This window comes from Cornus florida, unplaced genomic scaffold (assembly GCF_030987335.1).
Source record: "Cornus florida cultivar Cherokee Brave unplaced genomic scaffold, ASM3098733v1 CherokeeBrave_3.0.0_Hap2_Chr10, whole genome shotgun sequence".
In the NCBI taxonomy this organism is placed as follows: Eukaryota; Viridiplantae; Streptophyta; class Magnoliopsida; order Cornales; family Cornaceae; genus Cornus; species Cornus florida.
In genome coordinates, this window is record NW_026775580.1 from 59,154,036 (window position 1) to 59,226,124 (window position 72,089).

Consider the following 72,089-nt stretch of genomic DNA (forward strand, 5'->3'; position numbering starts at 1 on the left):
CTACTAAAAAACCCTAATGCTACGTTTAGTGTGCATGATTGGAATGAAATGCAAGTGGGAATGGAATGAAAATGGGAATGGAATGGAATGGTCATTCTCATTCTATTGTTTGGTTGTAAATATGAAATGTGTAGGAATATAATGATAATAACCATTCTAGTGTTTGGTTGGACTAATTTGAATTCTCCAAAATATCCCTCTTAGTAACAAATAAATTAAATTAAATTAAATTAACAAAAAAATATTCTCTAATAATTTTTTAAAAATAAATGGTGGCAGTGGCGGTGGTGGATGGTGGAAAGCGATAGTAGTGTAGGTTGTGGTGTTGGAAGGCGGCGGTGGTGGCAATGGTGAAAATTGGTGGTAGCAGTGGTGGTGAAAGGTGGCAGTGGTGTTGGTGGAAGGCGATGGTAGTAGTGTGGTGGTTGTGGTGGAAGGAGATAGTGGTGTGACTATGGTGGTAGTGGAAGGCAATGGAAGTGGCGGTGGTGATAATGGTGAATGTGGTGATGATGGTGGTGGTGGAAGGCGGCGGTGGCGGTGGTGAAAGGTGGTGGCGGTGGTAGTTGAAGGCGGCGACGGCAGCGGTGGTGGTGAAAGGTGACGGTAACGGTGGTGGAAGGCGGGGGTGGTGGTGTAGGGTTGTGACGATGGCGGTAGTGGAAAGTGGTGGTTGTACTGAAAAGCGGTAGCACTGGTGATGGTGGAAGGTGGTGGCTGTGGTGAAAGGTGATGGCGGTGGTGGCGGTAGCGATGGTGAAAGGCAATGGCGGTGGTGGTGGTGGAAGGCGGTGGCGGTGGCAGTGGTGGAAAGTGGTGGGCGATGGTAAAAGTCCATGGTGGTGGAAGGCAGTGGTAGTGGTGGTGGTGGTGGTAGTGGAAAGCGGAGATGATTGTGGTGGAAGGTAATGGTGGTTTTTGGACTTGGAATATGAGGGTGTTTTGGGAAGTCGATTTTTTAAAATAAATTACTTGGAAATGGAATGACCATTCCATAGGTTTAGTTGTGGAATAGATTTTCATTCCAATGAAATGGCCATCCCACTTTAAGTTGCATACCAAACAAATGAATGGTTGGAATGGGCATTCCATTCCATTCCATTCCTGCACACCAAACGTAGCATAAGTACTCTTTCTCCAATTTCAAACCTATTTTAAGTGAACCTTACACATTTACTTGGACTAAATGTTGTTTAACGTCGAACCAAAGTTGCAGTGAGTAGTTTTACTTTGAGTTTTTTGCTTTTGAAATTGAAACTCAACAACAAATGAAAAATTAAAACTTGATTTAGACTTCATTTTGCTCATCGAAATATGCCATTTACATTTTAATATTTCACAAATTTCACAGAGGGGTGTGTTCAACCCGGATGAAGGTATAGCGCAAAGTTTTGTACGCACATCTCATCAAGCATATTTCTATACTTCCTCTTACTATTGTTGTGTTAATTGCAACTGAAAGGCCTAACATTTTCCCTTTCTATAAAGAAACAACAATGCTGTAAACTAGACAATTCAAAATAAAATTAATCAACAAACATGCTCATAGAAATCTTATGTAATGTCATTTGAGCAACGTCATTGCAACCTACACCGGACTAGTTGTGTGTAGAGCGAAGTTGGGATTTCAATTTGGGGGGGTGTTGTGTAAAAATAAATAAAATTACTATTTGTTCAAATCAAAGGTCAAAGAAGAAGAAAAGAATCATTGCTATATAATATGATAATCAATTAGTGTTCTAAGAAAGATAAATAATTGACCAATATAAAAAATTTAAAAATTATTCGATAATATTTTCATTGAATTTAGTTGTAACTCTTTTGTATGAAATGACACCCGTTAACTTTATATAATTTAAGCATGGTGAAAAAAAGTTACATAATACAAGTGCAAAAAGAAGAACTTTAAGAAGTAGTGGAAAAAAAGAAAAGAAAAAGATAAAGGAAAGAAAAATGAGAAAAGTTTGAAAGGAAAAAAAAAAAAGTTAAGTGAAATTGAAGAAGAAAGGGAAATTAAATGAATCAAAGAAATAATTTTAGAAATTAAAATATATAGGGGGCATTATATAAATTTTTTCTTAAATATGTAGAAAAATAAAAAAAATTACCTTATAAGTATAATTGGTGGAGCAGGTTAGGGGACATGTGCCCCCTCTGAGCCTTAATTGGTTCGGCCTTGATTGTGTGTCTCACAAAGGATAGATTCCACACCACAACAATTGTTGTAGACTAGACACGTAGTTGTGTGAGACACCCAATAATCAGGTTTTACGAATTTTATTACTATTTCCCATGTCATCTTATATTGTTTATCATTGTTTATATATTTCAGAAGGGAAATGATTTTTCCACCGAATAGTTGCTGTGAATTGTTAGACCTACTATTTTAATTAATCAATTATGTAATAAATAAGAAAATTGAGCTCTTCATTTAGTTGTATTTGATATATATAGTCAATTAAAAATTATTTGGTCAGACAATTCACTTCAAGTGTTCGGTGTCACATCTCAAAATAGTATACGGGAAGTTTAGTTGCATTAATTGCATCTATTAGTGCAACCACGTTGAACTGCAGAAATTTTAATCTACACGAAATTAGAGATGGTGTATTGAAATTTCTGTTCAACAAGACTTAAGACTTTCATTACAGTGGACAATATTTTTATCAGTGGAGCATGTGAAAAACTGTTTTCGAAAAAACATAAAAAAAAAAGGTTTTATTTATAAATATCGAAGTGGGTTGCCTTAACTAGAATTTGTTCATTTGTTGGTTTAGCTGAAATGAAAAGTAATTTATTTTCAGGCAATTTTTGAAAATTTTAGTGCTTTAGAGAATGAAAGTAATATGTTTCCACAATTTCCATCTTCTAAAATTCAAGGGGAAAAAAAGAATGAAAAAATAAAATAAAAAAACCGATGAAACAAAACATTATCAACCCCTCAAAACTCATAATAGCAAGACAAAATTAATATACTCATCCATATTTTATTGTAAAAAAGAAAATAGTTCTCTTGTGAGGATAATTATGAGAAATTGAAGGCCAGCTTAAAATATTATTTTGCATTTCTGTTGTTTGATTGTCATAAAATATTTAAGAAGAAAAAAATTATTAAGACCTAACAAAAATAACTTATTCATTAATTTTTTAAAAATTATTTTACATGCCCCATTCGATTAGTTCGACCTTAACTTAGACCTTTACCAAACATTATATATATATATATATATATATATATATATATATATATATATATATATATATATATATATTACTTGAAAAAAATATTTTAAAAAAATATATATTTCATGTTGAAACAAAAAGAAACATAAAAATCTTCAATATTTCGAAAATATTTTACCGTGTGGTACCCCCAACAATAAAAGCTTCTGAGATGATTTTGGCTAGATCACTATTTCAGTTAGTTGCTTCCACAACTATAACACTTTTGTAAAATTACGTTACTCAATTTAAAAAATTAAAGATAATTATTTTATGTTTAAGATTATCAAATTCGTATTTTAAAATTGAATGAAATTAAATTAAAATTTTAAATTAAATTATCTTCAATTTTAAATCCAGAGAGTAAATCCTAAGTTTCCCAACTCCACATTAATTAAATTCCAAATAATGCGATTTCATTAATATATATTAATTATGTAGTTTAATATTTGGATTTTTTTTAGAACACGTGTATCAGTTCCACAATATACGTACTATTTGAGTTAGGAGTGCGGTTCGAAAACGAGATTTCAACAATTTGCCTCTTAAAACCCTGCTCCTGGGGTAGGAGTGACAATATTTGACATGACACGTTAACACGACACAAGATAAGAAGGTGGGTTTGGCCTAATCGTGTTTGTGTCATAATCGTGTTGACACGAATTGACCCGCTAACTAAACGTGTTGTGTTCAAACTCGATTATGACACGATTAACTAAACATGTCAGATAAACGTATCATATTTATGTAAAAAATGACCCATTAATTAAACGTATAGAATAAAAATGTGTGTTTATATAAAAAAAATGACTTAAACGTGTCTTTTTGTATAGTGTAAAGTCCTATTCATTCATTAAACAGGTTATGTGTGTCGTGTCATGTTATACGTATAATAATCGTGTAATAATCATGTCGTGTTCGTGTCAATAATCTTAGACAATATCAACCCTAATCATGTTGACACGCTAACACGAATTGTCACCCCTGTAATTCAATATTTTTGATTTGTTATAATACTTAAAAACAATGTCACAATTGATGCTGGCCAATGTGATTTGCTGCCATACAGATAGGGATGGCAACGGGGGCGGGTTTGGGCGGGTGTACCCTCCCCCGCCTCCACAATCGTTTAAAAACCTCGCCCTCATCCCCGTCCAAAACAGCAAAAACGGGGGAACTTTCCACCCCATTCCCGTAACTGTTTAACATTTTTACCCCCGCGGGTACCCGCCCTGCCTCGTTTAAGCTATAATTTAAGGGCCTGTTTGGTATCTACTTTATTTTTATTGTTTTTGTTTTTAGTCCCCTATAGTAGCCCAAATGAAGCCCAAAACATGTTTGGTTGATTATGTTTTGTTTTGCACAGTTGTGAAACATTTAAGTAAAAAGCCTCAAAACTTGAAACACCAAAATGGTGTTTTATCTTGTTTCAGCCCTGTTTGCCCAAGATTTCACCGTAGCCGAAGAAGCAGCCAGCCCAACTTAAAACATACTTACTTCAGGTATATAAGCATTTTAGGTCATTTGGGGCAAATTTTTCTCTCTCCTCTCCCAATACTCTCTCTGCGTTTCAAGGGCGATTTCAGAAAATTTCATCATCATGGATCGAAGTTGAGCCCTCAATTTACTGGATTTGATCAAATACAACACCTATGGAAGCTGGATTTGCTGTATTCAAACTTGAAACATATACAACACAGATCACACAGAAACAAACCAGTATCGTCTTTATCTTCTTCCTTTCAACCAGTAACCCTAGCGACACATGATATATTTACTTTAGTGCTCTGAAATAAAACCATGGCTGCCAATGTTTTCATAATTGGAAATTCTGAATTATTCTTAGTCATTGAAGTTGAATATGCAATCTAACTCAGGTAGATTCCACTCTCGGCAAAGCCAAAATTTGGAAACCATTTGCTGAAAATAAAAGCCCCAGTTTCAAAGCTAGAAGATTTTTTGAAACCTTTTACTGAAATTAAAACCCTAATTTTTGTAAAATCTAATTTGGAAACAAACCAAACCTAGATCCAGAACAATGGAGTCTTTATCTCGCGTTGGCGGCCTTGTTCGGAGCGTCGGTAATGGCGGTCTCTGCCTTCTACATCCATAAGCGCAGCCTCGACCAAGCTCTCGAACGCCTCATCAAAATCCGCCACAAATCCCCTCCCTCCGTTGCCGACAACGCCAATAATTTTGCCTCCGATGACGAGGAACACGAAGATCACGATGGAGGCGGAGAGATTGACAACTTCATGTCAGCTGAGGTCTTGAGATAAGGCTGACTTTTTTTTTCCACTTTCAGTTTTTTTTTTGACAACAGTTGTTAGTGACCAAACGGGTTTTGCATATTTCTGTTTTTAATATTTTCACAATAAAATATCATTCCTAAACGTGCTTCTGATTTCTTTACAAAACACTCCTAAAACAAAAACATTGTTTTTGTTTTTGCCAAAAGCAAAACGCCAAAAACAAAACGCATGCCAAACGGACCCTAATTATTGTTGAAATGGATTTGCTCTGTTTTTTTTTTTTTTTTTCCTCATCTTCAATTCTTCACCATTGCAACTTTCCTTTTAATAAAATTCATTTGTTATTTTAATATTGTTACATAGGGTACTTAATATATGGTGGGAAATATATATACTAATGAATTAAGGGTACTTAAATAATTTAACTATCTAAATGGGGCGGTGCGCCGCCCCTGTACCAAACTCCCGCGAATTTTTATTATATCAAACTATTCCTGCCCAAATAAATAAAATGGTTCTTCAAAATCGTCAAAAAGAAAATAGGGTGGGGCGGATAACCACGAGGGCGGGTCAAATTGCCATCAACAAGTCGCAACTTAACTAATGGTACATGACAAGTCGCAACTTAACTAATGGTATATCACATCTAGTCAATACCTAATATTAGTAATAATTAAGCTATTCAATTATTCTCCTAATCAGACACTACCCAATGATACCATAGTACTACCACCATCACCAAGATTTGCAGCGTCAATCATCACCGTACGTTTCTCATATCCCACACAGATCCGAATCCCCACTGGCAGAGTCAAAACGAAACAATTTTCTATATCACTTTTTCCCCCAAACACCGCTCCGTCTCTCCGTCCTCTGTCACTCTCTCTCTCTCTCTCTCTCTTCTTTCCCTCTCTAGACCGGTACACCCGTTTCTTTCGCCACCAGTTCCGAAAGGCGCGTGTCGTCCACGCCCTTCATAGCTCGGTCGATTCACTCCGGGGACTTGATAACACGTCGTCTTCTCTCCTCCTCTTACTACCCAGAAACTCAGTCTCACAACTTCACTTACCGTTTCTCTCTCTAAAACCCCTTTCTTTCTCTCTCTAGGGTTTTACAGTAGTGAAGTTTCTGTAGAACATGCGATATCAGTAGAAAGCACACAATGGTTGAGAAGACAAAGAGGCATAAAAAGGGTTCGATTAGTGAAGAAGACATCTCCACTCTCTTACAAAGGTTTGTTTTCTTTTTTGTTCAATTTTGTCTGCTTAATGTCTATCCCATCCACACGTACACTCACGCTTGCATATGCATATGTATCGCCATCATTGTTTGGGAATTTTTTTTGATTTGAGCGCTATTTTGAAGCCTATAATTGTCTGATTTTGAATGTTTAAATGAACATTTGAGTGTTATTTTGCATATATGCACACACACACACACACACTGTTACTATATGTTAAAATATATGCAATTGTTGTGCTTTCTACAGGTATACCGCGACTACAGTGTTAGCATTGCTTCAAGAAGTGGCACAGGTTTCGGATGCGAAGATTGATTGGAATGCGTTGGTGAAGAGGACTACAACTGGGATTTCCAGTGCAAGGGAGTATCAGATGTTGTGGCGACATTTGGCTTATCGTGATTCATTGCTAGAAAGATTAGACAATGGGGCTGAACCTCTGGTCAGTCTTGCACTCTCTTTCAGTCTTAGTTCCTCGCCTATTAAATTTATGTGTGTGCAGTTCAGTGATCACTGAGCTTGATTGTAGTGTTTAATGTTCATGATTAATGCTTATATTATTGACTCTGCATGTGTCATGCCTGATATCTTATTTTTATATAGCTATTCTCAAGCCTAGGAAAAGGAGGAGTGTGGCATTAGTTAGTTGATAACCAAAGTTTAAACCTTTGCTAGCAGTGGAAATGGACATGTATGATCGATGAGTTATAGCAAATATGAGATTGAGCTGATGGTACTCAATCAAGTTCAGTTTCAAGATTTGTTATGAGACTTACCTTTATTTCACACAGGTAGACGACCTAAGTAGCACGGACATGGACACGGGACACGATACGGTGCCGACACGTCAAATCCTAAAAAAGTTGGACATGGATACGGCTAATAAAGTTAGAATGTTTTAAATAATTTAGAGGAGGTCTAAGGTTAAACTCCTCTTGGGTGCAAACAATTCCTGGGGGGTGGGGGTTTCGTCCAACCAGGGGGAAAAAAGAGAGCTATGTGAATATTTTAATATTATATATGTTCTCACTCACCTGACTTGTCATTATAATTATAGCAATGTTTTATACGAGAAGTGTCATTACATGTTATGACATATATAGAGTATCAATTTTCTCTTGAACTGTATCTGTATTGTTTTCCAGATTGTTAAATGTCTGTGTTATATAAAACTTGTATTGGTGAGTGTAAGATGTGTTAGTGTTTGAGATGTGTCAGTCAAGTTTTTGGGATTTGCCGACCAAGTGTCCGAATTAATAAATAAATTGTGGACACTTTCATGAAGTATTGGATACGTGACCATGAAGTCTCCATGGAGTGTCGTGTCGGAAACAGAGAAGTTTCCATGCTTCTTAGATGACGAGACATCACTGAATCAATACATGTCTATAAAATGTGTAATTGAACGGAACTTATTTTATACAATCACTTGGGGGATATTCTCAGATGATCTGATATAATCATATGACTGAAATTTCTACATGGTATTTACGTGATATATGTGGACGGTTATAATACTTTAGTCTCTGTGTGTTTTGAATATGAATTTGTCTTGATTTACTGATATTTTTCTTATTTCGAGTGAATTTAATTATGAGTGTCAGGATGATGATAGTGATTTGGAGTATGAACTGGAAGCTTTCCCTGCTGTTAGTTGTGAAGCTTCAACAGAGGCTGCAGCATGTGTGAAGGTAACTCGAACTAGCTATGTAATGAATTTTTTGCTTCAGTAGAATCCATAATGAAGGTAATCTATTTTCATAGTGTGTGTATTGGGTACTGAGGTGGTGGTTTCTCTGTTTAAGTCTTTTTCAAGTGATTTCATATTTGCTTAATCAGGTGGTTTCATAGAGCTGCGAAGGAACCTATTATGAAATGTTGGGGGTTGGCTTTATTAAAGCTTGTTCAACATGTTTAGGTTCATTTGGTAAAGAATCCAAGTCTTAATACATCTCGGCTTGGCTCGACGTGAGTATGTTTTGCTCATGTGGTTACTTGTTTGGAGCTGATGTTTTGATAAATCAAGCTCATTTCTGAGCTTGAACTTGATCTTGAACATAGCTAATTTGGTTATTCGAGTCGAGCCAAATCGAGCTTGAGCCTGCTTAGCTGAGGTTGACTCGAGCTCAAGCTGACCCTAAACAGTTATAAATTGTACCAAGCTGAGCTTGAAACTATATTACTAGCCTCAATTCGGTTTGTTGCAGCCCTATGTGGCAATGTATTTTATTTTATTTTTATTTTTATTATTATTATTATTTTTTATAGCAGATATTATTCGTATCTTGGTTGTCAAGACCTACCCTAACAAAATTTTGAAAATTATTTGGGACAGAGATAGCAATAACAATAATAATGTATAGAAATACAGAGGTTCAGCTAAACATGCTTTAGTTTGGCAGAAATGTGAAGATAAGTAACAAAATATGTGCCAGAATATTGCAGCCACCACATGTTGGTGGACAAGCAGTAGGACCTGAATCTTTCCTCCCCGTACCCCAAATGGATTGATTCTGCTTTTGGCTGTCTTTTTCGCATGCCACTTATAAATTGATGGTTTTATAATTTTTTAATGGAATTCTGCTAGATTTGGGTGTGTGTGACTTATCTATGTGGGCTTTTCACCACACAGATATGGTTAGGTGATTGTTATCATCTGATTGTGACCTTCAGATTATTATGTTTTGCCGGCATCTCATGGTCTGTACCACACAGTTTCATGGTACCATTAATTTTTGGACAATGCTTGAACTGCATATTCATTTCTTTATCTTACTGTTTTGCCACTCTCAAGTAAATTCGCAAAATTTTGGGAATGTTTGGCTTGATTAGGTACTGGTTGCTTCTGTTGCACCAAATGACTCCAGTCTGTCAAATGGCGCCACAGTTGAGGCTCCGTTGACCATAAATATACCTAATGGGCAGTCAGCCAGAGTTCCTTCAGAAAATTCACAGCTAGCTATACAAGGGACAAACATTACTGTTCCAGTTTCTGTTCAGAAACAGCCACTGCACACAGTGACATCTGCAGAAGGATTGGATGCAAATGGATCAGCTGGTGGCAGCCTTCCTGCTCGAAGAAAAAGAAAACCATGGTCTGCAGCAGAGGACCTGGAACTGATTGCTGCTGTGCAGAAATGTGGTGAAGGGAATTGGGCAAATATTTTGAAAGGAGATTTCAAGGGTGATAGAACTGCTTCACAGCTTTCTCAGGTTGTTTTTCTCAGCCCTCCTAACTGCTATTTCATGATTGACCTAGTTCTGTGTTGTGTAGCCAATCCAATGCTGGATCTTATCCTTGTGCTGTCATTAGTATAAATCATATGCACTGTAGTCTACATGTCACCTAGGTTGTTGCGTTGCCATTCAACCTCCTACTGCTTTCATTAGGCCTGTGCTGGCCTGCTATTAGATGATGGCATAGTTCTTCAAGGATTTACCTTATAATTATGTGGTTCAGTGGGTCAATGAGCACTCTAGTTGCATATGTGGCACAACTATTGCAATATGAACCTAGGTGGAATTGTATATCAGGGAACTGCTTGGGCAGAATGTATTTTAAACCACTTAATTTTTAAAGTTGGAAAGAAAGAACAATCTGAAATTTTGATTCAAGTTATATCTATATAATTTGAGGTCTAGTCCATGCTTGTGCATTTTTGAGGGAAAACAAAATGACTAAATTAATTATTTTTATTTTGACAACTCCTGTGAATACGAGACAAGTAATTTTACAATTAATATATCTATCTATATAGTAAATTTTTTTTTTTTAAAGTGAATGAAGAATAGGTTAGGCAGGAGACAAATAGGGGGAAGATTTAAGATATATAATTCTATTTGCGTTGATCTTTTTCATGTCAACAACAACAACAAAGCCTTTCCCCAATTACTTGGGGTCAAACCCTATGCTTCCATTCCGCTCTATATAAGGCCATAGCCTCGGTCAATCCAGATGCTATCATGGTGATCTTTTTCACATGAACTAGTAATTTGTTTTAACGTGTAAGCTTTATCATGGATGATATAAGATAATTTCTTTTGTTGCATATGGACTAGGAAGCGCGGACATCCTCCAGGGGGGTGCCGTGGTGTTGTTGGACACGTGTCTGACATGGACATGGCGACACGTTAGGACACCTGTCCAATACTCCTATCTTAGAATTTGAATAATTTTTTAAATGGTTAGGCATTGTTGTGACTTGATATGGGCACGGCGAGTAGACGTTTGGGATACTTTTTCGAAACAAGGGGTAGTTTTGCAATTATTTAAAAAAAAAAAATTTGTTTCAATGCAATTTTAGAACATATTATGGGTTAATTAGAAAATAATATAAAGTTTTAAAAAACAAAAACAACTTACTCTTAGTTTTAAGTTCCACACTAGTGAATGCATTTATGATAATGTACATAAAATGAGCAAAAATCAATTATTTTTGTATCTATAGTAATATATGAATATATTATTTTTTGGAAGTATCTTTGCCGTCTTTGTGTTCTAATTTTTAATTTTTATTTTTTGAGATTTGACGTATCGCAATAACCATATCATGTCGTACTTGTGTCTTGTATCCTATCAGTGTTTCATAATTTTGGATCACCACAAACCAGGTTCATACCTTATCTGTGAACCTGGTGTCTGGTGATTATTTTGAGTTCTATGTATTGCCTTGCACCTTGATTATTTTGACATCTAAGGAATTCTAGAACTCCTATCCTCAAGTGTTCAGTACGATGTCTTATTCTAATTTATTACCAGCAATTTGTATTTGTGAGTTCTATTTTGTGCTAGAGAGGAAACGCAACCTACAACATATACATTCTGCCAAATTGCTTGATAGTCTGTACAATTGCGCAATAATGTATACAACTCACCCATTTTATTCATAGATCTATAGGGATTAAGGCCTCAAAGTGCACTAAGGTCTCATGGAGCCTAAGTGAAAGGCGCAATGTTAGGCACAAAGGTGAGCAAATTGAGTCATATTTAATATATATACACATTAAATATAACTATTATATCAAAACTTTTAAATTTGAAACACAAACTAGTCAAATTCAAATTAAGGATTTTTTTCAGCATATTAATTCAGTGGGTTAAGAGTATGCGGACATAAGAGAGTAAACTTAGATTGTATGGACACATACAAGGAAGACCATAGATGTGCCGGTAAGAAGGGGAAGATTAGTTTCATAAAAGGTAAGAGACATAGAGGAACCAAAATTAACGTGGCATGAATTTATTAGAATTATTTTAGAAAGTTAGATATAATAGGTGGGATGACGTGTAATAGATTATAATGGAAAACGAGACTTTATATGGCCGACCCGATTCATATGGGATTGAGGCAATGATGATGATGGTGGTTAAGAGAGTGTGTCTACTTTCATTATGCATTTAACTAAATCAATGTTCAAATTGAAATAATTAAAATATGTAATAAAGATATAACCAAAAAAATTTAAATCGTGTTTTTTTCCCTTGGCATATCAAACAAGATTTTTTTTTTTTTTTGATGAGTAAGAATTCATTAAAAGCGCTCAAAAGGGGAACACATTCCTCATGAACAACAAAAGGCCAAATAGGGCCTCTAAACTCTCAACAAATCCAAAAACTCTACAGGCTCATCTAAGGATTTACAATTTCTCCTTAGAACCCAACATAAAAGAGTGCTAAGAATGGAGAACTTCAATGACCCAATATGATTTTCCTTTCCTTCAAAGGATGTCCCATTCCTTTCAAGCCACAAACACCACCAAACACATAAAGGAGTAACCCTCCAAGAGTCCCGAGCTTGGCCCCCCACCATACAGCCTTTCCAAGCCTCATCAAGCCTCTGGTAGACCGTGGCATAACCCAGTGAATCCCAAACAAACCCAGAAACAAAAACCGACAATCACGAGCCATTGGGCAATGTAAGAGAAGATGGTCAACCGTCTCCTCATCATTCTTGCACATAAAACACCGGTTGGCTACAATCTATCTTCTTCTCTGAAGATTGCCCTGAGTCAATCTTTCCCAAAATGGATGTCTAAGCAAAGAATGCTAATTTGAGAGGCGCCTTTGTTCGCCAAACGGCCCTCCATGGAAAGGACGGTCCAGTAGCATCCACAAGACATCAATAGAACGACCGAACGTCAAACCGCCCAGTAGAAGAAGGCGTCCACACGCAAAAGTCAGAAATCTCCTCCGCCCAAAGAATGCTACTTTGAGAGGCGCCTTTGTTCGCCAAATGACCCTCCATGGAAAGGACAGTCCAACAACATCCACAAGACAGCAGTAGAATGACCGAACGTCAAACCGCCCATGAGAAGAGGGCCTCCAAATGCAAAAGTCTGAAATCTCCTCTGCTATCTCCTGACGATACAACAACTCTAAAAAGCCAACACATCCTCCATCTCCCAATCCTGAAAATGTCTCGAGAAACGTATATCCCACTCCGTTCTTCCACTATCAACACGATAATAGTTGACCACCATGGCATGTCTATCAGTAGCAATCTGAAAAAGTCTAGGAAAAGTGATACCAAGTGAGCGATCCCCACACCAAATAGCATCCCAAAAACGTATCCTCCTACCATTTCTGACACGAAATCTAATGTGCTTGGAGAAATTGTCCCACCCCTTCCGAATATATTTCCTAACCCCAACCCCAAATGGGATTCTCACCTCATGGGAGTACCAACCTCCACTCGCCTCCCAATGTCTGCTCACAAGCACCCTTCTCCATAGTTTGCGCTTCTCAACTCCAAACCTCCAAAGTCATTTCCCCAATAAGGCCTTGTTAAAAGGCACTAATCTTCTGATACTCAAGCCTCATATCCGAATTGGGGTGCAAACCCACTCCCAACGCACCAGATAATATTTGAACTCCTCCCCTTTACCTCCAAACAGAAAATTTCTCTGCAGCCTCTCAATCCTTTCAGCCACTGAAGAGGGAATCTGAAAGATAGAAGAGGGAATCTGAAAGATAGAAAGGAAGTACGTAGGAAGACTTGACAAAGTGCTCTTCAAGAGAGTGACTGAAGCAAACAGAATAAGGAACAAGTCTTCTTACAACTGTAAGGAAGACTAGGAATACTCCAATCACCGTCGGAGCCTAGATTTCTAAAGGGAAATCTGGGAAAAGCCTGAAGAATTGTTTATAACTTATAATAACTCAAAATATACTGATAAAGACTTCATTCAACAGATACATAGGCTGTCCCTTTTATAAGACAAGAATTAATGACACTTACTTTTCCTAGACTGATTTTCAAACTACCCACAAAACATTAATAATGGCTTCTATTGTCTCATATCATAATTACTACTAAAAACTTTGACTAAACACTTTCCAAAACTATTAATTGTTATTTGCATCAGATCCTCCTCCTTGAAGAAAACTTGACCTGGAGTTTGAAACAATTTACGATCACATTAGAACCCAAGTGAAGCCTTCCATCCTTCCGTTCTTTTCCGTACTCGAAGAAAACACACCAATCTGCTGTTACTTACAAGGAATCTGATTTTCCAACATCTCTTCAGAAATTTAGTAGATTTTTGAAACCTGCTTGAACAGAAATTTGGAACCAAGGCTTGAATTAAATACTCCTAACAACTGTGTCCGAGATGGAAGCTAATTTCTTTTCTTGCAAACACACCACATGCAGATCCCACTTCCTAATCGCCAACTTCACCACCATCCTTTTTTTCGAATCATTTAGACCATGGACGTTCCATGAGGGAATTCGTAACTTCATTGGCAAACAGTAGAAATCTCTTTCCGTCTCCTCCTCCCTCTGCCCCTCTCCCTTGACCCCTCTCTTCCCATCATAATTGACATATGAAATGAGACTCCTCACCTCCCTCTCCTCTTTTTCCGATGAAATCCTACCCTTCCTTCCCACCTTATGGCTCATCTCAATGTCATGAAACATACACACTGCCTGGCTCCCCTCCCCTGCATCTGACACAGCAATAAGTTTGCCCACCAAGCCCGCATTCTCCCTCATCCACTCATGCCTCAAAACATCAGTAACCTCACCAACCCCACCCCTAACATCAGCTCCCTCAACCCACCCCTCCTCTGGTTCCACCATGGCCATTGGAAACATCTGATGAGTATCACTACAATCCTTGGGAACAATCCCCAACTCCCCTTCCTGGGAAGAAGCCGTCAGACCATCCCACTCATCAATAGCAGACACAGAAGAACAACTGCTTTCCCGTGGAGTAAAAATACCATCATAAAAAAATCAGTCATCAATCCTAAGCAAAGGAAAGCAACTCAGCCCTTTAAGGGCCTTACTAAGCCGAAGTGTCTTGATCACAGTAGCAGCAGAATCGTCACATTGTCGAATCTGAACATTACGACCCACTTTAATAGAAATATTTCCAAACCTCTCCCCAGTGGGAGTAAAGTGCTTGTCCTCCTTCCCTGTCATCCCAGACCACAGAGACCCCTGTTACCATCACTGAACCATCCAAAAAACCATCCTTTGACACACCCTCAAACACAGGAGATAGCCTCCTAGAAATCAAACCCAAACCCAAACCCAAACCCAAACCTTCCTCCTCTAGCCCCCAAATCATTCAACAGCGACATACCACAAGGAGCTTGGAGTTTTTGGGATAGAGGACATACCCGGCGAAGAGACCCATTTTTGCTTTTGCTTTTGCTTTCTGGACCATCGTTTTGAATGATGAGAGGGAGGAATCTGGGATCCAGAAGATGCTGGAGGAAAACGTTCCTCCAAAGGTTGAATAAAATGATCTAAAAGTGGCTCAAAGCGATTTTTGAGGTCAATTTCTTCTTGTTGCAAATGTTTCTGCAATCCCAGACTAACATGTTTTCCATTGTTCAATATCATCACGAGACCAAAATCCCTGCTGGGGGGCAGCCTCTGCAACACTGGACCTTTGAGAACTGTTCGGAATCGATCATATGTGCTTGCTCACTTGGGGTCTCATGCCGTGAGAAGTTAGTGTAGTCCTGATCATAGGAAAGATCAGCAGACATCTTCGGATGATAAGAGAGAATGGAACTGTCCGGAATCCTATCACAGTCCAAGCAGGCTGCTGGTCCTATTTTTAAAGGAAATAGACAGACCATTTCTTGGGCCCAAACAAACCTTTCTGGATTGTGCCCGCTTTGGGTCCAGGACGGGCTTTGCTGGCCCAAAAGAAAAATTACTCTTATTAGTGTCGCCAATTGGTCTTGAAAGCCCCAGGCCTTTAAAAGTCTTCTTAAAAGCATGCCCAGAAAAAGAATTAGAGCCCGATCCACACAATGCAGGCCCAAAACCATCCTTAACTAAGGCAGTTGGCCCAAAATCCACTCTCCCATTTCGGATAGGCCCATCAGATTTGAAAAGAGGATCTTTCTCACGTGTGTAGTCACGTGAGGAGACAGATGTATTGCCATGAAGCTCTGTTCGGCAGCCTTTCCTCTCGCTCCTTGCGCGCATGATTACAAACTCGTCCCTGTCCTTCATCCATTGCCTTTTCCGTAGCCTCCGATGGAACCCCATGACATTGTTCTTTTTTTCTTAGACCTGTCTCCTCCGCAATCGGTATGGAATCATCTCTTCTAAAGAAGGAATCAGACTTGGGGATCATCAAGGGATCAATTTCCTCATGTAGCGCAATCTTGAAACCCCTCTGGCTGTCTAGCACGATGATGAATGTCGGGATTTCCCTTCCTCCGTCGACAGTGAGCACAATCCTTTCAGGTTTACACATTTCAAAAGCCACAGCTGCCCGAAAACCTCCACAAAGATCACCGATACCTTTGAACAGACTCTGGCACTATAAATGCAGAGGAAGTCCATAAATGACAATCCTTCTTCCATGCATCTCAACCTCAGTCCCGAACAACCAACGCGGGAGCACCAAGGGTCCAAGAACAACTGTGCTTTGCCCCACATCTTCTTACCCCTTTTCAAAACCCTTTGGAGCTTCGATTTCCGAAGGCAATCTGAACAAAAGAAGCCCCTTAGGTAGGGTAGAGACCCTCACCCCACTTGCGACCTTCCAGTTCTTCGTAGCCCAATTTTGAATCCTCTCTAGGCTTTCAACCTCTCTGTCAAACCAGCCTACCAAACACAATTTAATCAACTGCCTCACGCATTGTCATGTTGTGATTATCAACCCTGAAAATATGTCCCTTGCTAAAGGACACACAACCCACCTATTTGTTGAGATCAAGACGAGGAAGCCTTGCGACATCAAGGAAGGAACGATTCTCAGCCATATGAACTTTCTTAACAATAGTAAAACCAAAAAAGAGAAGAAAGAAAGGGAAAAGAAAGGGGAACAGAGGATTCACCGGAGTGGTCGACTCCGGTGACTGGCCGGAGTAGAAGACTCAGTCCGCATCTCTGCTCTTATCCACACACAAACACGCCACCCAAAAAAGAAATTACAACCACCATTATCATGAACGACTATCACCACCTATCTCCACCATAACAATACCCCATCATTACCATGATTTTCTGAGCATAATATTGATTGTGTTCTAGGTTTTGGATGATTAGGGTTTAATAAAAGAAGGGATGAATGATTGACAGAGAAAGTAAAGAAGGGTTGTATATCAAACAAGATACTTGGCTAAATCAAATGCATGCATCTTTTCAAGATGGATTTACATTAATTAAATCAAATATGATTGTGAAAGTGCAAGAATAAAATGGTGCAATTAGATTTTAAACACATTATGTTGTAAATGTTTAGACTCAAGTATTCAACACTTCTAATAAAAGTACTTCACCACGAGCGTATTAATTCCCAAACCAAACTTATGATAACATTGTTAGAATAGTTAATATTGGGGTACATATGTAATTGGTTTACCCGTGATTTAGTCTCTCTCTTTTTATTCTCATGCATATATATATATAATATGTTAGGGTGAGAATGAAGTTAACTTTTCAACTCTCACCAATTCCCCAGTTGTAACTCTCATTCTCTTTCTTCTTCTATAACTTAGTCTACAAAACCAAACTCTACATGGTATCAGAGAGTGAACCTGGGTAGGTCTACTTGTTGAGATCATTGTTGCCAACCATCATCATCAGCCTCATCGACCGTTGTCAATCTCATCATCGTCGATCATTGGTGTCTCCATGGTTGTGTTATCACACGATGAGTTTTGTATTGTGGTAGTAGTTGTTCACGGCTGCAGCGATTGTTGGTTGATCATTGTTTGATTGGTGTTCGATTTGGGTTTGTGTTTTTCTCCAGAGTTTGGTTTGGTCGCTGTGTATTTCTCGGTACGGTTTCTATTGAGAGGGATCGTTTTGAGGAAGAAGAAAACGGGTCAACCCAACTGTTCGGTTACTTGATCCGAGTCCAACATAGTTACCAGATCCAATCCCAGTTACCCGCCCCGGATATCCAGGTTATTTTCCCTTGTTTTTATTTTATGTGTTTCTTTCCCTCTCTGATCGATCTTCCCTGCAATTTCAGTCTTCTTCTCAATGTGTTTTACCACTCATGGCAACCAACTCTGATCTTTTTTCTTTCACCTCCTCATTTCATCTTCCAATGACATCTGTTAATTTCAATGGCAAAAATTACATCTTGTGTGCCAAATCAGTAGAGATTCATCTTAAAGGTAAAGGCACTGGAAGCCATCTCAGTGAGGATAAACCAAAGACAAATGATCCTAAGTTCAGTACATGGGAACAACATGATACTCATATAATTTCTCCTGTTTACTAGTATTGAACCTAAGATTAGCTCCACCTTACTTTGTCTGGATACAGCCAAAGACATTTGGGACCGCCTCAAGCAATTGTATTATGGGACAGACAATATTACCCGCATCTATGAAGTGTGTAAGCAGTTTTTCAGCCTTGAGCAAGGTAATACGAGTTTAGAGGAATATTTTTTATTTAATTTTTATAAGTAGTATAGAAAGCGTTCAAAAGGGGAACATGTCTCTAGAATACACAGAGGCCGAAGCCAAAGCCAAAAGAGGAATCTTATGGACCCACAGAGGCCAAGAAATCAACAATCTCCTCTATAGATGTATGATATCTGCCCATACCCCAACAAAAAATGAAGCTAATAATACGGAATTTCAAAGTTCCTATGGGAGACTCCTCCCCATCAAAAGACTTGTTATTTCGCTTCTTCCAAATGCACCACCAAAGCCCAGATTCCCTCTATTGGGTGCCATCTTCTCAAGGGAGATTTGAGGTTCGGTCCTTTTACTGTTGCCTCTCGGGTTTCTTAGGGACTGATTTCCCTTGGAAAAACAGTGTGGTGTTCGAAGGCTCCCCTCAAAGTGGCTTTTTTTGTTTGGACTGCAGCTTGGGGCAACATTCTGACACTTGATAACCTCAGAAGGAGAAGGCAGGTTATAGTTAATTGGTGTTGCATGTGCAAAAAGGACGGTGAGTCAGTGGACCACTTGTTACATTGCCTTGTGGCTCACAACTGTTGGAGTTTGATCTTTGACTTGTTTGGAGTATAGTGGTTTATGCCCCGGACGGCAAGAGGTTTGATTGACTCTTGGAGAGGGCGTGGGGTGGGTTCTCACACTCGTCCTTTTTAGAGGGTAGCTCCTTTACAGCCTAGGGAACGAACAAGCCAATGGACGCTCCCCACACCAAACGTCCTCCCAAAACCGAGCATGTATCAATCCCTTACTTCGGATGTTCAGCGTATGCAACAACAACGTGAAATTTTAATGTTGTTCGGTTCCTCGCTTGTCATCGGAATATGAGACGGTTCGTGCACAGATTTTGGGTAGCCCTAGCCTTCCATCTCTTCCTGTCTTATTTAATTGACTCTAGCGAGCTACTCTTTCTTGTGGCACTTCTAGTTTAAATGTTGATACTCGTGGTGAACGTTTAACTTTAATTGTCTTCACATGGTGGAAATCAGAATTCTCGTGGAGGGCGTGGCCGAGGTAGAGAATCCAGAAAATGTACTCACTGCGGTCTCACAAATCACACTGAAAATTATTGTTGAGATCTTCAAGGTAAACCGGAAACCTCTACCTATCCAAATCAGGTGTCCTATAAAGAAGATAATTCTCATTCACCGGATCCACTTATTTATTCTCATCTGGTTACCAAGTTGGATATGATCATTAACTCACATGATGAGTATGCTCAACTTATGTCTCAGCAACGAGCACCTACCTCATCTTCTATGGCTTCGTTTACCCAATCAGGCATTACATCAACATGTCTTTTGTCTTCCACTCATAGTCCTTGGATTATTGACTTTGGCGCATCCGATGATATGACTAGTAGTTCTCACCTTTTATCTAATTTTCGTTATGTCACTCCTCCTCAAAGTGTTACTCTTGCTAATGGTTCATCAACTAAGGTTTCTGGTTTAGGGATAACTCATCTTGGTTCTTCTATGTTTCTTTCTTATGTTTTATATGTTCCTCAATTTCCTTAGTTTGATTTCTATTAGTAAGATTACTAAAACTCTTCATTGATCCGTTACATACATTATGTGTTTTTCAGGATCTCAAGATAAGATTGGTACGGGGCATGAAGTAGATGACTTGTATTACTTCGATTTTGAGCATCATCCCAGAGCTCTCCAATCTTCTTTATCTCTATTTCAGTGGCACTGCCGTCTTGGTCATCCGTCAGTATCGGTTTTGAAGCGTCAAGTCCCCAGTGTTAGTCATGTTAGGTCTATGTTATGTGATGCTTTTGAGCTTAGTAAGTATCATCGTGCGTCTTTTAAACCTAGAGTTAATAATCGAGTGTCCAGTCTTTTTCAGTTAATTCATTCAGATAGATGTACAGAATAAAACATATATCTATTAATGGATTTTTGTGATGTTGTGGCTTGAATTTGGTGTCGGGTCGCAACGACCTGGTGGATGAGCTTTGTGTGAGCCCAATGGAAATTTTTTGACCTGTTTATGCTTGTGGGTTGTGGACCCTAATTAGTACTCTCTTGTAGCTTGATATATTAGGGCGTTTAGGGTTTGGAGTGGGTAGACACTGAAAATTGTACGAAGAAGGGGGGGGTTGAAACTTATTGTTTTTCGTGATTGTTGCTTGGGTTCGTTGCGTTTGTCGTAACAAACTGGTACCAGAGCTTTCAATTTGAAGCAGGGACAGCGTCCAAGTTTCTGGAAATCAAGAAGTTTAACGGCATAAATGATTTCAACCTGTGGCGGGTTAGGATACAGGCTCTTTTGGTTCAACAAGTGTTATCCAAGGCGCTGAAGGGGAATGATGCATTGCTAGAAAAGATTAAGGACAAAGATGAGGTTATGGAGAAAGCACATAGTACGATTTTGTTGTACTTGAGTTATAAGTATCTGCGAGAAGTTGCTGGAGAGACTATGTCGGATGGGCTGTGGAAGATTTTGGAGTCCCGTTATATGACGAAATCTCTCGCGAACCGCTTGCTTCTAAAGAAGTGGTTGTTCACTCTTCAGATTCACGGAGGTTCATCTCTGAAATACCATCTTGACGAGGTAAACTGTATCATATGTTAATATGGAGGATGAAGATCAGGCTGTTATTCTATTGTGTTCTCTTCCACCCTTTTATGAGAACTTTGTCGATACAATGATGTATAGTAGAACTGCTTTGTCCATGGAAGACGTGAAGGCAACTCTGAATTCCGAAGAGTTGTAGAAAATGGCGTTTGAGGGAAATACAGGAAGTTCGGCAGAAGGGTTGGTTATTAGAGGGAGAATGAATCAGAAGGAAGGGTCTGATAGTAGAATCCGTTCTAAGTTTAAGAACAGAACAAAGGTGTTGAGATGCTACACCTGTCACAAGGAAGGGCACTTCGGGAAAGACTGTCCGCAGTGTAAGAAGAGAAAGGGAAAATCCTCTGAAGTTGATAGTTTGGCTGTTGCAGAGGGTAATAATGATTCAGACGGTGGTAAGGTTCTCACGATTTTAGTCGGCAACTCTTGCGATGAGTGGATTCTTGATTCAGGTTGCTCATTTCATGCTTGTCCAAATAGGACTAGTTTACCTCTTATCGATCTATTGATGGAGGGGAAGTTCTAACGGGTAATGATGCAACGTGCAAAGTTGTAGGCATCGGTACAATTCGAATCAAGATGGACGGCGGCATAGTGGGGACATTGACTGATGTCAGGTATGAACTAGAACTGAGAAAGAATTTGATTTCCCTAGGTACGCTGGATTCCATCAGATGTACTTACAAGGCCCGAAGTGGAGTCATTCGGGTTTCAAAGGGTGCTCTTGTGGTGATGAAGGGACTGAAGAAGCATACAATCACGGGTTCAGTTGTTGTATCATTCTCGGATCCTGATTCAGATACTACTATATTGTGGCATATGCTGCTTGGGCATATAAGTGAGGTGGATGGATGTTCAAAGTAAGCAGGGTTTGTTTAGTTGTTAGAAAACTGGGAAGCTAGATTTCTGTGAGTATTGTGTCTTTGGGAAGCAGTGTAGAGTGAAGTTCAGTATAGGAATTCACAGGATCAAGGGTACGATGGATTGTATTCATTCTGATCTTTGGGGTCCCTCTCAGGTTTCACATGGTGGTGGTAGATATATGATCACGTTGATTGACGACTTTTCTCCAAAAGTTTGGGTTTAGATTCTGAAGCACAAGAATGAGGTTTTTGTTGCGTTTGAGTAGTGGAAGCATAGTTTTTAAAAACCCAAGGTGCATAGAGGCGCTAGAGGTCCCGTGGAGCCTAGGTGCAAGGCGAGGCGCGCGCCTGAGTGATTTGAGGCGCACAAGTAAAATTTTAAAACAATAATTCTTAGCAAAAATAACACAATTAAACAATGAACATCCAATAATAAAAACACTAAATATATCACAATTAAACTAATAAAGCAACCTACAAACAACATTCAACAAACATCATTCAGACTATTCAGCAAACATCATTCAGAAAGATGCATTCAAAATTTAAATAATCTAGCAAACAGCATGTAGCAAAATTCAGCAAATTGCATTCAAAAGAAGAAAAATACAGAACACAACAACAACAACAAAAAAGAGAGACAACCTTCAAAGAAGAAGGGAGAAAAAAAATGAGAGAGAGAGATTAGAGGGAAAAAAGGTCCGAGATTGAAAAAAAAAAGAAAAAAAGAAGATAAGAAGTAGATGAAGAAAAGAAAGAAAAAACAGAGGTGTAGATGAAGGAAAAAAAAAAAATGAAGGCCAGAGAGAAGATTGAGATAGTAGATGAAGGGGAAAAAAAAAAAATGTTCACGAGAAAAAGATACAGAGAGACAGACGGGAGAGGAGTAGATGAAGAAAAAGAAAGAAGAAAAAAAAAACAGAGACCTAGAAGAAAAAAACAGAGACTGGAGAAAAAGAAAGAAGAAAAAAAATAAAATAGACCCAGAAAAAAATATACCAGAGACCCAGAAAAAGAAAGAAGAAAAACAGAGACCCAGAAAAAAAAAACAAAACGAGAGAGTTAGAGACGAAGAAAAAGAAGAAGAAAAAAAGAGACCCAAAAAAAAAAAAAAAAAAAAAAAAAAAAAAGGAGATATAGAGAATAAGCCAATGAAGAGAGAGAGAGAAGAGGAGAAGAGAAGAGAAGAGGAGGAGGAGGAGGAAAAAATAACTGAACTGACGTGGTAGGCTGATTCCTGGCTTCGTCTTCATCGGATGGAGGCAACTGATAGCCCTTTCTTCTCTCTCTTTCTTTCTCTTCTCTTCTCTTCTCTTTCCCACTCCCTCACGTCTTTCTTTTTTCTGCAGCTTTTGCTCTTGATTGATTTGTTTTGTTGACTATTGGGACCCATTGGGTTGCCTCACAACTCACAAGAAGACAAATTTTCCATTTTGTACATTTAGTTTCCATTTTGTACTTTTAGTTTCCAAAATGCTGTAACTATATACTAATATATAATAATATAAAGTATAAAAACAAACACATAATACATAAAAGGAAACACATAAAATATATAAAAGGAGCCACTGAATACATGTGGCGCGCTTAGCCTCAAGGCGCATCCCAGGCGTGCGCCTAGTGAAGGTCGCTGCGCCTGGGCTTACATGAGGCGCATAAGTTGCGCTTGAAGGCGCCTTGCACCTAGGCGCGTGCCTAGGCGCGCTTTTAATAACACTGAGTGGAAGGCCTTGATTGAGAAGCAGATTGGAAAACAGGTCAAGCGCTTGAGGACAGATAATGGATTAGAATTTTGTGATGGAGAATTTAATGAGTTCTGTAAGACTTCCGGGATTGTGAGGCATCACATAGTGAGGAAGACTCCACAACAGAATGGAGTTGCAGAACGGATGAATAGAACGCTATTGGAGAGGGCACGGTGTATGTTGTCGAATGCAGGGTTAGACAAAGGGTTTTGGGTTGAAGCTGCTTTTACAACTAGTTACTTGGTAAACCGGTCTCGATCGACTGCTATCGACTGTAAGACTCCAGAGGAGGTATAAGGGGAAGCTTAAACCAAGGGCTAAGAAGTGCATATTTCGCTGCTGTGATTGGTTGCAAAACCAGCCACAGTAGCTATAATTAATATGCTGCCCCTATTTTTATGGAGCATTAAAATCCTAACTGTTACGATAAACGTAGCGAACCTAAAAACAAATCAAGAAAAACGACAGGAAAGTAATCAAATTACACACAAAGATTTAGCGTGGTTCAGCAAAGTCTACATCCACGGTGGAAATCTGGCAGAAGTTTTCACTATTTGAAAAATTGGAGATTACAAGTTTCAACCCCGAACTCTAGCTCTCGCTTTCGCTCTCACTCTCTCTTTCTTTGCGATTTTCAGTGTCTCAATTAATCCCGCTCCAAACTTTATAGCGCCCTTATATATCAAACTACAAGTACGGCTGCAAATGAACCGAGCTGTTCATGACTCGGTTTGCTAAGGGCTTGTCTCGGGCTCCTTAGTTAAGCAAACAAGCCGAGCTCGATGTCACGGGCCTAGAGATTTGGCGCAGCGGCATGGCCCGTGCGGCACCAAGGCGTTGCTTCAGCTCGCGCAAGCGCCCTGGTCAGTCATCACGACCTGCCCTCCCAAGGATACATGCTGACTGGTTTCGGCCTGTCATGGCCTCGTCAGGGGAACGGCTCCAGCTCCCGACCAGTTTGTGCAAGGATGGCCAACTCCCTTCTTCATAGTCAAGTCCACGACCAGCGACAAGTTACTCGCACTCAACGAAGTTGACTTGCCTGAACTTTGAAGAGGTTCCATCCTGTGCTCCTGCACGCCCCTTCCCTGGAACCATTCCCAGTCAAACTCTACTCTTTGCCAACCAGCATGCGTGTCTTCCATCCTCCAAGCGTCTTAGGAATCACTTTGTGACATCGAGCTCAAATTCTAGGCTCGTTTACTAAATGATCCGAGCCTGATCAGTGTTGGGCTTGGCTCGTATAGGCTCATGAACAAGCTTGTTTAGTGAAAGGCCCAAATTTTTTTTTTTTTTTCAAAATTGTATGTACAATAATTTAGTCCATTCAATATAAATTCAGCCCAAACTCACAGACACATTAACTTTAAGCCCATTTAATCCATTAACCCGTACATACACATGCTTTGATTTGCATCAAGCGTTTGATTCGTGAGCACAATATCAACCCTAATTAGATTCTGCTGCAACAACCCCTCAACATAGCCACGCCTCCTCTGAGTCCTCTCAGACAAAACTCTCTCTCCCACTGTAGGTATCTCTCTTCGACAGCAAGTATCCACTAGATATCTCTCCGGCAACCGGTCTCTCTCATATGGTCTCTTTTCTTTTATCTCCAAATCCTGTTTTAATGTTGATGATTCCATTATTGCAGTTGAGCTCTTGATGATGATGATTAGAGATCAGGGCACGATTTTCTTGTATCTTTGAAAACCGAGTTTTTTGTTGGATACATAGGCAAGGTCGAGCCTGGCTAGACCAAGCTTACTCGAGCAGAGTTCTAGCAGTGGCAAGCCGAGCTCGAGCCCAAGCAAGGTAGAGCTCGGCTTGGTTCGTTTGCAGCCCTGGCTACAAGAGACTACTAAACAGGGTCGGAAACGGGTCGCAACGTGTCCCGACAACAAATTCGGGACACAACATCACACTAACTTTTTTAGCCAATACTACCATTTTAATTTCTCATCTTTTTTATTTGCTTTTATTCTCTCATCTCTCCATCGTATACGTGCATGCACTCGCGCTGCACGTGAGCGAAAGTGTGTGTATAACAGTAAAGTAAATTTTTTTCAAAGGATCAAAAATATATATAAGAATAATTTTACATTATTATTTATTATATATAAATAATATTATAAAAACATATTATTTATTGAAATAAATAACATTATAAAATTTTAAAATAAATTATAAAAAATTAAATATAAAAATAATTTTGTGTATAGAATTCTTAGTTTATGATTTTCTTGGTATATTTTGATATGGAATTGTTGTTATGTATTTACTAGGAAATAAATTGTATATTTCCTTCACTAATTAGATTTCCTTTTATTGAATTAAATAAAAGAGATTTTTAATATTATATATTTCCTTCTCTAATTAGATTTCCTACTACTATATTATAATTATTATTAGTAGTAGTAGTATTTTCTACTTCTATATTATTATTATTATTATTTTTAATTTTAATTATTTCCTTCTCTAATTAGATTTTCTTTTATTGAATTTTAGTATTACAGTTTTTTAATATTATATATTTCATTCTCTAATTTGATTTCCTTCTACTATGTTATTATTAGTAGTAGTATGTCCAACTACTATATATTATTAAATAAGTTTTTCAATACTTTATAGCTTATTCTCTAATTAAAATTCCATTTATATTTCCTACTACTATATTATTATTAGTAGTTTTTCCTTGTCTAATTAAATTTCCTTTTATTGAATTAAATAAATAAGTTTTTTAGTATTATATATTTCCTTTTGTAATTAGATTTCCTTTTATTGAATTTCAATAGTTTTTTTTAATATTTTATATTTCCTTCTCTAATTAGATTTCCTTTTATTGAATTTCAGTATTTCCTACCACTATATTACTAAATAAATTAATGTATTGAAATATTGAAACTATTTGTACTTTTAATAATAGTATAGATATAGATTTATATATTGCTAACAATGCTGTTATTTTCTTAATCATCTATTATATCTCAACTTGAAATGGTTGTATATTTATACATGCAGCTATCCACATGTTCATTTTGAATGGTTCTGGCTTAATAGCAAAGGATTTGGCTTCTTTAAATGAACTTCATTTATACGTTTTTAGTTTAGCTATATTGATACTTCGTTAGATCTATAGTTTTTGTTTAATCCCAATTTGTTGATACATTAGAGATTTGCAGAACCTGATTTCAGGTTCTGACATTTTTTCAGTTGCATGGACATTATTGCTTGGTAACAACCCCTATACTTTTTAAGTTCCAAAAACATGCTTAGAGTACTAATCACCTGGCAATAATTATGGCTGACTAATTGCTAATAACTGTTCTTCCTCTGACTTTCTTAAACTGGAACTTGAATTTGGTTTTGCTTTGTATATTCCAGTTGAATTTGGTTTCATTAATAAGCTGGTTTGATATTTTTGTGCTATGATGAAATGAACCCATTGTTAGCAGATCTTTCTATATCACTGAACAATCAGCACTTCTAAGTTTAGATATTTGTTCTTTGGCCATTTTCAAAGTTTAGGTTCCCATCATGAATTTGTACTTAACAGAAACGCTATCTTATGGCAATCTGTTGTTGTTATGCTCTGTCTCTCTCTCTGTCTCTCTCTCTCTCTCTCAATATTTTATATTTTATTTTTATTTTTTCTGGTAAGCAGCAATCCGTTGTTATCTAGTATGGTTAGGATGGCTGGGTTTTGCCCAGGTTTCCCGGGTTCAAATCCCGGCAACGGAATACTTCTGCCGTATATTTTCTACTATTATCTAAATTATTTGAGTTAATTATAGGATAGGTCATCAATGAAGTTTGAACCTTTTTCCATATATTGTAAATAGTGTTTAAATCATGGTTTCTAATTGCCTTTCCTACAAATATTCATGGGAACATGGTATGTGCAGAGGTGGGCCATTATCAGGAAGCGGCAGGGCAACTTGAATGTGGGAGGTGGCTCACAATATTCTGAGGCGCATCTGGCAACTCGGCATGTGTTGTCTCTTGCACTTAATATGCCGATGGATAACTTAACTGCAGCTTGCTCAATGAGTACTGGTGATTTTCTATGCATCTTGTACTAGCTTTATTGTATGCAAGTGCTTGACCTGGCAAACAGCTAATATACCAGTTACCACAAGATTCTTTGTCCTTTTAATTCTTGCTGACTTTACCATGACTACTAATTCTCAATTGTTCTGTGAATTTCACCTTTTTATGAGGATATTGAATGGGCCATCTTGACCACTTCATTTGGAATCCATTTTTTGGCCATATGTTATCGTTATATTAGGTTCTGTGGAAGGTCATTAGTATCTGCATACATTATGGCTGAGTCATTGACTGCACAGTGGGTGGTGACCAATTAATTGAACAGTGGGGGACGTACATTTGATTTCTAGTGTAGACTTATATTGCATGGACAGACAAGGGCGACAGGTTTCGTGAGTGGGGCATTTTATATTGTTTGAGGAACTGAATATTTCAAACAATTTTCATGCAATATTGTATTAAATTATTTTCCTTCATTATCTTATATTTCTTCTGTAATTAAACAAATAAATTTGCCTTGAAACCTGACACATCCACTGCATGCCTGATTGTGTTGGCATTGTTTATGCTATTTTGGGGGAGAAATTTTATTTTTTGTCACTTTATATTGTTTGAGGGATTATTTCTATGAACCAATTAATATGAATTAGCCAATTAGGAACTTGAGCTGAAACCAGTATGAATAATGAAAAGGGGAAGAGGGAAGTGGGGAATAAGTACAAATGACTTTATTTGTTTCTTGCTGCATGGACTGTTTGAAATGGTGTTAAGAGAGTATCATTTGAGTTTTGAAAGGCCGAAGGCCAAAAATCAAAAGCTAAATTTTCAAATTGCCAAAATTGTGATTATTTTACTGAGATTTTCCCATTTAAATATATATATATATTTAATTTCTTTTGGTTAAAGTTATGCAAAAATTTGTTAATATATAGTTATGTGGGAACAGGTGGAACAAATTCAAACACTATGCCCAGTAACTCTTCACGACCTACTGTTGGTGAAGCTCCGTCAGTTGGTGGTAGTGTTTCACAAGCCCAAAATCAGTCCCAACTAGGGTCTGTCCCAACAACCACAGCTCAAACAGGAACTTCTGGGCCGTCTTCAAAATCTCGAGTGACCTCAAAAAAGACGTCTGTGAAATCTCCTCTAGGCCCGGATGCTTTGGTAAAAGCTGCTGCAGTTTATGCTGGAGCCCGCATCGCTTCCCCATCAGATGCAGCATCATTGCTCAAGGCCGCACAGGCAAATAATGCTGTTCATATCATGGCTGGAGGGAGTTCCTTGATCAAACCATCTGGGGCAGGCAATACAAATTCATTGCCTAGTACTCACTTAGCTGGTCTTCCAAATGTTCATTACATTCGGACTGGTCTGGCAGCTATACCACTTTCCTCTTATTCTGCTGCCCCATCAAATGCCTCGTGGAGTAGTGTAACTCAAGTGCAGGGCCATTCTATGAAACCTGCGGTGCCGACTGTTCAACTTAACCCAAGCAGTACTGCCACGGCATCAAATACGTCATCTGAAGCAACCAATGTTGCTTCTTCTAATTCGGCAATGGAAGTTGATGTTAAAATTGCAAAAGATGGTATAGGTTCTGGCTCTGGCGATGTACTGAAGGAGCAAGTTCAAGAAGATCAAGTTGCAGTTTCAGGCAATGAACTGCAAGAGCAAATCCAGGAAGATCAAACTGTTGTTCCAGGCAATGCACCGAAAGAACAAGTCCAAGAGGATCAGGCTTCTGTTTCAGGCGATGCCGGAAAAGATTGTGCTGCAGAAGATCAATCTTCCATTTCAGGCAACGCACCAAAAGAGCAAGCTCAAGAAGATCCAACTGCTCTACCAAACTCAACAGCAAATTTGAGTTGTGAAATGGATTTTGTTGAGAATTCTAAACATCCATCGAGTGTTGAGACTGTTGACATTAGCAATCAGGTGACCGAGGGTAAAATTGAACAAGATGAAATTAAGGTAGGAGGTAAGAGCCCGTGTTCCGTTGAGGAAAATTGTGAGAATCAAATCGTGGATGGGAAACAAGATGCATCGAGCATGATAATTGATGGAAGTGATGAAAAAATGGAGCTCCTAAGCGAAGCAGCAGCTGGAACCTAGTCAGGAGTGGCCAGTTTAAAGTGACTGTGCAAAATGACAATTTTTATTTAATCATTTGCTTCCCCCACCCCCCCCCCCCCCCCCTCCTTTTTTTGAGACAATACTTAACAAATCACCGGTGAGTATGTTCTTCCTAGTGACTGCTGATGTGATCTAATTACAAATGCACACATATCTAATTTTTTTAATTAATAACTAAAAGTGATGTGTCAGTATAAGATTAGATCACATCAGTGGTCGGTAGAGAGTACTTACTCACCGGTGATTTGGTTAGTGTTGTCCATTTTTTATTGGTTTTGTTAAGGTACTGTTTAGTGTAAATTTAGATGTTTGGAAGATGTGGAAATTAAAATTTTGTGGTGTGAATCTATCTCAATGCTCTACATGTTTCTCGTATGACTGGGTGCTTATTTATCTAGGAATATACAAGGGCTGATTTTGTTTGGAGAAAGGCATATGTCATTTAAAAGGTCTCCTTTGGACACTTAAATGCTGCTTTGGCAACATTGTTTTTGTTTTTTTTTTTTGTTATTATTATTATTATTATTTTGGGTATAGGGTTTCTAGATTTGAGTATCCTTTTTTTCTTAGTGTTAGGGTGAAAAAATATTAAATACCCAGGTATGGTACCACGGGTCATCCCAGCCCTTGGGTCTGGTGGGGTTCACCACCACTTTTATGATCCAACGGTTCCCATTGCCCCCAGGTACCGTACCGCGGGGTATTTAATACTTTCTCAGGTGTGGACCACTTTCAGAATCTCGTTAATGATTTTCTATTTCTTCAGTGCCTCCTTTTTGAGGAGGGAGGTTGGGAGGGTAAGAACGGGATAAAATATTCTGGGATGTGATTCCTGAAAGTGACCAATTGATTGCCATCTATCATTTAGATTAAGGAACGAATGTAAGTGACACCATGAGGACTATGAGTTATTTGTTTGCTCCAAAATTAAATATTAGAGACTTTTTAAAACGTATAAAAGAGTTACACACACCGAATGTTTTTCGCTTGCGACTCTTGTGTAAATCAAGCGACTCTTGTGTAAATAAAATTTCATTAGGAGATGGCACAATTTTGGTAGAAATCTTAATTGATTTTAGTGTTTTTCATTACTTCTTTTTTTTTTTTTTTTTTTAATTTTATTTTATTTATATTGTTTTTTAAAGGGGATTTTTCAAGGTTCACAAGCTTTTATCTCAATCTGATTTCCCAGTGGGCAATCAAGTGCTGGACTTTAAAGGTTGGTTTGGTTAGCATGAAGTAGCAAGAAAGGGAAAAAATTAAATTTGTTAGGAGTTTGGTTAGTGCGAAAAGAAATTTTTTTAGGAGAGTAGGATTTTTGCAACTACTTTCCCCCAAAACGTTTTCTGCACAAAAACAATTTTTGCGGGAAAGGAGTGGCTATTTTTCTAGGTTCCTATATTACCCAACAACTTCATTCTTTTGTTTTTTTATTGGGTTTGAAAGAATTTCACACCAACAAGGACTTCCTTTTTCCTATGGATTATTGTTTTCCATTAGATATGGAAATCAAATAAATATTAACTTTGTGGGTCTGTATTAACTTAAAAAGTCTATCTTATATATATATTACTAATTAATTTTTAGTTTATTGATAGCATTATACTCAAATTCATTTATTTACAAAATTATTGAAGAATAAAATTTCTCAACTTTTATACATTGTTATTCATGGACCTTGTTACATGTCAATTAGACATTAAAAATAAGGAATAAATAATTAGCTAAACAATGTGGTATAGGACTAGTGAAAGACAAATTAATCTTATTCTTATGCTATTTTATATAATAAGGGTAGTTTAGGTAAGTACAATGTTTTCTACTAAGTTTCTTTTTATCCAAACTATAAAATGATATTTTCCTCCAACTTTTTTAGAAAAAATTTCTCGTAACCAAATGCATCCTAGAAAATCATTTTTCTTTTCATTTCCCATTTCATTTCTTTTCTTGCTATTTTTATCAATCCAAACAGAACCTAATGGTAACATTAATTACATTTCAATTACCAACCGCATTAATTAATTTCTTGTTTTCTTGTCAGAAAATAGAACATCCTCTAAGGATATCGAATGAAGTTGATGTCACGTGGTAGAACCCACGCCTCTACTCACATAATTCTTATTCGGCACTCTCCAAATTAGATGAATATATATCATTGCTCTTTCTTGAAAAATGGTACATCCCCTGAATTAAAAAAATAACTAATGATGGTGTCCCCACTTACATAATTTTCTTTTGAAATCCTCCGAACTTGGAGGATGAATCATTGCTCTCTATCGTCGAAAATGGTACCTCCTCTAAATTAAAAGGATGCCGAATGAGGGTAATTTGAGTGGGGGCGTGAGCCCCATGATGTCGTGTGGTATGACTCACACCCTACTCACATATTTTTCATTTGTCATCCTCTGAATTTAGAGGATGTATCATTGCTCTTTTTTGTCAGAAAATGGTACATCCTTTAAATTCTGAGAATGCCGAATGAGGGTAATATAAGTGTCAAAAGCGGAGCCAATGTAGGCCTAAGGGTGTCACATGCTTGATGTGTAGAAATGTTTTACTCTTTTTTAATAATAAAACCACTCGTAATATCACGAGTCCTTGCAGGATAAGACTATGTAAAGGGTGTCGAACCACGAAGACTGTGAAGTTTATAGCCGTTAAATTCTTGAGATTACTTCCGGTTTAATCTAAAAATGGAGGATTGTTTGTTTGTTTCTCAACTTAAAGAAAACGGCATTAACTACTTAAAGCAAGAATTAAATAAAAATGATGAAGATAATGAGAGAAAAACGGCTATGGAATTGACTTCACCACACCCTCGTAACTATGGTCAAATGTGTTTTAACATGGGGAAATTCACATAATGTATAGCCATGATTCATGTGGCGTTAAGCTAACAACAAAATCGTCATTAAGATGAATGCACATACAAACTAAGGATAGCCCATCTTCGGTTGACATGAATCGTCTACCTAACTACATTATACTAAGGTGTAGGACGACTCGTCTTCCCTAAGTATGACCTATCAAAGTTCTTGCATTGTATACCATGAAAACCATTGCATAACCACCATCATTTTTGTCACTAGAAGGATGATTTTGGTTTCAATCAAGACAAAGAAGCTTTCTAAGACCCAAAAAAAAGAAAAAAAAAGAAAAAAAAGAAAAAAAAAAGGGTTTCATCAAGAATGATTATAAGCATTAAAAATCAATTAAAAGAGTATGGCAAATGTAATATCAAAGTTAAGCAACTTGTTATATGCATACGTATATTTCCCCAAATTCAAACACAAATTATACCATGGTTACTTGGAAAAGGCTACATCAACTCCCTAGTGAGGAAGTTTGTTGCTCATGGACAACGTAGAGGCCTCAATGGTTGAAGGGAACACCATCTCCAAGCTAGCGACGACCGGCCGTCTAGTGCCGAGGCCTGTGCCAAGGTCTGTGCTGCGCGCGTGCCGTTGTTGCTTTTGCTGCAATAGGCGACGACCAGTCATGATCAAAACTTTATGTCTTGTTCTCAGGATCTGGGACTCATGAGGTGGCCCAATTTGGTCTTGGGCTTGAATTGTGATTCGGCCCAATATTTCCATCATAATTTAAGTCCAGAAATTACCATGATCATGGTCCAAGAAGCTTGCCACTTTGGTTGCAAATTAGCCCGATTAAGATCTCCATTTGGAAGCCCGAAATTGTCGGTTATAATTGATTTTGAGGATAAAAGCCTGAAAGTAGCAAAGACACAAAAACAACCTGAGCATCTCCAACCGTTGTGTATATTTTTTTGTATAAATATGATGTGTCATGATGAATTTACACAAAAATGTTAGATTATTTAATTTTATATCCAATGGTTGTTTTATAACTTTTGTGTAAAAATATATTTCCCAATAACAACAAACAACGTGTCTTGCCAGGATTCATAAAACTTTTACAAACTTACTAAATATATGTTGATTCTTTACTAGAATGAGAAAGAGGGATGAGAAAGGAAATATGTGGATCTGGCAGTGTAAAATGATTGTGTAAAATACACAATCCTTTTACACATTATTGATGTGGCAATGTATCTTAACAGACTGTTGGAGATGGAAAATTTTTTTACTTCATAGGTGACAGTGTATATTTTACACAAAAGAATATTTTAATTGGAGATGCTCAACATAGGCAAATAAAAGGGCTTAATGTGCAACATTCTGCTGCCCCGCCCCTAAATGTATACGGTTATTTTTTTCAATTGTTTACACATATATAATATATAAAACTTTTAATTTCTAAAATCATCTCTTTAACTTTTTCTTTCTTTGCTATTTTATTCTTCAAATTCCTTTAATTTCCTTTCTCAATCAAACTCTATTTTTTTTTTTCCTTTCTGAGTTCCCTCTCTTTTTCTCTTTTTTTTTTTCATTTCCTTTTTCTACTTTTTTGTACTTAAATTTATTCTGTTCACACTTATTTATGGTGTAAGTATGCAATTTTCTTTTAGCTTCTTGTTCTTTCTATTTCTCTTCTTCTTATTTAAATTTTATTAGTAAAAATTCATGAGCCCAATTGGTATAAATCCATGCATGGCTTTCTAAATATAAAGACCTACAACTGTATTCAAAAGATTTATTCCTAATCAATATTTTTGTTCTTACATTTGTCAATATTTATCTTTCATATGTGATTAGCATATTATTTTGTAATGATTTATTTATTTATTTTTATTTTTATTTTACCTTTAGATTTGAACAATATTTATCTTCATATATGATTAACATATTATTTTGTAATGATTTTTTATTTATCTATTATTTTACCTTTAGATTTGAACAATTTATATTAGTTGATTATTATTTATTTATTTATTATTTTTTACATTGTGCCCATAATTGAAACTCTGGCTCTGCGCCTTTGGTGAGTGGGGGCATGAGCCCTTCCACATAATGTCATATGGTGGTACCAACGCCTTCACTCACATAATTCCTTTTCGACATTCTTCGAATTTGAAAGGTATCATTGATCCTTTTTATATTTGGCAAAATAGAAAGTATTAGTGTTTATTGTCGAGCAAGTCGTTTCTTACATGAACAGTCAAACAATTTAAGTTCTGTGGATTGCATCAAAGAAGGAACTATTTCTATAGAAAATTGAAACACTTGGAAGACTCCAACATCAAAAACTAAAACCTAACATAAACTCTCATTTTTTTACTAGAGTGTCTTGTTCATTCTAAGTCTCTCATTTCTCCACCAACGATTATAGACTAGTAGTACTTCTTCATTTTCTAAACAAAGAATAAGTATTCGTAGAGGCAAAATGAGTGTGTTAGTTTCTTACAAATTAAAATAAAAAATAAAAAACTCTCATCTCTCCCAATTTTCTCGCACAAATTTGGAGTCCTAACCTTCCTAACCATATCACCTTTGTGTGGCGTTTCTCTCTTTTGCCCTTTTCTGCTCGCACAATCTCTCTCTATTTTATTTATTTATTATATTTATTTATTATTTATTTTTCATTATTTCATTTGATACACACTCATAGAGGCCCTGTCGGTAATCTATCTACACCATACTTCTTTTTTTTTTTTTTCAATTTTATTGTATAACTTTTGCCTTCTTGATTATAAATTATTCCAATTTTTGGTTTTATATTATGGTACGTGTCAACTATAAAGAGGCTGGAAAAAGAGAGAAGAAAAGTGGGATCTGTCCTACTTGAAAGCATTAAGGTAACATCAACCGAGTTGTTAGGACAAGAATATTTCATGTTCCTCTCCTCTTCAAATGTGTCTTTTTAGGCTACATGGAATGGAATAGAGTGAGAACGGAACGGAACGAGAGAATGTTGCAAGAATGGAATGGTCATCTCATTCACTTACCTTCCTCATCTGCATTGTTTTCCATCAACCTTAAAACATTTACAGTGACAATAAAATACAACATAATACATAGTCATATTATTTACAGTTATCAACAGCAGAGATTTTATTTACAGCAGTAACAACATAATACATAGTCATATTATTTACAGTCAATTTTTTTCTTTTTTCTTTTTCGATGTTCAGAATATTTACAGTGACAATAAAATACAGCATCAACCTACTTTTTATATACACAACCAACCATATTTACATCAAAGAATATGCAATCAACCACGCATAAACACAAGCCTACTTTTCTTTTTCCTTTTTTTTCCTTTTTGCTTGGCAGTTCATATCACACGGTATTCACACCTTACATCAATCTGGAGATAACCAGGGGTCATTACTTTGCAGTTAACTCTGGATGCAAATGATTTTCAGGCACCATGATTCCGCAATCTTCTGCTCATTCTTCTCCAGAAAATATTAGCTGGAACACCAACATAAGCCAATCCTCTTCTACTAGTAATCTTACAATAAACCAGTCTTTTTTTTTTTTTTTTTTTTTCCCTCCTCTTTTTTTTTTTTTTTTTTATTTAATTTTTATTATTATAGATTTCTCCTTCTTCTCTTTCAATTGCAGTGACAAAGATAATGGAATAAGTTCGTCTCAAAGATAACCAAGGAGAACAGACGGTGTAACAAAGATCTGATATTTAGACCAAGAGCACTCTTGATGTCAGCTATTCTGGAGAGAAGAGAGCCACTGTTCCATATACTTCTTGCCCTCTACACAATAAAGCAAATGCAAATAAAAACTCAACCTAAATTATAAATCTTAGGACAATAGGAAATCGGAATTCATATTTCCTTTTAGATAAATGCATATGCCCACAAATCAATAAGAAGATTGGTTTGGAAAAATAACAATAACAAAACATTCAATAGTGAGATACAGCACTAGGAACCGGAAATCTAACAAGGCAACCTCATTTCAAATATTTTACTAACATTAACTAAGATGGTCAAACAGATAAGAAAAATAGGAAATGGGAAAAAATGTTGGAATGACTTAACAAACGGATGGCTTAGGAAATTCCTAAATTCTTAAGAAACCAAATGATTGCCTTTTTATTTGTTATTTTAATATGGTGGCTTTAAAATACCCCATTATTAATTGGCATTTGACAAGGCGTTCCCCATAATTTCATTCCATACATGACCTAGTTGCCTCTCACCTATCAGAACCAAAAAAAGCCTTGCACAACATTCTCTTGTAGATACCTTTGCATAACATAAAAAATACATCACATCTACCCACCGTGAATTAAAAGAATTTACACTGCACAACATTTTTTTTTTCCCGAAGATTTATGGTGCACAACTTACTAAAACCAATACCATTGAGAGAACGAAGATGGAATAACCCAAAAGACATATAATAGAAACATACCGGATACTACTATGCAAGGTCTCCGCCATAACCCAACTCTATATAAAATACACTTTTGAAGGACTTTTACTACAGTGGAATTGCATTTTATAAAGCATACTGCTTAGTTTAGTTACTACTATATCATAGTCATGTTAACTTTGGCTACTCAGTTTATCTATCTCAGATTATACAGAAACTTGAAAAAATGTTGGCACTTCTTTCATCAAATTTTGTTTTTTACTGTTTTTGCAATATACTGAGAACAGAATTGTATACGTGTCTTAATCATTTAAATATAATACAATTAAGAGAGAAATGCCTTAAGGAAGATGAAATCGGGAAGGGCTTTGGGACCCAGTGGCGTTCCTAATGAAGGTTAGGAAGTGACTAGGAGAAGCTGGTTTGTCTTGGTTAACAAAATTGTTTAATATGATAATAACAACTACGAGGATGCTTGATGAGTGGCACAAAAGTATTCTAATGTTGATACATAAAAACAAAGGAGACGCATAAAGTTGTAATAATTATCGTGGCATTAAATTAATGAGACAAACTATGAAACTTTAGGAGGAAGTGATTAAACAACGCCTAAGACGAGATTGAATTGTCGGAATCATTTTTCATTCAGTAGAGGCTATTTACTTATTGAGGAGACTAATGGAAAATATAAAGAGAAGAAGAGAGGTCTCCATATGGTTTTTTATCGATCTGGAGAAAGCTTATGATAGAGTACCTAAAGATCTAATAAGCTGGTTTTAGAAAAGAAAGGAGTTACAAAGGGATGACATAATAAAAGACATCTATGATGGTTGTGTGACTATAGTTAGAACGCATGTAGCGGAAACTTGTGAATTTTCAAAACTGTACGCTTACATCAAGCGTCAGCATTAAGCCCATACCTTTTTGCCTTGGTTTTGGATGAGCTGACAAGACACATCCAAGATGATATTCCAAGGTGTATGTTACTTGTCGATGATATTGTTTTAGCTGATGAAACTAGAGGAGTTAATGCCAAATTGGAGGTTTGGAGAGAAGCTTTGTAATTAAAATGGTTTAGGAAGAGTAGAAATAAAACTGAATACATGTAGAGTAACTTTAGTAGATCTAGAAATACAAATGAGGATGTAGTGAGGATTGAGAATAAAAAAAGTGAACATTTTCGTTATTTAAGCTCAATTATTCATATAGAAGGAGAAATTAGAGATAATGTTAGTCATAGAATCAAAGTGGGATGGGTTAAATGGATGACTGATCTAGTATACTGTGAGATAGGCGTAGTCCCTTACAATTAAAAGAGAGTTTTATTGAACAACTATTAGACCAGCCATACTTTATGGCACATAATGTTAGGCAGTTAGGAAACAACATATGAATTAAAGTGAATGTGGCGGAAATGTGAATGTTGAGATGGATGTGCGGCAAGACTAGAAAGGATAGAATTAAAAATGATTACATTCGAGAGAAGCTTGGACTAGCACAAATTGGGAGATGAAATGAGAGAAGATCGGTTAAGATGGTTTGGTCATGCGCAAAGAAGACCTTTAAGTGCATCAATTAGGAAGAGCGATATAGTCCACATTGAGGATAATAATAGGGTAAAAGGAAGACCAAAGTTAATGTGAGTAGAGTTAGTAAGAAAGGATATGATAGCATGTGATGTGACCAAGGAGCAGAATGGAAACATAGGATGCATGTAGTTGGGGAAAAGGCTTGCCATTGTTGTTGATAATTAAGAGAGAAATCATATATGTACTTCTAAGCCTATTTGTGAGAATAGGAGGATGCATCAACTAAAGAAGACCTCAATGTATATTTGGAATTGCCATATTTTCTTCTTAGTTCTTACTTCAGTCTCTTGAGTTTGCACTTCAGAAAAGATATGAAATTCCACTAGAATAAAATGCCATAACCACATTCAATTTCATCTCTTTTAGAAGTTTAATGTGCTTTGCAGGAAAATATTTTGAAAACTAAAATGAACACAAATTCCAAGGTTACAATCCAAAATGGCTATGGCTGACCCCATTCATATGGGATTAAGGCAAGGAGAATGATGACGGCAATCCCAAATGGAGAGTAGTCAGGCCTTGATTTTCAGGAACAACTTGAGCATTCTGTGAGCTCGTTTGAAAATTCAAACTGCTCCAAAGTCCATTACATAACTAGAAAAACGTAACTTTTCTTGCATATGTTTTTTTGGTTTGACAGAAATTCAGTGATGACTTAAAACTAGTAAATGGCCAAAACAGTCAAGTCCTGCAGTTCAGGTTTTTAATACCGGTTTGAGCAAAAAAAATACCAAAATGAAGCTTTGAGGATTTTATAAGTTGAGAATGCAGCATACAAAAACTTCCCTCATCTTCTATCTGTCAGCTAACATGGATAGAATGAAATGAAACAAAAAGAAAAAAAATCAAAGCTTAGTCGAACAGAGTTGCCGATCGTCAGGAAGGTTATAGAATTCCTCGAGGAAATATATTTTCTACTTAACTAGAATGTTACCATTCAAGCCTGAAGTAAAAATTCGCTTTTTATGTAGTAAGACTATAGATTGTACTAGCTGCTTTCAATTAACTACAGACTGATTTTGTAGCTGTGATTTTACCCATCCTAATAAAGAGTCTGGCTGCAAAAAGATCACCAACAACCTCAACGAGGACAAAAGGCTAAGATTTGAATTCAAATATTCCGTTTAACCATATAAACTCAAAGTTGACAAAAGGCTAAGATTTGATCCTAATATTCCGCTTAACAATATAGCGATCAAAAAGAAAAAAAAATCAAAGCTTAGTCGAACAGAGTTGCCGATCGTCAGGAAGGTTATAGAATTCCTCGAGGAAATATATTTTCTACTTAACTAGAATGTTACCATTCAAGCCTGAAGTAAAAATTCGCTTTTTATGTAGTAAGACTATAGATTGTACTAGCTGCTTTCAATTAACTACAGACTGATTTTGTAGCTGTGATTTTACCCATCCTAATAAAGAGTCTGGCTGCAAAAAGATCACCAACAACCTCAACGAGGACAAAAGGCTAAGATTTGAATTCAAATATTCCGTTTAACCATATAAACTCAAAGTTGACAAAAGGCTAAGATTTGATCCTAATATTCCGCTTAACAATATAGCGACCAACTCAACTATTATGAGAAATGACTCCAGAGTTTGCCATCTGAAATTGATACGATTGTGATACTAATAAGTATGCAGCGGAAGTTGCTTGTATGCAGTATCTAAAAGACAATTTATCGACCAATTTCATTGAAGACATGTATCACAACATCACAGTCAAGCAAGCAATAAAGTTTCACCAGCAAAGAAACGAAAAGAAGGAAATAATTCAAATGAAGATTGTACAACAAATGCAAACAAGACGGAAAAAAATTGCAGAAAGTGACCCTTACCATTATCATAAATATCAGGGATGTTCCCTATGCCAATGGTATCCCAAAATCTGGCCTTTGAATTCTCCTCCATATCCTCGTGACCACGTCCATAGCAAGGAACCAGCACAGCATAACTATCCTCTGAATCATCATCGCTCTGGAAACCAGGGCCGTGAGGCTCCAACCATCCTATGGACCAATCCGAGTCATCGGACTCGGACCCAGACACACATCCTCCATCTGATGGCACCAGAACAACATCATATTCCCTGTCAATTTTTCGTTCTTCCCGACTATGCCATCTTCGCTTAACCCTTCTAGATGGGGGAGCCATATTTCCCCTACTAACCAAAGGGAATTTAACCGTATCCAGTTCCAACATGCCCGAATCGGGTGAAGAATTCAAAGAAGACCCATTGGATATTTTAGGCTCTTGATGCTTTCCACTCCACAACCACCAAGACAAATGTGTAAATGTGACAGCCATAAATACACCCAAAAACCGTTGCACCCGCAACAGAATTGGAAAAGAAAATGCAGGCAGATTCAATGAAGGATGAGACAGAAGATTGATCCACAATTAATCCTGTTGTAGGAAAACTAAAATAAGTATTGACCAATTAAACAGAGATATATACAAAAAACAAAGCACATAAGTACAAACTCTTTTTGCAGGGTAAACACTAGTAACGATTCTTTCTCCTCAATTTTCTTAGCAACCAAACCAATTGCATACTCCTAAACATTATTTTGAACAGAAATGACTTGAAATCCAAAGACCCAAATTTAACCTAATAAAATCAGCTTGTTTTAACTATATGTTCCCGAAGAGGACAACTCCTTTTCTACCATAAAGAGATCAAGATTTCAAATACAATTAGCTTTAAAATATTCATTAAAACTGTTACAACAAACACCATGAACTAATAACACAACCAAGAATCACGTTAGAAAAGTAAACACGCCAAAGATTTACGTGGTTCGGCATAAGCCTATGTCGACGGTGAAGATCCGGCGTAAGATTTCACTATGCAAAGATCAGGAAATTACAAGTTTCAGCCCCAAACCCTAGCTCTCTCACTCTCTTTCCTAAGATTTTCAGTGTTCTCTCGTGACACACCCCAAACCCTAAACGCCCCTGTACAATGGGGTACAAGAGAATTCTAGAACCGAGTCCTCGACCAGCTAGAGAAATATGGGTCAAAAATGTAACGACATTAAAACAGGACAAAATAAATAATCATGCAATCCACCTAAAAATCTATGATTCCACCGATTCACCGAGCGAAACCTAGAAACTAAAAAGATTGACTCTTTCTATCTTTAATTTACCCAACATTGAAGTGTAAACAAATTGTTCAAAGCTCAAATTTCATCTAAAAAGCTATAATTCCACCGATTCACCTTCACCGAGTGAAAGATAGAAACTAAAAAGATCGAATCTTCCGAAACTATTAACTTCAATCTTTGATTGATCCAACATTGATGCGTAAAGAAATTGTTCAAAGCTCAAGTTTTTTAAAACGCATATAAAATCAAATGATTTTCCAAAGACCCACCTTCAACTGTTCCAATTCAGTTTTCCAAAGCAACCCTAATATCAAACAAAGATTCAAAGCAAAAAAAACTATAGATACACATAAATATATATATACACACACAAACACACACACACACACACACACATACATAGATAAATGAATAGATACCTCCGAAGCAAAAACTCAGATAATCAGAGCCTTCACAGCTTAGACAAAACCAAATTGGCCATCCAATTCGAAGCCCAGTTTGTCCTCAACCAGACGAGGTCAGTTTAGAGAGAGAAAGTTAGAGAGAGAGAGAGGCAGTTTCTTGTACGTTGGAAGCCGTGTGATTGTTCTATGCTCTCTCATCAATAATGTAACAGCAAGAAATTACTTAAAACAAATTATGTTTTGGAGGAGAGAATGAGCTGTTATCCTCTGTGCTCGAATCCAGGATATTCAGAGGAATTTTTGTGCTTCTACTGTTGTACATGATTGGGCGGTCTACTTTGTCACATTTGACTATAAGGACTTTTTTTGTCAAGAATGTACAAGCTCGTGGATTTATGTGGTTTTTGACTGCAAATGAAGGGGACTAGTCCAAAAGTGCGTGCCACGTCAGACTGTGGTGGCTGGGATTGTGGGGCCCAGTTGTAGTGTTGACGTGGATATTCATACGACCAGCTGTTTACGTGTGTGTGTGGTGGAAGTAACTTACACCACTTGTCAGGAAATTCCAATCCAGGAACAATTGGATAAAATGTCCAATTTACCCCTATAACCTGCTCGATCAAGAGTATTGTTGACACAAACTTTCTATTTTATTGACAGGTAAGAAGGGAATTTCATCCATTGAATTATGCTATCCACAGTTGGGATTGTAGTCGCATGTTAATCATTCAATACAAAAAAATTCCTTGGCAAGAACACATGTTAATCATTCAATAAAAAAAATTCCCTTAGCCAGAACACATGTTAATCATTACAGTTGTTCCGTATTGAAATGAGTTTGTTTCGACAATCTTTATTTGTTAATCATCTGTCTGTTCATTATGATTTCATCTTAAATTCATTTCTTTAAGATGAAATTCTTAATTTAAGTGTTAAAATATTTTTTTATCTTGGTTTAAAAAAGATTTATAATAATTTTATTTATGTCAAACAATGAATAGATTTGTGCTCACGAAAAGTACCATAATGACCTAATCTATGGTTAGTTGTATTTGATTAAGATGAAGTGATAAGGTACAAAATACTTTCAGCATAAATATTTTGTGTAAGTTGTACTCAAAATTAGATTTGTATTTAGTTCACTTCCTCTCAAACAACATCAATGAAACTAACATATTGATTTCGAGGTTGATATCACGTATGCATATACATACATGATCTACTCTCTTTATGTCTTCATTAAGTGTATTTTGATTAATCTTGAAATGGTTAGTCAGGCAGAGAATGAAACTAACATATTTTGATTTCAGACTTGATTATTACTATGCAAATACATGATCTGTCTTCATTAAGTGTGTCCGGAATCAAATAGACACTAGTCCAGTTAACACAAATTTTCTCTTTTCAAAGAAAAGGGCAGGAATTCGAATCTAAATTGATCTTGAAAATAGTAATCGGATGTAAGGAATCTCACAAATGACGAATTGTATGTGTGAGAGAGAGAGAGAGAGAGAAACAACCCACCCATGGTGACATTGAGATGGAACTCGGAAATGGCTTAAAATTGGCTTTGCTTGAGTTCAACAAAAGTCCAATTTGATTGAATACTAACAACCAAAACTCTCCTCTCTCTCCTCAATTCATTGCTGGTAATGTGGTCTAGCTCCATTATATATCATACAATTTGGATGAGAAGGAACCTATGATAAGAACGAATCCATGTTTTGCTGATGGTTTCGTCTTCTTCCACCCAAAAGGGTGGGACCCACAAAATCTCATAAATTTGAGCAGTTTCTTCATTTTGTTCAATCACTCGAGAGAGAGTGATTAGATAATTACAAAAACGACCAACAGTGCACATGGCAGGTTATGATTCGATAGTGACAATCCAATCAATCATGATATAAATAGTATAAAATGAACCCCCGTTACATACGTGGCAATGTTCTCTTTATCACTTGTGCATGTAATACAAATATAATAAATATATATAATGTTTATGTATGCATATAATAATGCGTAAAAGTAGGGGTGAAATTGGGTGGTATTGATTATATAAATTAACTGCATTGAATATATATTAATGTATTCAAATGTTTTAACTTTTGTATATAATTCTATTAAGTATTAATCACGCATATTAACTGCATTGAATATATATATAATGTTTATGTATACATATAATAATGCGTAAAAGTAGGGATGAAATTGGGTGGTATTAATTATATAAATTAACTGCATTGAATATATATTAATGTATTCAAATTTTTTAACTTTTATTAGAGGAGAGAGTAAACTTTTTTCCTCCCTCTTTTCTTGTCTCCTCTATGTGCCAACAATGACGGGCTAACCAACTGAAAAATTATTATTCCTTTGTTTATTACCTCGTGTACCTCGCTGCAACATTTCATTTATATTCAGGGTTGTAGACATATATACTGTATACACATATAAATAAAATAAAGTAACAAGATAGAAACTTTTTTTTATTTTTTATTTTATTTATGAGTGGAGACATTTCTTTTCTATCTCTTATTCTTGTGTCATGTGGGAATGATTTATTAAGTCATCCTTTTATGTATCTAAAAATATCGCTTTTATGTATCTAAAAATATCGCACTCAAAAATATCACACTCAAAAATTTAAATTAATTAAGAGTACGTGATATTCACACCGAACATTTATAATAAAGTATTTAGAAATATCTCATAAAAAAGTTTAAATCAATTAAGAGTAAGTGATACTCGCACCGAATACTTGTAATGAATTATCTAATCTAATAATTTTTAATTGATTATTTATACTAAATATAACTAAGTGAATGGTTCAACTTCCTTATTTATTACATAATTAATCAATTAAAATAATAGCTCTAGCAATTCACTGCAACTATTTGGTCGAAGAATCATTTTCCTATCGGCCTGATCTAGGTTGACATGCTCGGTTTGAATTTGAATTGTGTTATTTTTTTTGTTTATCATATATATATATATATATATGTACTTCAAAAAAAAGATAATGAAGAACCATAAGATTGAATTATCTGAGCATATAATAATCACGGCTTTTGTTATAAGTTTACGAAGGTGCATGTTAATCGAGGTTGAAATCAAAGAAGGATCATACCCACTTGGCTTTCATCAAGAATTGACAAATATTACCTTCCAAAAAAAAAAGTGGAATATATATATATATAAAATATAAAAGTGTAAAGAGTTTTAACATTTCAGTATTTATTTTATAATATAAAAAAATTATTAATTAATTTTTAAATAGTACTCTATCACATATAACCTCTGTATTTATCTATTTATAAAATCTAATTCAACAAGGATATATATAAATAAAATAAAATAATTTCTATAAAATAGTTAAAAAAATATATGAAAAGAAAAATTCGATAAATTAGAAAACATTCATCACGTGCATCGCACATGCTTTTTACTAGTAATATATATATTGTTGAATTAGATTTTATAAATAGATAAATACAGAGGTTATATGTGATAGGGTACTATTTAAAAATTAATTAATAATTTTTTTATATTAAAAAATAAATACTGAAATGTTAAAACTCTTTGCACTTTTATATTTTATTTAAATGTATTATTATATATTTTGTTTAAATATATCATTATCTAATGTGATAGAATTTTATAGAAAATAAAATATATAATTTGTGGTAGAGTTTTATAAAATAATTTGTCATTTGTGGTAGAGTTTTATAGAAATTATTATTATTTTTTTTAAATATATCATTGTCTAATTTGATTTCCTTTTATTAAAAAACACATAATAAATAGATAAATAAATGTTATATGTGATAGAGTTTCAAAGAAAATAAAATAGTTAATTTGTGTAAGTGTTTTATAGAAACTCTTTTAATATATCCTTCTTTAATGTGATAGAGTTTTATTGAAAATAAAATAGGTAATTTGTAGTACATTTTTATAGAAATTATTTATTTTCTTTAAAAATATATATATCGTTGTCTAATTAGATTTTATTTTATTAAAAAACTGTAATTTGTGTTAGATGTTTAGAAAAATTATTTTATTTTTTATATCAATTAATAAATATTTTTTATATTAATAATTCTTGTATAATTAGATTTTTTTTTAAATTTAAAAACTCATAATAAATAGATAAATCGGTAATTTGTGTTACAGCTTTATATAAACTTTTTTAAAAATTTATTTTATTTTCTTTAAATATATCATTGTCTAATTATTTTTCTTTTTATTAAAAAGCTCATAATAAATATATAAATACACGTTATATGTGGTAGAGTTTTAAAGAAAATAAAATTGGTAATTGGTGATAGAGTTTTATAGAAATTATTTTATTTTCTGTAAATACATTCATAATACATAGATAAATACATGCTATTTGTGATAGAGTTTTATAGAAAATAAAATAACTAATTTGTGGTAGAGTTTTATAGATTTTATTTTATTTTCTTTAAATATATTTTTGTCTAATTAGATTTTACTTTATTAAAAAACTCATAATAAATATATAATGTGATAGAGTTTTATAGAAAATAAAACCGGTAATTTGTGGTAGATTTTATAGAAATCATTTTATTTTTTAAAATATATTATTGTTTAATTATATTTTCTTTTGTTAAAAAAATCATAATAAATAGATTAATATGTAATATATGTTAGAGTAAATCTTTTAAAAACTTTTTTTATATCAATTCATAAATATTTTTATATATTAATAATTCTTGTCTAATTAGATTACCTTTTATTAATAATAAAAAAAAACACTCAAAATAAAAGATAATTTGTGGTAGAGATTTAGAAAAATTATTTTATTTTTATATTAATTAATAAATATTTTTTATATTAATAATTCTTGTCCAATTAGATTTTCTTTTATTAAAAACTCATAATAAAAAAATAAATAGGTAATTTGTGTTACAGTTTTATATAGAAACTTTTTAAAAAACTCTTTTCAAATCAATTAATAAATATTTTTTATATTAATAATTCTTGTCTAATTAGATTTCTTGTTATTAAAAAACTCATAATAAATAGATAAATAGGTAAATTGTGATAGAGTGTTATAGAAAGTCTTTTAAAACCTCTTTTTTTATATCAATTAATATTTTTTTTTATATTAATAATACTCGTATAATTAGATTTCCTTTTATTAAAAAACTCATAATAAATAGATAAATATGTAATTTGTGTTAGAGTTTTATAGAAACTCTTTAAATATATCTTTGTTTAATGTGATAGAATTTTATTGAAAAAAAATAGTTAATTTATGGTAGAGTTTTATAGAAATTATTTTATTTTCTTTAAATATATCCTTATCTAATTAGATTTCTTTTTATTAAAAAATTATAATAAAAGGAAATTTTTGTTAGAATTCTAGAAAAATTATTTTATTTTATTTTATATTAATAATTATTGTCCAATTAGATTTTTTATTTTTTTATTTTAACTCAAAATAATAAATAGATAAATAGGTAATTTGTGTTAGAGTTTTAAATATATCTTTGTCTAATGTGATAGAGTTTTATTAAAAATAAAATGGGTAATTTGTGGTAGAGTTTTAAAGAAATTATTTTATTTTATTTAAATATATCCTTGTCTAATTAAATTTCCTTTTATTAAAAAACTCATAATAAAAGATAATTTGTGGTAGATTTTAAAGAAATTATTTTATTTTCTATATCAATTAATAAGTATTTTTTATATTAATAATTTTTTGTCTAATTAGATTTTATTTTATTAAAAAATTTATAATAAATAGATAAATCGGTAATTTGTGTTGAAGTTTATAGAAACTCTTTAAATATAAACTTCTCTAATGTGTTTTATTGAAAATAAAATATGAAAATTATTTTATTTTCTTTAAATATATCATTGTCTAATTAGATTTCCTTAAAAAAACTTATAATAAAATGTAATTTGTGTTAGAGTTTTAGAGAAATTATTTTATCTTACATATTTAATTTTAATTGGTAATTGATTTGTGTCAATGTTAACAAATTTGAAATTGAATTATCAATAGCACTTCTTTTAATATTTAATGTAATATATTAATGTTGTTAACTTATTATTGTGTATATGTATTACTTAAAAAAACATCAAGATTGTGTTGGGGGCCTGGGGAAGGCGGATTGGATCGAGAGACGATGCCAATGCCTCCTAATCCACTGCCCAATATCATGAGGATGTAAAAAAAAAAAAAAGAAAAAAGAAAAAAGTATGAGAATAATATGTGGTGAATTAATTATTTATGCACTAATTGATTTATTTCAATATTTTATGCACCAATTGATTTATTAAATATTTTATAATGCATTAACAAAAAAAAACTCTATTAATTCATAAAAGAAAATTAATAATTATTGTCTAATTAGATTTTCTTTATTAAAAAACTCATAATAAATAGATAAATAGGTAATTCAAAATCAATTCAAAATTAAGTCCAACCAAAAATTAAAAAACATTGAAACCCTGCTCAAAATAATATATTAAGAATGAACCAAAAATAAAAAATAATAAAAATTGAAAAAAAATAACATATAAAAAATCTTCAGCAACAAATTCAATTCAAAATCAAGTACAACCGAAAATCAAAAAGTATTGAAACCCGACTCAAAATAATTTATAAAGAATAAAAACTAGAGAAAAAAATTACAATCTAAAGTAAACTTACAAAGAGTAAAATAAAAATAAAAACTAAAGAAAAAAGAGTAATGATATTGAAAAATAAAAAGTAAAGAAAAATAAATGACAATAATGACTCGAAATAATAATAAATTATGAATGAACCAAAAAAAAAAAAAAAAAAAAAAATCACAATTCAAAGTAAACTTACCAAATCAACTACTTCTAAACATCAATTAGAAAGAGAAAAATTAAATAAAACAAACCAACTACTTCTAAACATCAATTAGAAAAAGTAAAATAAAAATAAAAACTAAAGAAAAAAGAAGAATGATACTTTTGAAAATAGAAAAAAAAATAACAATAATGACTCAAAATAATAATAAATTAAGAATGAACCAAAAATAATAAAATAAAAAAATGAAGAAAAAAAATCAACCACTTCTAAACATTTATTAGAAACATCAATTAGAAAGAGAAAATAAAAATAAAACAAATCAACTACTTCTAAACATCAATTAGAAATAAAAAATAAAAATAAAACAAAAGTAAAATAACATAATAATAATGTTTATAAAAAGAAAAAGTAAAAAAAAAAACTTACGAGACCAATTATAAAGAGAAAGAAAAAAATATGCACACCACAAGCCCGATCTAATATATTTATAGGTTATATGTGATAGAGTTTTATAGAAAATAAAATAGGTAATTTGTGGTAGAGTTTTATAAAAAATAAAATAGGTAATTTGTGGTAGAGTTTTATTAAATTATTTTATTTTCTTTGAATATTTCATTCTCTAATAAAAACTCTTTTATCAATTAATAAATAAATACTGAAACACTAAAACTCCTTGCACATTTAATAATAGTATAGATATAGATATGAGATTGAAATGAATAGTGTTTCTGTTAAGAATTAATGTCCTTTTTTTTTTTTTTTTAATGTTCTTCCATTATTGCCTCTAAACTTTTTAATTGTGATTCATAATGTACATGTGATTTATCTATATGCGTGAGTATATATTATACACGTGAATAAAGTCTATCTGGACCTTATCGTCTATTCCAATTAATAATGTGATGTGATATGTGTGTACATAAAAAGCTATATATATTTCTCGAACTCGTCGGAATCGGAAGCATAAGATGCGGTCAACTGTTCAGCAAAACAGCATCAATACGCGTAAAGCCATGGACTTCAAAAGCTATATTACTATACAAGTTATTTAGAACTTTTCTTCACTTGCAATTCCATCTCAAATAATACATGGAACAGAGAAATATAATTTTTTATTTTATTAGTATCATTATTATTATTTTTCCGGTAAGCATGGAACAGAGAAACTTATATAAACTTTTTGAACTGTGAGAAGGCGAAATAGCGAGACTGACACAAATTTTGGTGCATTTTGACAATCTCGGTTCAATTTGGAGACCCATTCTTGATTGTAATCAGTTAAAAAATTAATACACACGAATAGAGATTGTTACATAAGCCGATTTTTGTCAAATTTTGTTAGAACAATTTTTTTTATTCTCAAAACTAAAATAATCTCATGTTATTTCTTTATCTCAATGTGTGATAAACGGAGGCAGCCAAAACAACCATAAGTAGAGTGCTTACAATTGTTCCTTTTGAGCATTTAGTTTTAAATTTGCACTTATGTGTTTAGTTGCGTTTGATAATGTAATTTTTTTATTTATCCCTCAAAATGATAGATTCCACTAAGCATTTGAAGTGAAGGAAAATGATTCTTGCACCGAATAGTTTTAGTGAATTGTTAGACCTACTCTTTTAATTGGTCAATTATACAACAAATAAGAAAGTTGAGCCCTCCACTTAATTGTATTATGTATAAATAACCAATTAAAAATTATTCGGTTAGGCAATTCACTCCAAGTATTCGGTGTGAGTAACATTACTTATCAATTAAATCTCTTTTTTTTAAATATTTATATTTTTAAGATATATATATATATATATATATATATATATATATATATATATATATATATATAGGGGAGGCAAATTACGATACGACCCGCCAATACGACTCGAGCACGACACGACATAAGCGGGTTTGTGTTGACTTTAAACAGGTTCAGGTCATAAACGGATTGACACTATTAACCTGTTTACTTAATCGTTTCGGGTTAGGGTTAAGGGAGTTTAACACGTGTAACTCATTTATACCTGTTTAACTCAACATGTCATAATCGTAAATATGATTTATGTAATATGTTACCTATTTAAGCCCAATTACTATGGATAGTTAAGTCATTTTAACACAGCCTTATGATTTTTCTTCTTATTTTGAATATTTGGGTTAATTGTGACAATTTTTTTCTAATATATATTATTTGATTAAATATTAAATATCTTGTTTTGATAAACAGGTTATTAAACGGGTTAACACATACATTATGAGCGGATTCCAACCCTTTATAAGCTTCGTTCTCGCTAGGTGGTGGTTGATTCTACTTGCCTTATGTGCGGTCTTTTTACGGAGTCGGTCTCTCACTTGATTTTTACTTGCCTTTTTTCCTGTATAGTGAGGAAAGCCTCACCGCTTCGCGCTGTTTTCATATAGTCTGAAAATGGGTCTTGGTCCCATATTTGGTTTTCTCTGGTGTCTTGTTGGAAACAAAGCCATTTTTTCAATGATTTGTGTAGTTTAGGGTGCTCCATCTGCTGGTATATTTGGAAGGCTCGGAAGGACCTTCATTTTAAGAGTCTTATGTGATACTCCCAGATTTCCGGATGCGGGTTGGCCAGGCCCACGCCCGATTACCCAAGGATATCAAACCAATTTGTAATAAACGAACACAGAATACAATTAAGATAAACAGGAACAAATAAAATTGCTGAAAAGAAACTAAAATGATAATCCAGAAACTGAAACCCCAGAATAAATTTTATAAATAAGAAACTCTTCTGATATATTCAATTTCTCCATTTCTAATACAACTTGGGAATCCATCTGGTGGACCCCTAATAAAACTCCAACTCGGAAAAACAACAACTGAAGAAAATCCAATGCTAAATCGTGAAGAAAACTCCTACATCGTCGGAAGAATGAGTAGCCGTCTCTGCTCAGCACGATCAAGCTCTAAGTCCTAGAACCGTCCGTTACCTGAAAAATAATAGTGGGTCAGATCCACGAATAAGTTCTATCCTAACTACAGTCCAAACAGAGACCCGATACGCAGATACATCTTAGATGTCTTATCTATATCTATATAGTCCGTAAATATATATATATATATATCCACACTACAGGACTCTCACTGGACTATGATGAGGGTCTCAACCTGAATAGAAGGCAACATGCAAAACGCACCTGAGTGGGCATGACTACCTAAGCCTAACAGGGTATACCTCAACCAACACAGTCAGCTATGTATCCAACTGCATATACGCTCCCTAACCAATGATCCTGAGACTCAAGCTCATATCGCGGTACCATAAATTATGTATATATAAATTCCATCCAAATACAATGTTGTGTCGGTCAACTATTCGTCGTCCAGACATGACATATAATTAGGATTTAAATATTTTAATTAAATCCCTATCCTTCCTAATATAGAAATATAAATAATCATCTAATATGTCATTCAACTGTTTTAGTTGACAGGACATGAAACCATGTAGGATTTAACTGTTTTAGTTAATCCATTCTGTATGTATGAATGATAGGAATTAGCGTTTTGATCTAATCCATCCCTCCATATGCCACCGTTCCATATCGGTGCAAATAATGCATATGATCCATAAATGATGCATCACTTTAAACAGTACAACAAATAAAATTCACATAATCCATATAGTTGATAAAAACAGAATTTAAATAGTTCATAAACTAAAAATCCATAATAATATCCATGTAATTGACGAGACAAAGTTTAATCGTTCGTCAATTTAAATTTCAGAATCCATCCATGTAATTGACGAGACAAGATTTAATAGTTCATCAATTCAAAATCTAGTATACATCCATGTAATTGACAGAAATATAATTTACTAATTCTTCAATTAAAACCAGACCAACATCCATGTAATTGACAGAAAATATGTAATTAATTCTTCAATTAAATCCAGGAGAAATATAATAGAATCTAATATGTATAAGACCCTATTATGCATCCAAAACAACTTTAAAAATCCGACTCCAGTTATTTAGGTTGGTAAACTAAATATAAGTAACTAAATACTTTACCACCGTTAACCGTGTGCGACATTGCTTAAAACTTTCACACGGTGAAAACCCTTAGCATATAGAGATAAATTATGCCCTGTGGGTTCAATTACATCATAATATCATGTTTAGAGTCCATGTTACAATCCTTTAAATTTTTAAAACAAGATTAAACAATTCAGTTCTTCCTATCCGTTAACAGCGTGCAAAGTTGCTTATTTTTATAATGTTTATTCCATTTTCTCTACGGATCAAATTATGCAATGAGGGAGTTTAAAATCCCTTGAAATTACTTTTAAAATCCTCAGTCCAGTCCTTGAAACAATTCAGAATCCCAAACACGCCCAAAACAGTGTCCAAACAGTTCTAGAACGCAACCAAACAAGGCCAAACCAAGGAAGCCTGCTCACTAATCAACAGAGCAGGCTCTATGCACCTTAGAGCAGGTTCCCTAGCCCTTAGAGCTGGCTCTATAAAGGGGGGAGCCAGCTCCCAACCTCCTAGAGCCGGCTCTCTCCTCCTTTAAGAGCTCTGGTCCACTTCTCCTCCGTTTCCGACCATCTGCTTCGTCTCCGACCGTTTCCAACCTTATTGTGCTTCATATAAACTGATCTTAATAGTCTATTATATATCTAGTATCATCCTAGTCCTTGTTTATAACAGTGAGACTTGATACAACAATTAAAATAGTACAAATTTGTATACTTTAAAACAGACGACGAACACCAAAGTTGGAAGAATTATTTCAGTTAAGATAAGCATATACAGATGATCAAGTTGACATATTATAAACATGCAAGATTCAATTAATAGTTAATTAAAACCCTAGAGACTATCTAGGTATGCACAGAACACAAGCTAACGGGAGAGAGAAAGAAAAGAACTTGCCTATGTGGTTTTTGAATCAAAACCTCATCGCCGTCTTCCTAAGCTTTTCGACGATGTCCGTTTTTTTGTCAACTCAACCTCCTACTGCTCAACCTTTCCTCCTCCTAGGTCCGCCCTTTAATCCGCAGCCGCAACCCTAACGGCAAATCCCTCTGTTTTCTTTACAATCTCTCTCTCTGTTTTCTCTCTATAATACTGTACGTGCATAGGGTTCTAAAACTTTTTTGAAGACGTACAACAATATATATAGGCACCAATAAAACCCTAAGCCCAATTCTAATCAGTGATGGAAACCTAATTAATTCCCAGTCTAGTTGGCATGAGACATAAAGGACTAGAACCCTATTTTAACATTACAATCAGAAATACTACGTTAATCCAATTAATTCCATTTAAAAAGACTAATAAAACATTTAAACAATTAAAACTAACAATTCAATTACAGGAAATAAAATACAATTAAAGAAACAATTAAACAAACAAAAATTCAATTAAAAGAAATAAAACAAGGAATCAATTAATTAAAGTAAACATTCAAAATCAAATAACAATTAATTTCATTTAACACCTATGTAAATAAAACACTTAATTACACACATAATCAAACAATTATGTCAATAAAACATAAACATGAAATCACATTAAACACATATTCACAAAAACACCTAACATACAATAATTAAATTCCAATTAAGTTCTTTTTAAAATTAGGGGTATTACATTATTCCCCCTTAATAAAAGGAATTTCGTCATCGGAATTCATGAAATTCTAAATTATTTATTTTTAAAAAATTCATTTCCGTTCTCGTGTAGACTCAGCCTCTGTGTATTGGCTCCACCGAATTCCAATACATTCCACAATAAATAAGGTTCCTATATTTACTAATGCAACCCTGTCAGGATGAATATATTTATTCATATCTTGGCAACTCATGTGATACCCCTCGGATCCGAGACAAGGGTTGATCAGGCTCAGGCCCAAACCCGAGAGAATATCAAACAATTAATATTTAAAATGAACAAAGATTATAAAACTGAATAAGAAATAATTAATAGCTGGAAGAAAACTAAATAAAATCCTTAAATATTAAATCTTAAAATCCACTAATCCGAGACCTCCAATTAATTAACAACTCGGGAATCCATCTAGTGGACCCCTAGTAAAAATCCCAACTGTAAAATAAAATAACTGAAATAAGATCCAAAGCTGATAAGTAAGCAGTCCTACGTAGTCGGTGGAATAGAAGTCTGTATCTACTCTGCACGACCAAGCTCTAACCCAGGAACTGATGAGCACTTGAAAAATAAAAGAGTGGGTCAGGCCCACATGCAAGTCCTATAATACTACGATCTATATAGAAATTTGATACGTAGATACATCCTAGATAGACTCAACAATATCTAGAGTAGTCCATATATGTATATATTAAACACTATAGGACGCTTACTAGTTCAATAGGTCTGTCTAAGCCTGAGTAGAGATATCATGCAAATCGCACAATACGTGGTCATGAGTACCTAGACCTACCAGGGAACAACAACTACTGTCCAGCTATCCATCCTAGGCGATATACGCACCCTAACCATGATCCTGAGACTTAAGCTCATACCATGGCACCATAACATAAATATATAAAGTCCGTATACTCCTAATACAAAATATCATCCATCAAGTATAGTGGTTTGATATATGTATAACAATCCATCCAGAAACCAAAGTAGGTCATACAATTATTTTATTGACATGACACAAGTAGGAAATGGATTTAACCTTTATGGTTAATCCATACCTCAATCTAGATTAGGTAGGATTTAACTTCTTTGGTTAATCCGTCCCTAGAATGCCACCGTCCCATATCGGTGCATTAATCCATCCAGTCCAACAAATGATGCAACAAAATAATAACACTTCAATTAAACCAGAAATATTATGATACAAAATTAAACCATCCAGTCCAATAAATGATGCAACATAAAATAATACATCAATTTAATCCACGGATAATATGATACACATCATACAGATAAGTGTTGCATTTATTTAGGCAATACCACAGTTTAAATAGCATGTAGCTAACTTACTCTCCAAGTCACTAACATACATCTCAGGTAAACAAATATAATGTTTCATGAACATTGTTTAATCCGTTTAAACATTAATTTCAATTGTCAGAGCAATTAAATTTACCCTTCCATCCGATCTAAACAACATATAAGTTATTTAATTTTCAAACCATTCATCTTCTTAGCATATATAGATATAAGATGCATTCTGGGATCTTCCTAAGTCCATTAAACCCATTTAGATTAATTAAAATAGGTTTAGAAATAATTCGGGGCAATTAAAACCAAAATCTAGGTCACGGTCCAACTTAGTTGGCTGAGTTGCCAACTTCGTCGGCTGAGTTGCCAACTTAGTCGGCTGAGTTGTTGCTGAAGTCATATTCTTCGTCTGTTCAGCCTCTGTAAACCCTAAAACTCCATAGTTAAAGCCTTTAAGTTTCAACTTAAGTCCTATACGTCCATACTATTTAGATGTTTTAACATGTAAAGATTAAACTTAAACATCAATTATGCATTAAAAATTCTATAATCATTCAAAACAAGAATATGAAACTAAAAACATACAATCCATTGTTTTAGTTCAATTAAGCATGCATAATTACTCAATTTTAGCATTCATTAAACCCCTGGAGTCTAGCTAGGCATGCACAGAACACAGATTTAAGGGAAAGAGTAGAACAAAGACTTGGCTTTAGTTTCAGATTTTGAAACTCTAAACCACCATCTCTGAGTGTTTCGTTAATGTCCTAGACTGCTGTTCCACCCCTCCGGTGCTCTTGGTTCAACCCAGAAGCAAACACGTTCCTTTCTCCTTGAATTGCTTTGTTAATCACCCAAGGTCACTCTGTGTTTCTCTCCAATTCTTCTCTCTATTTCTCTCTGCCTCTCACTCCGGGAATAAGGTTTGTTTCAACCCTAGGCAGAACGTTTACATGTATATATATAGACTTGTAAACCCTCAACCCTAATTCTAATTGTAATACGAGAATGAAACTAATACAATAATTAATTTAATACTAAGTCGGCTCACCTTGAAACCTAAAACCCTAAGTCACGATACACAAAATAAATAAACAGTTACCAATTAACTAATTAACTAATTAATTAAAACAAGTAATATAATTAACAATTTAGCAAAAAATATCAGTAACAAAACAAATAAAATCCAACTAACTAAGTAATTAATCCAATTAAACAACTACAAAAAACAAACAATTAAAACAATTAAACAAGCATTAAATAATTAATCAATTACGTAGATAATCACACAAAATAAAACAAAGCAAGTAAATAAAATGCACTTAAACAATAAATTAAATACCAGAATTATCCTTTTGAAATTAGGGGTATTACATTCTTCCCCCCTAACAAAAGGAATTCTGTCCTCGGAATTCGCTTTTACCTTCTTCCAATATTTCAGGAAACTATGAGCGAATGACATCATCCCATTCTCAAGTGGACTCAGCCTCATTGTGATGACTCCACTGCACACGAACTAATGGAATAACCTTGTTACCAATAATTTGATCCCGCCGGTCAATAATACGACATGGTGGCTCCAAATAAATTGCATCCGGCTGCAACTCAATCTCCCCAACATTGATATGCTGATACCGATCCTCATCTCGCAGAAATTTTCGCAACATGGAAACATGAAACACGTTGTGTACGCGATCCAAATTATCCGGAAGTGCCAATCGATAAGCTACAGCGCCTACTCGATCCGTAATCATGAATGGACCGATAAATCGCGGTGCCAACTTCCCTTTCTTTCCAAAGTGCAGTACCCTTTTCATAGGAGACACTTTGAGTAAAACCTGATTCCCAACTAGAAACTCCAAAGCACGTGTGCGACGGTCCGCATAACTTTTCTGCCTACTCTGGGCAGTGCGCATGCGATCCCAAATAAGAGCTATCTTCTCAGAAGTATCCCTGATGAACTCAGGACCCAAGAATCTGCACTTGCCAACCTCCAGCCAACAAACAGGAGATCGACACGGGCGGCCGTATAATGCCTCAAATGGTGCCATACCAATAGTCTTCTGGAAACTATTGTTATATACAAACTCCACAAGCGGTAAGTAATCCTCCCAGTGGCCCTTGAAATTAAACACACACAAATGAAGCATATCTTCCATGATTTGATTAACCCTCTCAGTCTGTCCATCAGTCTGAGGATGATAGGTAGTGCTAAGATGTAACTCTGTACCCAAAGCCTGCTAAAAACTCTTCCAAAAGCCCGACACAAAGCTCGAATCCCTGTCCGATATAATAGACAACGGAATGCCATGCAACTTCACAATCTCTGTAATGTAAAGTCTCGCTAACTACTCAGAAGCGAAGTCAGTGCGAATAGGCAAGAAATGAGCTAATTTCATCAACCTATCCATGATGACCCAAATGGAATTGTGATTCTTGAAGAAATTAGGCAATCCCACCACGAAATCCATAGAAATGCTCTCCCATTTCCACTCCGGTATCGGCAGTGGCTGTAGAGCTCTCGGCGGCCTCTGATGATCAATCTTGACCATTTGACAAGTACTACATCGTGAGACCAATAGAGCAATGTCCTTCTTCATACCTGCCCGCCAAAATTGCCGCTTTATATCCAGATACATCTTGTCGCCTCCCGGATGAACAGAAAACTCAGAGTGGTAAGTCTCAGTCATCACATCCTTCTTCAAATCGTCAGCAGAAGGTACCACTAACCATCCCTTGTACCTCAAACCTCCATCAGCCCCAACATAGTAAAATAGGACCTCTCCAGAAGCTATCTCTGCAGCTTTGTCAATGTACTGCCGATCCGTGAGTTGTGCCTGTAAAACTTTGTGAATGATAAAAGGTGTAACTACCATGCAAGCCATGAAAACATCTGACAATTTATCCACTATCCTCAAAGCGTTCCACTCAGTAGTGAAGACAGTAGAAAGACTACCAACAGGTCGGCGACTGAGTGCATCTGCCATCACATTCGCTTTCCCTGGATGATACTATATAGAAAAGTGATAGTCTTTTACAAATTCCAACCACCTACGCTGTCTCATATTCATCTCCCGCTGAGTGAACAAATACTGCAGACTCTTGTGATCGCTGAATAATCTGAAGGATTCACCTAACAGATAATGCCTCCAAATATGTAAGGCAAAAACCACAGCTGCCAACTCTAAGTCATGTGTTGGATAATTAAGCTCATGCAGCTTAAGCTTCCGAGATCCATACGAACTCGGTCGTTCCTCCTGCGTTAAAACACATCCAAGACCCTGCAAAGAAGCATCTGTGTAAACAAGATACTCGATCCCGCTCTGTGGAGTAGACAAAACTGGTGCAGAAGTCAACTTAGTTTTCAGCTCATTAAAAGCTTCCTAACAGTGTTCATCCAACACGAAACGTACACCCTTTTTAGTCAAATAAGTGAGTGGCCCTGCTATCTTGGAGAACCCCTGGATAAAACTCCTGTAATACCCTGCCAAACCGAAGAAACCCTGAATCTCAGTAGGTGAAGTAAGCTGTCCCCACTCAACCACTGTTGAAACCTTGGCCGGATCCACCGCTATTCCCCTTTCTGACACCATGTGACCCAGAAATTTCACCTCCCGCTGCCAAAATTCACATTTCTTGAACTTAGCATACAACTGGTGCTCACGAAGCGTCTGCAAGACTATCTGAAGATGTCTAGCATGATCGTCCTCTGACCTCGAGTAAATTAAAATGTCATTTATGAAGACAATGACAAACTGATCCAAGTAAGCCCTGAAGATCCTGTTCATCAAATCCATGAAGACCGCTGGTGCATTAGTCAACCCAAACGGTATCACACGAAACTCATAAGATCCATATCTAGTGAGAAACGCTGTCTTCGGAACATCCTGCTCCCTAACCTGAAGTTGATGATATCCAGACCACAGATCAATTTTAGAGAAGTACGTAGCTCCCTTCAACTGATCAAAAAGATCATCAATCCTGGGTAACGGATACTTGTTACGAATAGTAACCTTGTTCAACTCCCTGTAATCTATACACAACAGAAGTGAACCATCCTTTTTCTTCATAAATAAAATCGGTGCTCCCCAGGGTGAAGTACTCCTGCGAATAAAACCCTGGCTGAGTAACTGCTGAATCTGATCCCTCAGCTTTCGCATCTCTACCGGTGCCATCCTATATAGTGCCCTAGTAATAGGCGTAGTGCCTGGAGCTAAGTCAATCACAAAGTTAATCTCTCGACTATGTGGCAACCCTGGAATCTCCTGAAATACATCCGGGAATTCCTGTACTATTGGTATGTTATCCAATGATACAGTAGTCCCTTCCTCTGTTTCCTTCTCCATATGAAACAAATAGGTGCTAGTGACCCCACTAGAACTTGGCATAACGACGATGTACATATCCTGACCAGGTATGGTGAATACAACTGACCTATCATAACAATCAACTTGGGCATGATAATGCGGTAACCAATCCATCCCAAGTATCACATCATAAGTGTGCATGTCCAGGACCAAAAGATTGGCTAGAAATCTGAGTCTACCAATTTCTAGTGTCACCAACTAACTATCCAAACCAGAATGCTGAATACTCAGTAGAGCAAAACACGTAGGGTAACTAAAATACTCCGAAACTACTCCTTTTTAGATTATCGTGCTATCCTGGGAATTCATCCTTCAATAACAAACCTATCATATCGACTTACACAAGTTCGGTTATAAACTCCTTGGTAATCGTCTTGTCTTAACACAATGTAATTATGAGCAAATATTTGTTTGCCTGTCCTAACCAACTACTCCACTATGATAGTCATTTATTATCGCAACATACACATTCCATTACAGTTTAATAAAACCATATGTGTATAAACCATAAAAAAAATGCTACCATAAAACACAATAAAGATAGCCAAAACTGCTAATTCACTTTATTGAGAAACTTTTTAAATCACAAACCTCCAAAAGAATAATTGTAAAATATTCTTTTAACACAGTACTAGTGTACGTGATTAAATCCATACCACACTTTTATTAAAATCTCCACTACCATAAAAAAATCACTCTCAAAAGAGCCATCTTCCTTGTGGTTCGGTACCCTCCTGCTTGAATGGCCCGATATCTTCTTGTTTAGGACACTGCCTAGAAATGTGGCCATACTCTCCATAAGTATAGCAAGTACCCCTAAAAGTACCAAACGACCTCCTCTGCTGGTTAGACTGTAGCTGATCCCGTCTTGCCTGTGGTCCCCCATTCTGCTGTCTCTGAGCTAACCCAGGACATTGGTTGAATGTATGCCCATCCTCTCCGCAGCCAAAACAATGAACTTTAACCACATTTTGCACCACTGGTACTGCTTCGAATGTCCGCTGAACGTGTGATTGATTCTGAAGTGTAGTTGCTATGCCTGCAGCTACAGCCTGAGCAATGATGTAAACTAACTGAGGAGAATACTCGGGATTCCTGCCCTAATTGTAGGCCCGATCCTGAGACTCCTGAGTCTGTTGTATATCTTCATGCTCTATGTGCAACTCACCGTCTTCCTTCTGTTCCTCCTCTTGAAACCTATGCAATTGCTGCTCTTCCTCAATTTGTTGACGTTGTAGGAGACCTTGCTGCCTACGTGCCGCTTCTCTTCGCTGCCAACGGCTTTATCTGGTTCTAGCACTAACCATTCTGTTAACACCAAAAGCCAGACATCAGTACGATTTAGACGGACCGTAAAGGAATACAATGAATCCTAAACTTAAACTCTAAACAAGAGAATACGTTACGCGGAAGTCTTATACGATAGAATCCTAGAGACATTGAACCTGGAGTGCTCTGTTACCAACTGTGATACCCCTTGGATCTAAGACACGGGTAGATCAGACCTAGGCCCAAACCCGAGGTAATATCAAACAATTAATATTTAAAATGAACATAGATTACAAAACTGAATAAGAAATAATTAATAGCTGGAAGAAAACTAAATAAAATCCTTAAATATTAAATCTTAAAATCCACTAATCCGAAACCTCTAATTAATTAACAACTTAGGAATCCATCTAGTGGACCCCTAGTAAAAATCCCAACTGTAAAATAAAATAACTGAAATAAGATCCAGAGCTGATAAGTAAGCAGTCCTACGTAATCGGTGGAATAAAAGTCTATATCTGCTCTGCAGGACCAAGCTTTAACCCTGGAACTGACAAGCACCTGAAAAATAAAAGAGTGGGTCAGGCCCACATGCAAGTCCTATCCTACTACGATCCATACAGAAATCTGACACGTATATACATCCTAGATAGACTCAACAATATCTAGAGTAGTCCATATATGTATATATTAAACACTATAGGACGCTCACTAGTCCAATAGGTCTGTCTTAACCTGAGTAGAGATACCATGCAAATCGCACAATACGTGGTCATGAGTACTTAGACCTACCAGGGAATAACAACTACTGTCCAGCTATCCATCTTAGGCGATATATGCACCCTAACCATGATCCTGAGACTCAAGCTCATACCATAACGTAAATATATAAAGTCCGTATACTCCTAATACAAAATATCATCCATCAAGTATAGTGGTTTGATATATGTATAACAATCCGTCCAGAAACCAAAGTAGGTCATATAATTATTTTATTGACATGATACAAGTAGGAGATGGATTTAACCTTTATGGTTAATCCATACCTCAATCCAGATTAGGTAGGATTTAACTTCTTTGGTTAATCCGTCCCTAGAATGCCACCGTCCCATACCGGTGCATTAATCCATCCAGTCCAACAAATGATGCAACAAAATAATAACACATCAATTAAACCAGAAATATTATGATACAAAATTAAACCATCCAGTCCAATAAATGATGCAACATAAAAATAATACATCAATTTAATCCACAGATAATATGATACACGTCATACAGATAAGTATTGTGACGAGGTCGCTTGTAATACGCTAAACTGAATGTAGTGAATGTGTGGTTCAAGAAAAGCCTTTTATGTCAAATTTAAATTTATAAAAACCACTACCAACACTACTACTAACGTAGCAAGAGTGAGTAGGGATCGTCCCAAGGGATTATACGTGTTGGAATTTCAACTTCGACTCTAGGGTACCAAATGATTACAAAAGAGAATTGGGTTGGTTGATTACTTCTAGAAAAGAATTAATTAAAATGCAATAAGATAAAGAGTAAGTAAGAAGGAAAGGTCTTGGGGTGTAGAGATCACCACCAAACAATACTATTCCAAACCATAATCAAGTGACTAATGAGGGAAATGAATGTGTTACAACAATGTTGTGTGTGTAAAAGACATTCAATTGGTAAGGGTGACTCAACAAGTGCAAATTGTCTCAATCAACATGTGTGAGGCCACAATACATCTATTGGTAGAGGAATATATTGTCTAGACATCATGTGAAGAGAACAAAATATCAAATCAAGTCATTGAACCTTTCATTAAGCTCATAGTCCAAGCAATCCATAAGGATGACTTAGTTAAACATGCATTATCTAAACATCACGTGAGAGGCCACAATTTATCTATTGGGAGAAGAATAAATTGTCCAAACACACGTGAAAGATACAACATATCATAACTAGTCATTAATCCTTCATTAAGCTCACAATCCACATACAACACAATATTAGAGGAATATGCCATTTGGACTCACAAGCATGGAACATCAAACATCAAGAGTAGATTGTCCTCCCATCTAACATTATACTACCACTACACTAAATCTACACTACTAGCATGAAAATAAAGTTATCTAGACTAGGGGAGAGGCATAAGCCATCAAGAATAGGCATAAACCATCAAATGAACCAAAATAGCATTCATTAAGCATATCATCTTGATAATCTCTAGATCTATAGCATCAATACACATAGACATGCATCAAAAACACTAAATCTAGAGATAAGCACATGAATATCCCACTCTAGCATACATAGACATATGGGTAGAATAGAATAGTCAATTGGAAGCATTAAACCATACAAACCATGAAATAATCAAGATTTATATATACACGAATATCAAGATGTATCATACAACACTAATCCATCAATAATACACAAGATTAGAGTATAGAAAGCATGCTTGGGGCTAACTTTAGCCCCAAGAGGATGTCTAGACACTCATGGTAGTGATGATCCAACCCTCAAGGGCTAACTCCATGGCTGCTCCTTGTTGGTGAAGATCTCCTCCAATGGTGCTCTAGCTTCCCTCCTTCCTCCTCTCCAAGAATAGCCTCCAAGATGATTTTCAATGTGTGACAAGAGACTCTAGACTCCTCTCCAAAAAGTGTATCATATTCCTTATATAGGTAGGTCAAATACACCCTATGATGAGCTGTGGTCGTGCAAGGCATATTCTCCAATGATTGGGTGAAGGACGGAATAAATGAGCCGGACTTTAACTTTTTCTTGCTGGAGGAAGTTCGATCGATCGAACCTTAACTTGGATCGATCGAAGATGGGTTCGATCGATCGAAGTGCATCTTGGATCGATCGAAGTGGTCTGACTCCTCCGGATAAGGATAAGGCTGAGATATTTCGAAGATATTTATGGGGAAAAGGACAAAAGTGGTTGGTAGGCGTACAGCTGTGGATAAGATCAATCATTTGAATAGATCGATCGAAGGTGATGTTGGATCGATCGAACTTGGAATTTCAGCAAAGGCCAAGGTTGGATCTATCGAGAAGTACTGTGATCGATCATAGATTTTCGATCGATCGAACTCTAAGTTGGATCGATCGAACTTTTCAGCTGCACAACTTTGATTCCTTTTTGCTCCTTGCTTTCTCCACTTTGCTCCCTCCTTTGGTTTATCTCAGGATTGCTTCAATTAAGCTCTTATTTGGCTGAGTTAGCTCAATTTTGGGATTAGTGCCTGAAAATATAAATAACACGTAATAAGTCTAAAACGGCAAAGTAAGATAGATAAAGGTACTAGAATGCTTAAGCTTAACGGGTTTAAATGCGCACTTTTCAGTGCTCATCATATTGCATTTATTTAGGCAATACCACAGTTTAAATATCATGCAGCTAACTTACCCTCCAAGTCACTAACATACATCTCAGGTAAACAAATATAATGTTTCATGAACATTGTTTAATCCATTTAAACATTAATTTCAATTGTCAGAGCAATTAAATTTACCCTTCCATCCGATCTAAACAACATATAAGTTATTTAATTTCCAAACCATCCATCTTCTTAGCATATATAGATATAAGATGCATTCTGGGATCTTCCTAAGTCCATTAAACCCATTTAGATTAATTAAAATAGGTTTAGAAATAATTCGGGGCAATTAAAACCAAAATCTAGGTCGCGGTCCAACTTAGCTGGCTGAGTTCCTAACTTCGTCGGCTGAGTTGCCAACTTAGTCGGCTGAGTTGTTGCTGAAGTCATCTTCTTCGTCTGTTCAGCCTCTGTAAACCCTAAAACTCCATAGTTAAAGCCTCTAAGTTTCAACTTAAGTCCCATACGTCCATACTAAATTATTTTAGATGTTTTAACATGTAAAGATTAAACTTAAACATCAATTATGTATTAAAAATTCCATAATCATTCAAAACAAGAATATGAAACTAAAAACATACAATCCTTTGTTTTAGTTCAATTAAGCATGCATAATTACTCAATTTTAGCATTCATTAAACCCCTGGAGTCTAGCTAGGCATGCACAGAACACAGATTTAAGGGAAAGAGTAGAACAAAGACTTGGCTTTAGTTTCAGATTTTGAAACTCTAAACCACCATCTCTGAGTGTTCTGTTAATGTCCTAGACTGCCGTTCCACCCCTCCAGTACTCTTGGTTCAACCCAGAAGCAAACACGTTCCTTTCTCCTTGAATTGGTTTGTTAATTACCCAAGGTCACTCTATGTTTCTCTCCAATCCTTCTCTCTGCCTCTCACTCCGGGAATAAGGTTTGTTTCAACCCTAGGCAGAATGTTTACATGTATATATATAGACTTGTAAACCTTTAACCCTAATTCTAATTGTAATACGAGAATGAAACCGATACAATAATTAATTTAATACTAAGTTGGCTACACCTTGAAACCTAAAACCCTAAGTCAAGATACACAAAATAAATAAACAGTTACCAATTAACTAATTAACTAATTAATTAAAACAAGTACTATAATTTACAATTTAGCAAAAAATATCAGTAACAAAACAAATAAAATCCAACTAATTAAGTAATTAATCCAATTAAACAACTACAGAAAACAAATAATTAAAACAATTAAACGGGCATTAAATAATTATCAATTACGCAGATAATCACACAAAATAAAACAAAGCAAGTGAATAAAATGCACTTAAATAATAAATTAAATACCAGAATTATCCTTTTGAAATTAGGGGTATTATAACTCAACCATGCCTCCTCAAGTGTATTTATTTACTTTTGGCAAATCAACCATGCCTCCACGAGTACATTTAGTTATACTTTGGCAAATTAACCATGCCTTAATGCAATCATATCCCAATTTTAAACTTAACAATGAACTAAATCACACATAATCATTGCATGCAAATCATACGTATAACATTAATTTAAAACCACTCGATCCAGATAGACAAATTAAACATGTCTTACAGCATCCGGTTCATTTAACGCGATACTCGTTGTCCTGTTGTACCTTATAATCATCCAAGTGCATTGAGAAGAAGTGTCGATTTTTAATTGCATTTAGTTTGACAATACGAGCAGAAACTACTAATCCTCCGTCAGTACCTTAAGCTCTAACTGAGTAATATAACACCTCCATGAAGATCAACCCCAATCTTTGCAGTTGACTTCCTTGATTTCCGTGATAACAGCCAGTGTCATTATTATATAGGCTAAAACGTCAATTGTGAACTCAACAACGAATCGAAAGATATGAATACCCTATCGGTTCTTGAGAGCGTCCACTTCCAGATTCGCTTCCACTAGATAGAACTGAATGCAAAGTGTACATCACCACTTTAATGCATCTAAGTCGTCTTGTAATCCACTCTATTTATATGAACTGATATCCTACCAGTTTGAAATAAACAACAATTGAGCCGATTTAAGTTAGAAATCAACCAATATCCCATCCAGAATCCTGACCCACTTTGTAAAGTCAGCTATCCCTCAACTAAATCCGTAAAGATGCTTTGTCATTTCTACCGCAGTACAAAAAAAATGACTGCAAGGATCTAGTGATCTCTGATGGTCTATCTCGATTATCTAATAAATATTAGACTTGGAGATAAAATCACTTTGTCCCTCCTCCTGCCTATCCTCCAAACATCTGCTTCATACCGTGAAACATCATGTTTTCACTAGAAAAACAATTAAAGAACTAAAAGTTGTGAACCTCAGTCCTTACATCCTCTCTCCAATTTATCCACAGAAAATACCAACTGGTCTGGTACTACTAGCTTTTGTCTGCACCCATTAGTTAAATTGGAGCATCATCAAAAGTTAATCCTGCAACTGAATCTATGCATCACCAGTTAGTGATAAACTTATCGCTAATAAAATCAACCGGTAATTCCATTTATCGAAAGTCAACTCACTATGACTTTTTCACACACACCGTGCACCGTTTCCTTATATAGGTGTTCGGTCTCACCTTCCTATCCTTGACACCCTACTTCTCTAACATAAGTAAGTGTCAATTTGACTTCTTGTCTCGTTTCAATTGAATATGGAACTTTTCCATCCTCCATATCGTCAGCAATGTCGTACAAACAACTAACTGTTGTGAATGATGACCTTAAAAAAAAATTTCCACATTTTATACAGTGTAGAAACTTTGGTTGCTCCTCTAAGTGCAACACCAACAACCTTTCCAAATGACACCGTCGTGAATAGTGTCTTGATTACGAATATACTAATGAAGATTCAATCAGTCCACTATCCTCTCTCGGATTCATTCTAATAAGTACCTACCAGCACGAAATCCTCCTTTCGTCTTGGAGACTAATGAATGCTGAAAAGTGCGTAATTAAACCCCTTAAGCTTAGGCATTCTAGTACCTTTATTTATCTTACTTTACCGTTTTAGATTGATTTCATATTATTTTTATTTTCAGGCACTTATCTCTAAAATAAGCTAACTCAGCCAAATAAGAGCAGAAATGAAGCAATTCTGGGATGAATCAAAGAAAGGAGCCAAGTGGAAGCAAAAGGAAGAAAAATGTGGAAATCAACCTCTTTGATCGATCTCAGATCAAAGTTCGATCGATCCAACATGATCGATCTCAGCACTTCAAGATGGATCAGAGCTATGATGACATTTTCAGAGATCTCAAAAGTTCGATCGATCCAACATCATTCTTCGATCGATCGAACTACCTTGTCCTTATCCAAATGATTAATCTTATCTAGTTGTACCACCCTACCAACCACTTTTGTCATTTTTCCAAAAATATCTTCAAAATATCTCAGATTTGTTTTTATCCAAAAAGTGCCGCCATTGAGGATCGATCCAACTTCAGTTCGATAGATCTCAGCTATGTTCAATCGATCCAAGTCCAAGGTTCGATCGATCGAACTTCCTCCAGAGTGAAAAAGTTAAATTTCCAGCTCACAAAAAGTTGTCCTTTATCCAATCATTGGGGAATATTTGCTGTACGACCCCAGCTTATTTTGGGTGTCATTTGACCTACTTATATAAGGATAATGATTACTTTTTACATTATATCACATCATATCATATCATACCTTGTAGAACTCTTGGAGAGGAAGCTTAGAGGATGAGGAGGCTAGAGACACCATTGGAGACTCTTCATCAACCAAGGAACAAATCTCTACCATGGAGTTAGCCCTTGAGGGTTAGAGAAACACTACCATGAGTCGCTAGATATCCTCTTGGGGCTAGAGTTAGCCCCAAGCATGCTTTCTACATCTTGATTTTATGTATTATTGAGGGATTAGGGTTGTAATATATGTTTTGGCACTTATATATATATAGATCTTGTTTATTCAATGATTTATGTGGTTTAATGCTTCTAATTGATCATTTCATTTTATCCATATGTCTAAGTATGCTAGAATAGATGTTCATGTGTTTGTTTCTATTTCTTGTGTTATTGATGCATGTCTATATGTATTAATGCCATAGATCTAGAGATTGTCAAAACATTGTGCTTAATGGAATGCTCTTGTAATTTTTTAGATGGTTCATACTCATTTCTTGATGGATTGTGCCTCTCCCTTAGCTTAATTAGTTTAATTTCATGTCATTAGCTAAATTGTAGTGTAGTGGTAGCATAGTTGTTAGATGGGAGGACAATCTATGCTTGTTGTTTGATGTTCCATACTTTTGAATGCAAGTAGCATATGTCTCTAACCTTGTGGTATATTTGGCTTGTGAGCTTAATGAAATGATTAATGAATTACTAGATATATTGTGCTTTTCACATGCTATTTAAACAATATATACTTAATTGTTAGATATATTGTGCTTTTTCACATGTTGATTAGACAATATATGCTTAATTGGTCACCCTTACTAGTTGAATCAACTAAACACACACAAACATCAATATTGCAACACACATTTCCCTCATTAGTCACTTGTTAAGGGTGTAGAAAAGTATTGTTTGGTGGTGACCTCTAAACCCCAAGAACTCTTTCTCTCTCTTACTTACTCCTTGTTGCATTTAATTATTTAGTTTAATTTGTTCTCTAGTTTAATCAACCAACCAACTATTTGTTTGATCACTCGACCTACTAACCTTAATAGTGATTCCATAACCAAATTCGACTCCAATCCCTTGGGACGATCCCTACTCACCCTAACTATATTTTTAGTAAAAGTAGTAGTGGCTTCTATAAATGTAAAACTTGGCCCTCGCCTTAAAGTACACTCTCTAAGCTTGTGGTATAGGACGGTGACAACCCACGACCCCACCAAGTTTTTGGCGCCGTTGCCGGGGATTAGGTAACGTCGTATTTGTGGAATTCATTAGGAATTAGTACTTTTTTGATCGTGTCTTTACTTTATTTTTATTTTTCTTTTGATTACTTATTGTGTTTGTTCATCTTTGACAAGGAGCATTGAGCTAGGACCAAGCAAAGGAGCCACCAAACAAAGGAGCTAAGCAAGCAAGGAAAAATGCTAAAAATTAAAAAATTGCTAAGCTAAGTTATAAATTTGGAGTTGAAGTGCTAAAGGACCTTTGTGAGACTTTCTTTACTCAATCCCTTAGTTAAATCGTCGGCCCACGTGGAGGCTTGTTTTTAAATTCTTAGATAAATCGTGAGCCCGCATGGAGGCATTCTTAATTGTTCTTTGCATCATTGTTATTAAAGCATAGGAGTGTGGGTTAAGTGTTTGTGAAGGAAGTTTCATTGAATTGTTGTGAAGTTGCAATGTTTGTTCATTCATTGTGTTTGTGTGTTTTTACATTGTGCATGCATGGTCGTTGATCACTTAGACCAACTCTTGTCCTTCTTGATTTGCATCTTAAATCCGTAGTTAGAAATCCTAGGGGAAGAGGAAGTTCTAGTTCTACCCAATCCATTACATCAATGGAAGGCCATAATGAAGAGTATGTAGAGGACCTTGGTCACATAGACCAACAAGGTATCCTTCATGCAAATGTGCATCATGAGAACATTCAAGCACCGTTAGACATGCCTAAACCATTCATTCACCAACCATAACAACAACAAGGCCAAGTTCCATTTGGAATGCCAAGGCCAATGTATACTCCACAGCCTCCCATCATTCAAGGAAATCAAAATCAAGGTGCCCATGTTGCACTGGAAATTGCTAATCCTCCACTTGCTTTAAGAGATTACTATGTGCCTAACGAATACAATGCATCCACATACATTCAATTGCCACCATTTAGAGCACATCACTATGAAATTAAGCCATAAACCATTCAAATGCTTCCTAACTATCATGGACTTCCAAGTGAAGAACCTTACAAGCATTTGGATGAGTTTCTAGAAGTATGTTCCACCGTAAAATATACGGACATGCCGGAAGAGGTTTTAAGACTCAAACTTTTTCCATTCACCTTAAAAGACAAGGTAAAGTATTGGTTTAACAATCTTAGGCCTTTTTCAATCACTTCTTGGGCAGAAATGCAACAAGAGTTCTTGAAGAAGTAGTATCCGGTTTCTAAGACCAATGCCATGAGAACCTCAATTCGGGAATTTTCACATAGGGATAGAGAAACGTTTCATGAGGTATGGGAACGCTTTAATGAATTGCTTAGGGAGTGTCCACATCATGACATGCCCAAATGGCAATTAGTTCAATATTTCTTTGAGAGCTTATCGGACAATTACAAAGACATGGTTGATGCTTCCATGGGTGGCTCATACATTGATAGGCATGAGGATGACGTGTGGCGTCTTTATGAGAGCATGAGTGAAAATTCTTTGCATAGAACATTATCATCCAAGAATGGTAAAAATTCACAAGGTAGGAAGAATGTTGGCTTACATCAAGTCGACCATTCAAATGAAATAGCTGCCGAAATGAAGTCTTTATCTCAAAGATTTGATCAATTTTTGATTAACCAAAACCCGGTGAACCAAGTATCTTCCTTCCCTAACCATTCTCATCGTGCATCAAATGAAACATGTATGACTTGAAGAGAGATCATCAAAGTTCGGTCGATCTGAAATCTCAATTCGATCGATCGAACTGATCGGGAAAAGTTTTTAAAAATAGACCTTGAGGGTCTCAAGATCGATTCATTAGATCGATCCAGCCCTCCAAACCCTTGTTCCTCATTCTTGTCACCACTGTGCACCCATCTTCATCATCTTCTCCGGCGAGATCCAAACGTTGATTCTTTTTCTCTCTCCTCTCGGATTTTCATCTCCCTCTTCGTCTCATCTTTTCTCGCGACTTGAGGTAAGATCCGAGCCACATCTTAGGATTTCAAGTTTCAACTTGTTCAATACATGTTGCCTACATGCTAGATCTAGGATGTATTGTTGATGATTTCCTTCATTATTGCCGATGTGAAGCTT

The 72,089-nt window shown here is 35.5% G+C and overlaps 2 protein-coding genes and 1 pseudogene across 2 annotated transcripts; 1 reads left to right on the forward strand and 2 right to left on the reverse strand.

The window, feature by feature from the left end:
* Window positions 1-6,298: 6,298 nt before the first annotated feature.
* On the forward strand, window positions 6,299-30,347 carry LOC132276072 (uncharacterized). The gene is made up of 6 exons (XM_059777327.1): window positions 6,299-6,707; window positions 6,964-7,156; window positions 8,319-8,405; window positions 9,547-9,927; window positions 27,695-27,845; window positions 28,786-30,347. The coding sequence occupies exons 1-6, from the start codon at window positions 6,637-6,639 to the stop codon at window positions 29,949-29,951; spliced, it is 2,049 nt and encodes a 682-aa protein (XP_059633310.1). The 5' UTR covers window positions 6,299-6,636; the 3' UTR covers window positions 29,952-30,347.
* A 5,569-nt stretch (window positions 30,348-35,916) lies between these two features.
* LOC132278561 (uncharacterized) lies at window positions 35,917-42,543 on the reverse strand. The gene is made up of 3 exons (XM_059780374.1): window positions 42,350-42,543; window positions 40,659-41,226; window positions 35,917-36,609 (listed from the first exon to the last, which is right to left on the reverse strand). The coding sequence occupies exons 2-3, from the start codon at window positions 41,125-41,127 to the stop codon at window positions 36,560-36,562; spliced, it is 519 nt and encodes a 172-aa protein (XP_059636357.1). The 5' UTR covers window positions 41,128-41,226; window positions 42,350-42,543; the 3' UTR covers window positions 35,917-36,559.
* Window positions 42,544-71,245: 28,702 nt separating this feature from the next.
* On the reverse strand, window positions 71,246-71,344 carry LOC132280523 (small nucleolar RNA R71; annotated as a pseudogene).
* Window positions 71,345-72,089: the final 745 nt, after the last annotated feature.

What these genes read in the sequence shown, in the direction of transcription:
- LOC132278561 (XM_059780374.1), bottom strand. Translation starts at nt 41,127, where the DNA reads ATGGCTGTCACATTTACACATTTGTCTTGGTGGTTGTGGAGTGGAAAG. An exon ending in CCCTGATATTTATGATAATG is followed by an intron (nt 36,610 to 40,658) that starts GTAAGGGTCACT and finishes TTTATTGTGTAG; the next exon opens with AGGGCAAGAAGTATATGGAA.
- LOC132276072 (XM_059777327.1), top strand. Translation starts at nt 6,637, where the DNA reads ATGGTTGAGAAGACAAAGAGGCATAAAAAGGGTTCGATTAGTGAAGAA. An exon ending in AGGCTGCAGCATGTGTGAAG is followed by an intron (nt 8,406 to 9,546) that starts GTAACTCGAACT and finishes TGGCTTGATTAG; the next exon opens with GTACTGGTTGCTTCTGTTGC. An exon ending in AGCTTGCTCAATGAGTACTG is followed by an intron (nt 27,846 to 28,785) that starts GTGATTTTCTAT and finishes ATGTGGGAACAG; the next exon opens with GTGGAACAAATTCAAACACT.